Source organism: Hordeum vulgare, chromosome 5H (assembly GCF_904849725.1).
Source record: "Hordeum vulgare subsp. vulgare chromosome 5H, MorexV3_pseudomolecules_assembly, whole genome shotgun sequence".
NCBI lineage: Eukaryota > Viridiplantae > Streptophyta > Magnoliopsida > Poales > Poaceae > Hordeum > Hordeum vulgare.
In genome coordinates, this window is record NC_058522.1 from 206,179,942 (window position 1) to 206,252,030 (window position 72,089).

Genomic DNA, 72,089 nt, shown 5'->3' on the forward strand with positions numbered 1-72,089 from the left:
CTTCCACCCTCCCATGCTTTTGGCCAGGTTATCAATGGCTGGTTTTTCATTGACATGACTCAGCTTGGAGTTTGATAGCGTCATCCCGAGGTAAGTTAAGGGGAAAGCATCCATCGGGCAGCCAGAGTCATGCACCAGGTTGTGATGGTGTGAGTATCTACACCTCCTATTGGGATAGCCGCACTCTTCATCTAGTTGGCACGCAGCCCCATTGACTCACCAAAAAGTTGGAGAAGTTCCATGATGGCTCAAAATTTAGTTTCTTAGACATTTAGGAAGAAGATGATGTTGTGAGGATACAGTGAAACCCTTAGTGTAGAGCAGCCCTTGCCAAGTGGGCTGAAGACGATGGTCTGTGTTTCATAGTTCACCATTGATGCCACGGTGTCCATAGCAATGACGAAGAGGCGTGGTGATATGGGGTCTCCTTGGTATAGACCTTTCGCGTTTGATATTAACTCGGTTAGCTCTCCATTGATCAATACTTTCGTAGACGATGTCCTCGACAACCCTGCAATCCACCCAGTCCACCATCTATTAAACCCTCTTTGTTGTAGAAGTTGTAGCAGGAATTCCCAAGAAATATTGTCAAAGGACTTTGCAATATCCACTTTGACTTGTACTTATGGTGTTTTGGACATTTTTAGGCACTTTATTTGACCACGAACAAACACAAAATTGTTGAGGATTGATCTCCGCTTGAGGAAGGTACTTTGGCATGGGGCGACAAGCTTATCCATGTTGGGTTGCAGCCGCCGTGCAAGCAGTTTGGTCTTGTTTTGCAATGGCGTGCACCAAACTAATTGGCCTGGAGTTAGTCCTCTTCTTGGCACCTACAATTTTGGGCAGTAGGATCATGCAAGTTGAGTTTAGATGCTAGAAATTGTTCGAGTTGAGATTGTACAGCTTGTTGATGGCAGCGATCGCATCTCCTTTGATGATAGACCAACACGCTATGAAGAACAACATCGTGAATCCATCGGGTCCAGGTGCCTTTTCCATGGCCATATCATTAATGGTTGCCAACACCTCTTCTTCGGTAATAAGGGCGTCAAGGTCGGCCAAGTGTTGCAGCATAGGTGTGTACCCGAGCGCTAGGAGATTGATGGCTGCAGTTCGCTCTTCAGGAGTTCCAATCAGGGTGTTGAAGAACTCCCACACGATCTTCAGTTTGTCCTCGTGTCATGTGATCATGCATTCATTGTATTCAACCACCTGAATATAATTGTTTGTTCTTCTAGCTAACGCTTTGATGTGGAAGAACTTTGTACCAGCGTCACCAAGCCCGATCCAATTCACCCCAGAACGTTGCCTCCACATTGCTCTTTCGAACGCTGCAATCCCTAGGCACCGGACCTTCAACAAGTTTGGAAATGGTGTTCATGTGGTGTTAACTGACTGAGATCCCTTGCCCTATCAATTGTGAATATTAATTCATTGACAATGTCAAGTGTCTTCGTCACATGAGAGCAATGCTGAGAGTGCCATCTTTTTAGTGATTTGCCAGTATTGTGCAGTCGTTGTTGCTGGATGAGAAAGGGGTCGCATGAGCTCCCAGAGAGGCCCAGGCTGCCCCAACCACCTCCTCGAACCCCTCCATTTTGCACCAATGATTTTTGTATCAGAATCTTCTGTGGGATTTGATCTCAATATCACAACTAAACAACAGGGGATAGTGGTGATGCCATGCCTCATTGTACAGGACCCAGTCGAGCTTGAGCAGTGTGGCATCTTATTGCTCGTTGGACCAAGTGTAGGTCCTTCCATGTAGGTACATATCTTTGAGTGACATGTCACTCATGAAACGGCGAAAGGCATTCAACATGAAGTGGTTAATTCTACTATTAGACTTATCACATGTTGCACTGATCATGTTAAAATTGCCAACACAAATAGTGGGCATGGCAGTGCCAGCCATGGATACTTCTAGGTCATTTAGAAGGGCAATATTCTCATCATCTCTCTCGCGGCCATATAAACCAAACAACCTCCAACGTTTTCCATCCCATCGGTGTAAGCAGCGCAACTCAATCCGACTAGTGGTGCAGTGAGTATAGGTCAACTGAATCTCTGCTGCTTTCGAAGAAAAGATAATGCTGACGTCAGCTGTGCTTCCCTCGCAATGGCTCCAGAAAAGTGTTGATCCTGCAATCTCTAGTGTTAGCTCGACGAATGCTTATAAGAACTAACCTTCTCCTGCAACGGCACCAGAAAAATGTTGATAGCACTCCCCGACAATGAAACTGGAAGAATGTTGTTGATGGCCCACCAGCGCATGGGTTCGCAGCAGTTTTCGAGGGTAGAGTATTCGACCCAATTTGTAGACCGCCGAAAGGAGGTGAGAGAATACTCTCGAGTATTAGCAGCTGAATTTGTCGGATTCAACCAGACCTGAAAGATTAGTATCTGCAGGCACAATAGTAACAACAAAGTAGTATGATAACAATGGTGTCAGAAACGATCTGTTGACAGCAGCCTATTCCTAACGATTGTATCAATGGCGCTTCCGTTGCCGCGTTGACGGAAGTTGTCAATTCCCTTCAACGGTCAGGCGAAACGACAGTGTAACAGGTTGTAGCAGTGTAACGAGCAGTAGCAGTGGCAAGGAACAGCAGTAGTGACAGCAGTAGCAAGTAGCAACAGTAGCAAGCGACAGTAGTAGTAATAGTAGTAGCAGCAGCAGCAGAGCAAAACAAGTAACAGCAGTAGCAACAGTAATAGCAGCAGCAGAGCAATACAAGTAACAGCAGTAGCAATAGTAGTAGCAGCAGAGCAAGACAAGTTGAAAAGGATCGAGATGGACCTAGAGGGGGGTGAATAGGTACAATACCAAATTTTAATAATTACTTAGCAATTTTAGGAAAAGTGCGGAATATGAGTGTAGCCCTAATAATTGCTATGACAAAAAGTAAGCTATTTAGAGTGAATTAAGACAAGCGGTAAACAATAATCAAGTACAAGTGCGTAATAAGGATTAACACAAGTAGAGAGTTAGGGTTAGGAATAACCAAAACTCCAAGAGAGACAAGGATGTATCCCAATGTTCACTTCCTTGGAGGGAAGCTACGTCACCGTTAGAGGGGCGGATATTACCACGAAGGTACACCAATGGCACGAAGGCTCACCCTATTCTCCCTTTGAGATAACTCCACGAAGGCGTTTCTCAACCACTAGTGGTAAGCCTTGAGGTGGCTTCCAAACCTTCACAAACTTTCGAGGGGAAATCACAACGGTTTGATTCCTCTCTGAAGACTCCTACCGCCTAGGAGTCTCCAACCTCCAAGAGTAACAAGATCACGGGGATTGCTCAAAACTTGCTCAAATCACAAATCACTTTGGTGGGAAGGAGGAGAGGGAGACGATTTATATTTTGATTGGAACAACACTCAAAGGGACTCACAAATGCTCTTGGGATCTAGGACTTGGTGTAGACAAGAGTGAGTGAGAAGAAAGGTGTTCTTGGATGTATTCTTGCTGTGTTGAACACCCTCTCACGACATGGGAGAAGAGTATATATAGTGGGGAGTGAAAAACAGTCGTTGGGGACACTTTAAGTCACACAGGGTCCGGACGTCCGACAGTTTCCGGAATTCTGGGCGTGCGCGAGGGGTCGGACGTCCGACAGGGGTCGGTCGTCCGAGGCGTGTAGATATGACTGAAAATACTGTGAATTGAACAGCGACCGGACGTCCGGAGAGGACCGGACATCCGAGTTATTCGACTCAACTTCTTTTGGTGGGAGGTTCCGGATTTCCGAAAGGGGACGGACGTCCGACCCTCGGACGTCCGGAGGGAGCCGGAAGTCTGAGGCAATAGACCTGTTTTGAGATAGGAACAGAGTGGAGAATATGTGGTATTGGGTATGATAGTGAAGATGTGGTATGAGCAAGTTCATCGCAAAACCTGTGATCCCCTCTTAATAGTGCGGGATCCCTATACTCAACATCAGTAAACTCAAAAGGATAGTCTACATCATCTTTTCTTAATCCCGAGCTTTCTTGAAATATAAATCCCGATCTTCTCAGACCACCTTTGACACATAATTCTCAATCTACTAAAGTACTTGCCATCCTGAGATACACTCAACAAATAGGATTAGTTTCCTATGTATGTGTTGTCATTAACACCAAAAGCCGATTAGGGGCATAGCCTGCACTTTCAATCTCCCCCTTTTTGGTAGTTGATGACAACATATACATAGGTCTCAAAAAGATTTAACATACATTATAGCCTAGGAGATATTTAGTGCGGAGCTCCCCCTTAGTATGTGCATGATAAAATATTGGAGCTCTTGCGGAGCTCCCCCTTAGTATGTGCGTGATAAAATATTGGAGCTCCCATTTAATGTAGTGTATCAAACATATAGTGGATCATCATGTAAGGATAATAAATCATCAGAGAAAGACAATAGATCATCATAGAAGTAGTGGAGCAAAACATAATAGTCTATGATGATATCATAGAAATCCATAGCAATCACAATCATTCATAAATAGCCATACATGAGTTTATCCATTACATTAAATCTCCAAAGACTAAAAGCTATGATACATTACTCCCCCTTTGGCACCAAGTACCAAAAAGGGAGGCACCAACAACATCAATCATGCTCAGAGCTCATGAGCATCACCATCAGCATCATCCTCATCGTCAGGCAAGCCACTGCCACCAGCCTCGTCAAGGAAATCAGCCCACTCAGGACCAGATGGGAAGCCAAAATCAGAAGGAGGAGCAGCAGGAGGAGCCTCATCATCACTCACATCAAGAGTGCCCGAGGCTCTCAGACGAGCCTTCAGGGCATTCTTGGAGGAGACTAAGCGAGAAACCACATCACGGGTTTGACCACACTGGAAAGAGAAGGCCTTCATCATAGCAGAATGTGCCTTGCCAAGGAACTTGGCAATGCGACTGAGAGGAGCGGAGCTAGATGAGGGGGTGGCTGATCGGGCAGCAGTGCGGCAAGTGGATGTGGAGGATGGGGCTTTCTTGGGAGCATAGTTATACGCCATGTGAGCGGGAATGACCCACTTGCGATGTGTGTGAGTGACAGCAACGGAGAAATCAGGAATATGATTAATAAGAGCCTGGATGAAGGGGGCATGAGGAAAGGCCCGCTTGTATTGCAAGCTAGCAAGCCGAATCTCATGCCATAGAAAGTGAGGCACATTAATTTTGCTCCTGGGGTGCTCGTATAAGTGAGACATGATTTCAATGCAGTAGCCACTTCAAGAGCCCTTATCACCCATCTTGGGATAGAGGGTGCGGATAAGACACTGAAAGATGATGAAGTAAGGTGAGCGCCAGATGGATACCTGGTTAAGATCCTTCATGCGTTCATCCGCATCAAGCTCACTTAGTGGTTTGAGAAGATACCCACACGCGTTAATGGACTAGGCGCATGGTTAGGATCATCCCTATGTATTTGGAAGCCGGAGTTGGGGAAACCAAGTGCGGCAACAAATGTATCATAAGAAGCTGTGAAGCGAACATCAGAGGTGATCCAGCTGACAGTGTGGTTTGGAGCAAAGTAGCATGTGGCATAGAACTGGTGAATGGCAGCAGCATTAAAGTTGCGATGAAAGGCAAACGGGGCGGCAAGCACCGATGCCTCACTAAGCTCAATGGCACCCGGGTATTTCGCCGGGTGCATGCGAATATGCTCAAGATCTATATAGAGATGAACAGATAAACCCTTTGGAACTATGACTGTGGTAAAAAAGTCCGCCTGGACGTTTGTGAGGAAACGTGAGTTCGTAGAGTCACGTACGACAGCGTATGGATCAATGTCGCGGCGGAAAGTGAGGTATGAAGCCGCGCCAAGTGTGGTGAAGTTCGTGATTGCATGACCTAAAGTAGCAGGGGGTTCTAGTGAGATGCGACGAGCTTCACCTGCGGGCTGAGCAGGAGGAGGTGGTGGCATGTAGGATGCCCTGTGAGTCCCGGGCTTTGGCTTGGACCTCCGATCGACGGGCTGGTCAGGAAGATCCTCAGAGGACAAGGGGAGCTGTGGAGACGGAGAACGTCGGGCCGGAGAACGCCGGGCGGTCCGTTTGAAAGGACAACGTGGCCCATCCGTGTCCGACCACATGCAAGGAGGGGCGCGAGAGGATGAGCCAGCAACATTCTTCCGTGCGGGGAGCTTGGTCTTGGGCATGGTGCACAATGTCCTACACGGATGGAAATCCCAAATAAGGAACGAACATGGTCAAACCATAGGAACGAACATGTAGACTTGGGAGAGAGGGAGACCTTTGAGAGGGAACCTCACGAGGGGAACGAAGGAGTACCTGTAGACGTATCCCACGGAGGAAGAAGAGGAAGAGGAGAAGGATCCGCGGAGGAGATCGGGCCGATCTCGGGTGTGGCGGCGCTGGGGAGAGCTCCTGGAGCTGGCGGCGGTGTCTATAGGGGAAAAATAGGGCGCGTGAGGGCTAGGGCAAAGCCCAGCCCCGCACCCAGCGACTTATAGGCCCCGATGCGTCGGACATCCGACAGGCGTCGGACGTCCGGAGAGGATTGTGGCGTCGGACGACCGACACTAGTCGGACGACCGGAAGGAGATTTGCCGCCGGACGTCCGAGACATGTCGGACTCCGAGAAAGAGGAGGAGGCAGAGGCTGATTCTGGATTTTTTTGATGATGAGATGATGATTTGCATGGTTTCTCACAAAAAGTACGAACATAGTTGCCTACAAGCATTACATATACTACTTGTGGACAGAAATTGATTTATGCGTACTTTGTAAGCTCAAAAAAAACCAGAAAATTAAGACACACTCCCCCTAAATGCATGCCCACATCAAGACACAAGCATAATGTGAGTGTGTGTATGTTTGCAAGGTTTCAAGATATGTTGTCAAGCTCCAAGATACCAAGTTCATGCCTAAGTTGACAGAACCTAGCTACGCTAAGTGGCTTGGTGAAAATGTCGGCTAGTTGCATGTCGGTACCCACATGGGTAATATCAATGTCACCCTTTTGCACATGGTCTCTCAGGAAATGATACCTAATATCAATATGTTTTGTGCGAGGGTGATCAATGGGGTTCTCGGAGATCTTTATGGCACTTTCATCATCACAGAGAAGAGGAACGTGTCGATACGTTATACCATAATCCTTTAGTGTTTGCCTCATCCATAGCAGTTGGGTTGAACAGCTTGCGGCTGCAATATATTCGGCCTCGGCCGTGGAGAGAGAAACACAATTCTGCTTTTTCGAGGACCAACTTACCAAGTAGCGTCCAAGAAACTCACATGCACTGGATGTGGATCTCCGTCCCACTTTGTCACCAGCCCAATCCGCATCGAAGTACCCAATAAGATCGAACTTTGCATCCTTAGGGTACCATAAGCCTAACTTTGGGGTGTGAACAACGTATCTAAGAATATGCTTAACCGCCGTATGATGGCTTTCCCTAGGGGAAGCTTGAAATCTAGCACATATGCCTACACTTAACATGATGTCCGATCTAGATGCGCAAAGATAAAGTAGTGAACCAATCATGGAGCGGTAAGTAGATGGGTCAAAAGGAATACCGTTTGTGTCATCCTTTAGAACTACATCTGTGGCCATGGGTGTCTTCATTGGTTTAGCATTTGTGATATCAAATTTTTCAAGAATGTCCTTGAGGTACTTAGTTTGAGACAAGAAAATCCCTTCTTGAAATAGTTATATTTGAAACCCAAGAAAGAACTTCAAGTCCGTGTTGAGTGACATCTCAAAGGTCTTGGTCATGGAAGCCACAAACTTCTTGCATAAATGGATGTTAGGAGAACCAAAAATGATGTCATCTACATAGATTTGGCATATGATCAAATCACCATTTTCCCTCTTAGTAAAAAGAGTGGGATCGATCACCCCCACCACAAAGCCATCATCGAGTAGGAACTTCTGAAGATGATCGTACCAAGCACGGGGTGCTTGTTTGAGGCCATACAGAGCCTTGTGAAGTTTATATACATGGTCTTTGTGGTGAGGGTCAAGAAACCCAGGTGGTTGTGATACATATACCTCTTCTTGTAGAGGACCGTTAAGAAAATCACTTTTCACATCCATTTGATGCAAAGTAAAACCATTGAAAGCAACATAGGCCAGTAAAATGCGAATGGACTCAAGACGAGCAACAGGGGCGAAATTTTCACCAAAGTCCAAACCTTCAACTTGGGAGTACCCCTGTGCTACTAACCTTGCCTTGTTGCGTAGGACAGTCCCATTCTCGTCTTCCTTGTTCTTGAAAATCCATTTAGTTACAATGACATTATGTTCCTCAGTTGGTCGTTCTACCAATGACCATACTTCGTTGCGTGTAAAACTGTTTAACTCCTCTTGCATAGAAAGGAGCCAGTCATTGTCACACAATGCATCCTGAACCCTGTGTGGCACGGTACTAGAGACAAACAAAAAGTAAGCACAAAAGTTTGTTAATTGTTTACGAGTCACTCTACCTTCTGACACGCCGGTGAGGATTTGATCAATATCAACACGACCGGCCACACGTGGCATGATGGAGGTCAAGGTTTCATGAGGTTCGACTTCGTTTCCATCATCAACATCCTCAACATATGGATCATTTATGTGCGGAGGAAGATATTCCTCTTCGCGGTGCACCTGTTGAGATTCATCATCAAACATACCCATACTTTGGTCTAGCTCTTGAAGATCAACTTGTTCTTGAGTGTGATCAGAGTGAGAGACATGTTCTCCCACTTGATCCTCAACAACTGGCATGATGTGTGTGCTAGTATCTTGTGGAGGTACGGGCAGTGAACTGTCTTGAGGATGAGAAATACTCTCATAATCGTCATCATCATCATGGGGTCTTTGTTCCATGGGAAGAAGTGCACCTACACCCATGTTTAAGATATCTTGTGGGGAGTCTTCTTCACCTGCATCATTTAGATCAACTTGCTCCCCATGGGAGCAGTTAAATTCATCAAACGTCACGTCACAGGTTTCTATAACACATCTAGTGGATTTTTTGTAGACTCTATAGGCGTGAGAGTTTGACCCATAGCCAACAAAAATCCCTTCAGTTGTTTTGGATTGAAATTTTCCTAATTGTTCCCGTTTGTTGAGGATGAAACACTTGCATCCAAACACACGAAAGTACTTAACATTGGGCTTCTTCCCAGTTAGGAGCTCATATGGAGTCTTCTCCAATATTGATCGAAGGAAGAGCCGGTTTGATGCATGACATGTTGTGTTGACGGCCTCAGCCCAGAAACTATGTGGTGACTTGTATTTGTCTAACATGGACCTTGCCATTTCCACAAGTGTCCGGTTCTTCCTCTCTGCCACACCATTTTGCTGAGGGGTGTAAGGTGCGGAGTACTGATGTTCAATTCCCTCATCACTAAGAAATTCTTCTAGGGTGTAGTTCTTGAACTCAGAGCCATTATCACTTCTTACTGCCTTGATGTCCTTGTCAAACTTCCGCTGGGCTTGTTTGGCAAAATCAATGAAGGTGATCTTCGTCTCGTCCTTGGACTTGAGAAAGAACACCCATGTATATCTTGAGTAATCATCAACAATGACTAGTCCATACTTTTTCCCTCCAAGACTTTCCCATGAAGGAGGCCCAAACAGATCCACATGAAGGAGCTCTAACGGCCTCGAAGTGGATACAATGTTCTTCTGTGGATGTTTTGATTTATGTTGTTTCCCAGCTATGCATGCACTTAAAAGATACATTTGTTAGTCCCAGGATGTGATTGTCGTTTAAGAGATTTTGAAGATTTTTCATGCCAACATGGGCGAGTCGGCGATGCCACAGCCATCCCATGTCGGCCTTGGCCATTAGACAAGTTGTATGGAAGGTTCTCTCTTTCGAGAAATCAACCGTGTAAAGGTTGCCATCCAACTCTCCAACAAAGGCCACTTCGAGAGTGTCTCTCTTAAAGACTTTCACATCCATTAGTCCAAATAATGTGTCATAACCGATGGAAGCCAATTGGCGAACTAAAAGTAAATGATATTGAAGAGATTGGACAAGCATGACATTTGCAATAGACATGTCATTAGTGATTGACACCTTGCCCAACCCAATTACCTGCCCTTTCGACCCTCCACCAAATACGATGCTCATGTATGGTCGAATGGCTTGCATGAAGTCATAGAGCAAGTTACTATCTCCGGTCATATGATTGGTGCATCCACTGTCGATCACCCATTTGGCTCCTCCGGAGAAAACAGCCTGTAACGAATTAAGACTTGGTTTGAGGTACCCATTTTGTCATGGGGCCTTTCACATTAGTTACAAGAGTCTTAGGGACCCAAATAGCATAGAATCGGAATGCATTACGGGGACCAACGAATTTAGCATAAACCTCTCCTTCCTTTGATTTGCGTAGTACATAGGATGGAGGCATGAATTCGGTTGTCTTGTTGTGAGTAGGCGAACCCCTAGTGGCCGATCCACTCACAACCTTACCTTTCTCCTTGTGTCCCTCTCGTACAAATATTTCTTTAAGCGGAGTGGTACACTTGAGAGGAGATGCACTTTTCTTGGCAGTGCTTGGGTTGAACCCAAGCCCTTCCTTGGCGAAGCCTCCATTGTGTCGACTTAAGATCTCATTGAGAGTCTTTTGTCCTTGTGCACATGTCATGAGACCTCTGTCTAACTGTGCCTTTAGCGAACAGTTTTCCTCAACGATAGATGTTAGTTCACTACTAGAGTTAGTAGTGCAGGTATCAACATTAATGATAGGTGAGTAGTAGGCCTTAGCTAAAGTGTCAAGATAAGTAACCTTAAGTGCCTCAAATCTCTTTGTAAGAACAGTGAGTTTCTCTTCCTTGTCTTTGAGAGACAAGGATAGACGCTCACAGTCCTTAGAAAGGGAAGCATGAGAGTTCACAAGTCGGTTTTTATCATTTAGTAATTCTTTGCACACAGATTCAGCCTTTTTCAAGGAGGCAAGATCATTAGCATGTTTATCAAGGTTTTCCCCTACTTTTGAGCATAATGCATCATTTTGTGCTTCCTCATACAGGACTTTCTGCTCAAGGATTTCATTTCTTTCCTTCTCCTCAGTGACGAGGGTTTCGAGTTCCTTCATGGTATTGGTGTGCTTACTCACCGTCTCCATAAGTATGCGAAACATAGTGCGCTTCTTTCCTTTAAGGGAGCACATAAATTTGTTTATTTTAGCAAACATGGGATGATCTAAGTCATTATCCTCATAGTGATCTTCCGCATCAAGATACTCATCAGATGGAGAAGAAGGTAGACTGAAAGAGTTTAACCGTGGAGTTACCTTAACCTTATCATGGGAGCTTTGGTCTTCCTCATCTCCCATTGCCATCAAACACTTGTGAGCGTTGCCCTTGTAGTCCTTCATATAGTTGTAGTGAACAACATCACCACTTTTGTTGACTAGACTCAAGGTGTTTTGTGTATCCTGAGCTACTCCGGCAACTCCACCAACATCTTCTGGATCTGATTTTTCTTTTGCAACCATTGCTCTTCCATCTGTCCTCTTGAACTTGGAGTTCATAGGGTTTGGCAACTTCTTCTTTACAAAGGTCTTTGGAAACCTTGGTTTGTCTTCTCTCTTCTCATAAGGGCAGTCATTGGAGAAGTGCTTGGTTTCCTCACAGTTATAGCATTTCCTTACCTTCTTCTTTGGGAATCTTCCCTTGAACTTCCTGCACTGAACTTCTTTACAAAGAAAGCAATGTCCTCATAAGATGGGCTTTCATCAGAGTCAACATCATCACCGTCTTCATAGTCATCATCACCTTCTTCTTCTTCACTTTCTTCTTTGTCACATTCATGCTTGGCTTTCAAAGCAAGATTGATCTTTGATGTCGAAGTGCCATGCATGGCAAGGTGCTTTGTTGCATTTGCCTTTGACTCTTCAAATAATTGGAAAGTGGATATGATGTCATCTGGAGTCATTTCTTTGAACCCATGGTGCTGCCTCATGTCCCATACCATTTGATGGTGATACGGAGCAAGAGCGTGAAGTAACTTGTCCACAAGAAATCTCTTGGTCAGATGGAAACCATCTTGCGTCTTGTCACAGTCACATGACTCAATGTCTGCGGCGAGAGTCATGAGCCATTCTAGTAGTTGCTTGGGAGATTCACCCTTTTCCATACAGTAATTCTATAATTGCCCGTTGGCAATTTCATATTGGGCAAGCCGAAGAGTGGAGGTACTGGTCTTGGTCCTTATAATGCTATCCCATAGTTCCTTGGCACTTGTGATGTGAACGTAAGGTCTCCGTTGCTTGTCATTCATTCCTTTTCTTATGCTCATGATCGCAGTGTCATTGAGATGCTTGTCATAAGTTTCTCTGGGAGTGAGGCACCTTGGATCTGCAGGATTGTACCCATGCTCGAGGATGTCCAACATCTCATCATTGGCTTACCTAGGATGATCCTGCATACCAACTCTCCACAAAGCAAAATCGGAATTGTCATCAAGCAAGGGAGGTTTTCCTTCAGTATTGTACTTAGGTTTCTCAATTTGAGATCTAGCATAAAGCCATGGAACACTGGTTTGGTTCCTTTCCGGAGGTTGTTGGCCAGATGAAGTACCGTGCACATGTGGCCCTGAGGCCCTCGGGGACGTGGTTGTCCCTGTGGTTAGTGATGCCAGTCTCATTTGGACCATGGCCTCAAGAGAAGCATCATGCTCCTATTTTTGCTTGGCAAGGGCCCATTCCAGGTCCTCAGAGGTGAAAGACTTGACTTCCGTGGAAGTCCCGTCCCTCTGCACTGGAGCTACCGTAGCTGGAACCTCATCCATCTCCCTCTAGGGCGGTTAAGCCACAAGAATAGAGCACAAGGCTCTGATACCAATTGAAAAGGATCGAGATGGACCTAGAGGGGGGTGAATAGGTACAATACCAAATTTTAATAATTACTTAGCAATTTTAGGAAAAAGTGCGGAATATGAGTGTAGCCCTAATAATTGCTATGACAAAGGGCAAGCTATTTAGAGTGAAGTAAGAGAAGCGGTAAACAATAATCAAGTACAAGTGCGTAATAAGGATTAACACAAGTAGAGAGTTAGGGTTAGGAATAACCGAAACTCCAAGAGAGACAAGGATGTATCCCGATGTTCACTTCCTTGGAGGGAAGCTACATCACCGTTAGAGGGGCGGATATTACCACGAAGGTACACCAATGGCACGAAGGCTCACCCTATTCTCCCTTTGAGATAACTCCACGAAGGCGTTTCTCAACCACTAGTGGTAAGCCTTGAGGTGGCTTCCAAACCTTCACAAACTTTCCAGGGCAAATCACAACGGTTTGATTCCTCTCCGAAGACTCCTACCGCCTAGGAGTCTCCAACCTCCAAGAGTAACAAGATCATGGGGATTGCTCAAAACTTGCTCAAATCACAAATCACATTGGTGGGAAGGAGGAGAGGGAGACGATTTATATTTTGATTGGAACAACACTCAAAGGGACTCACATATGCTCTTGGGATCTAAGATTTGGTGTAGACAAGAGTGAGTGAGAAGAAAGGTGTTCTTGGATGTATTCTCGCTGTGTTGAACACCCTCTCAGGACGTGGGAGAAGAGTATATATAGTGGGGAGTGAAAAACAGCCATTGGGGACACTTTAAGTCACACAGGGTCCGGACCCGACAGTTTCCGGAAGTCCGGGCGTCCGCGAGGGGTCGGACGTCCGACAGGGGTCGGTCGTCCGAGGCCTGTAGATATGACTGAAAATACTATGAATTGAACAGCGACCGGACGTCCGGAGAGGACCTGACATCCGAGTTATTCGACTCAACTTCTTTTGGTGGGAGGTTCCGGATTTCCGATAGGGGACGGACGTCCGGCCCTCGGACGTCCGGAGGGAGCCGGAAATCCGAGTTATAGAGCTCATGTTCTTCTGGTGCAGGGCTCCGGATTTCCGAGGCCTGCCGGTCGTCCGGCCCTCGGACGTCCGGAGGGAGCCGGAAGTCCGAGGCAATAGACCTGTTTTGAGATAGGAACATAGTGGAGAATATGTGGTATTGGGTATGATAGTGAACATGTGGTATGAGAAAGTTCATCGCAAAACCTGTGATCCCCTCTTAATAGTGCGGGATCCCTATACTCAATATCAGTAAACTCAAAAGGATAGTCTACATCATGTTTTCTTAATCCCGAGCCTTCTTGAAATATAAATCCCGATCTTCTCAGACCACCTTTGACACATAATTCTCAATCTACTAAAGTACTTGCCATCCTGAGATACACTCAACAAATAGGATTAGTTTCCTATGTATGTGTTGTCATGAACACCAAAAGTCGATTAGGGGCATAGCATGCACTTTCACGGAGTAGTAGGACAAACTCGTAGGCAATGGGTCGGTGATTTGTTTGGATGATATTCATCATGCGACAGCTATAACACGGAGAGATAGTTGGCTAGCTCACGTTCGTCAATGTGATGTAGGCATGCATTCGGTGTGTCGTCATACGTGCTTAGGGAAAAGAACTTGCATGACATCTATTGTCCATCCCTCCCGTGGCAGCGGGGTCCAAAAGGAAACTACAGGATATTAAGGCTCTCCTTTTAATAAAGAACCGGACCAACACATTAGCACTTGGTGAACACATGAACTCCTCAAACTATGATCATCACCGGGAGTGGTTCCGGTTATTGTCACTCCGGGGTTGCCGGATCATAACACATAGTAGGTAACTACAATTTGCAAGATCGGATCTAAAACACTCATATATTGGTGACAACATAATAATTTCAGATCTGAAATCATGGCACTCGGGCCCTAGTGACAAGCATTAAGCATGGCGAAGTAGTACCAACGTCAAATCTCAGAACATAGTGGATACTAGGGATCAATCCCCATCAAAACTAACTCGATTACATGATAGATCTCATCCTACTCATCACCGCACAACGAGCCTAAGAATAGATTACTCACGAACGACGAAGAGCTTCATGGAATTGGAGAGGGAAGAAGGTTGATGATGACGATGGCGACGATTTCCCCTCTTCGGAGCCCAAGACGGAATCCAGATCGGCCCTCCAGATGAAGAACAGGAGGTGGCGGCACCTCCGTATCGAAAACGCGACGAAAACTTCTCCTTTCTATTTTTTCTGGGACGAAAGACAACTTATAGAGTTGGAATTGGGCGCGGCAGGTGCCTGTGGGTCCCACAAGCCTGCCCACCGCCACCAGGGGGTGGTGGCGGAGCAGGGGCTTGTGGCCCACTCGCCCACCCCCTGAGGTGGAACTTGGCGCAGGTATTTTTGATATTTTTCAAAACAAGGGCAAAAGAGTTTGGAGAACTTTGATTTCTCGTAAGTTTTCAGGACGTTTGGAGAACTTTGATTTCTACACAAAAATAACACCAAGGCAATTCTGCTGAAAACAGCCTCAGTCCAGGTTAGTTCCATTCAAATCATGCAAATTATAGTCCAGAACAAGGGCAAAAGAGTTTGGAAAAGTAGATACGTTGGAGACGTATCAAATGCCTCCCCTAGTTCCTGCAGCAACTTGGTATACAAGGAATTGAACGCAACTCCACAACATTGCTTGACCAGATCCTCGTCCACAACACTCAACTTTGACACTTGAAAGCATACAACTGATATATTGAGCGGGCTGACTAATCTCCTAGCCACTCCTCTCCGCGCCGGGGTGTTAAGGCCCCACACATTCCAGAACAAGATGGGGCAACTATCCCTAAAAACACACTAATACTCAGACTACAAAAATACACAATTAGGTCGCCTCCTGCCCTTCAGACCCACTTCCCTAACCCCTCTTGGTGGCACGCTTCTAGAACAACACGACGGGACAATAGACCCAACTTTGTGGATCGAAGATTTTATTTTCCACATTCATATGGCCAGAGATGATGACCTCCATGCCATAGAATATTTACCATTAAATCTTAAGGGACCAACATGGCATTGGCTGAATAGCCTCCCAGAAAACTCCATTGGAGTTCGAAAGAGATCAAAGACACTTTCCGAGCTAACTTTCAAGGCACCTATGTACGGCCACCGGGCACCGATAACCTGAGCCACATTGTCCAACAAGCCGGTGAGTCATGCCGGCAGTTTTGGAATCGATTCCTCACATAAAAAAAATCAAATCATCGATTGTCCGGACACCGAGGCACTCGCCTCCTTCAGAAGCAACATCTAGGATGAATGGCTAGCCTGGATGCTAGGGCAAGATAGGTCAAGAACAATGGCAGCCCTCACATCCCTTATGACCCTCTTTTGTGCGGGAGGGGATAGCTGACTAGGCCGTCACAACAATCCTCCCCAAACCTCGGAACATCCGAAGTTCAAGATTGAAAAGGGAAGCCACGACGCAACAAGAATAAGCATTGGCACAATGCCGGTGGAACTGAAGACACAACAATCAATGCCGGATTTAGCAACTACAGGTCCGTGCCACAAAAGAAACACTCTAAGGGGAATCGGGATGGACCGACTGCACTGGAAAAAAATACTAGACATGCCTTGCAAAATCCACGACAATACAAATAAGCCCGCTACTCACACCAACCGCAACTGTTGGGTAATTAAAAAGGCGAGAAAAAATATAGCCGAGGACCAGGGCAAGAGTCCCCATAGTGAGGACGATGAAGAACCTCGCGCGTCAAAAAATGGAGGCCGAAAGCAATTCCCTCCCGAGGTCAAAACTGTGAACACGATCTATGTCACACACATACCAAGAAAGGAGAGCAAATGAGCACTTCGGGACTTATACGCCATAGAGCTAGTAACTCTAAAGTACAACTCATAGTCGGCATGTTCGATCACTTTCGACCGCACACATCACCCGACCAGTATTTAGCATGATGGTTTGGCACTCGTGGTACTAGACCCTATTATCGATGGGTAACATCTCGCTAGAGTCCTTATGGATAAAGGCAATAGCCTCAATCTGATTTACGTAGACATGGTGAGAAAAATGGGCATCGATCCGTCAAGGTTCAAACCTAGTAACACCACCTTCAAAGGAATAATTCCTGGCGTCGAGCCCACTGCTCGATACCACAATTTTGGAAGTAGTGTTTGATTTGCCCAACAACTTCCATAGTGAAGACTTGATCTTCAAAATATTCCATTTTCGCAACGTCTATCATGCACTCCTCAGTCGTACAACATTTGCTCCCTTTAATGTCGTTCCTCGTTATGCATATCTGAGGCTGAAAATGTTAGGACCCAAGGGTGTTATTACCGTCAATGGTATAACTGAGCTATCCCTCCAAACCGAGGAACATATTGCAGCTCTGGCAACCGAAGTAGAGGCTGGCAAAACAAATCCAAAGTCCCATCTCACTGTTAAGGAACGAGGAGAAAACAAAAAAGCCAGAGTCCCAGAATAGTTCCCAGATCTTTCTCATGCTCAAAATAAATAGGATACGCTCCCCACAGCATGGTCTTGCTAGCCTTAAAGTACGTGCCTTGCAGGCATAATTTCTCTCTTAAAATACCATGGGCAGTTGTGCGGACCGAATACATGGGACCAAGTATCCGTGTAGACCAAACTATGGTCATTACACATCCTCGGACAAATTGAACTATCATTAAGGACTGACTCAACATCAAGCTAAACACACCTTGGCGACCTGTCAAGACCGTCTCTATCAAGGGTCCATTTGCGCATTATTCCCCCTCGTAAAGGACTACTTCCTGGAAAGCAAAGGAGCAGACGTGCAGCAGGGCGATGTGAAGGACATCAAGCCATCCGCAAGTAACCACGTGTAAACCTTTCCTCTGTAAATTCATTTTTATAGTATACGTAATAGTTGGTTGAGAAAATCCTATTGTATGAGTTCATCGGAAATAAAGCACATACTTTATGATCCCATGGTTATCATTTATATCGTACAACCTTCTTTACCTCTTGTTGGCTCTTTCACAACAGCAAGCAAGTTCAATGCGTACTTTTGATGCGATGAGCTAATCTACCGGCGGCTTGGGTATTACGCTCACCCTAAGCATCATTCTGACACCATCATTTATCATATGTGTTAGGTGTATTGTTTATTACACTATATGTATCGATTCTGAATTTTATCTTGGGTCAATAGTTGTGTTGCGCAGCTCCTGTGCTTACCCCTTTACGTTTTGCTTGTTCAGCAAAAAGGGTAAAGTGAGAACCATTGTGATTATACTTGTAGCTCGTCTAGTCAGGTACCTCAGTGTAGAAAGACGAAAACTTACTCTCATAATAAGGGAGAACTGATATGCGATCCACGGACAAGTATTAAACTAAGAGTCGATGGAGGTTCACTTTGATATGCGGAGGGTTTGAAGTTATATGAACCAAGTGATAATGGTTTTTTAACCTTAGTATGTACAAACACCACAAACTACAAGGAGGCTCTTAATTAGTCCTCGTGGTCAAGTTCCTATGGTCAAGTGAAAGCAATAGAGCCGCATAGGCCGATTGTCTTGTTTCCTTCTACACTACTGCCTGCGGGCACCAAGACGTTGGCTAAGGTTAAGAGTGTGGAAGCCGAAAACATCCCTGGTGGCATCTACCAGGGGGCTGAAGCCGACAACTAGAAACTTTCAAGTCAAAACGACCGCACATCAGTCAAATTAAATAAAGTAAGACACGGTATACCATGCAAAGCAAGAAATGATTATATTGCACAAAGGTCCAATTATTCATACATGATAGTATTTTCATTAAATGATTACATCCTTCGAGCACTGGGCTTCTATTTCCCAAGCACCCTCCATGACGTTGGGGAAATATAGCTCAGGGTGCCTATGCTGCTTTCCAAGCGGCGAAGGTGCGGTGGCCATAGCGGTAGGCTTCATCTTCAGCGAGTGCATCATGGTGCTCGCAATTGCCATATGAGGTCCCTCCTTGCAGGACGGAATGCTTCAGGACATCAATCTGGGGTGTGGTGGCAATCACTTTCAACACCATACCAAAGTAGTTGCTCAGCAGCGGCTCTATAGGTCATAACTTGAAGCATAAAGCCTTCATGGTTGAAGCTTCCATTCGATGTATATCCATTAGTTGTTTCACCTACTCGGAGACAAGGAGAGGTTGGTTAGGGGCTTGGAATTGCGCCTAGAACAGACTTTGCTCGGTATCCCCTTCCTGGGATGCATAATGCCTTGAAGCATCGGCCACACACTTTGGGAGGTCCACAAACAAGCATGGAGAATGCCTAATTCATGTAAGAAATGCAAACTTTTTTCCGCCAAAGACACACTGCAGTAAGTATCTCTTACATCCGCAATTTGCTTCATTTGGTGGAGCTCCTTTTGATGGTTATGTGTCTCCTTCCGTGCCTCGTGACGCGTTGCGGTTGCAGAGGAAAGATCGCAAGTGTTTTCCTTTTTTTTTGCTCAAGGACCTCACATTTATTGATGGCATCCTTGAGCTCTTGTTGCAGTTCGGTAACCCTCGCCTTGTGCTTGTTACTGGCAAACCTCACCATCAACAGTTTGGTAGCCATATGTTCGGCTATCTCCTTCTGTTTTACAGGCTCTTGCATTTCCTTGTTCAGCTCGGCCTTGAGCTTCTCGACCTCCACGGAGCACCTAAAGTTGTCATGCAAACAGTTCCCACTTAAGGATACAAATAAAAATACTTCACTTTGATGAGAAAATTAATGCTCATAGTCTAGTTCGGACTTATCTTGTGCGTCATCAAACCGCTTGTTAAGAAGGTCTAGCTCTTCCTCGGACTTCTTAAGATTCCGATACATTTTAGCTAACTCCACAGAGTTGGGTGTTGTTGCCGAAGACGAGGCCTACATAAATACATGTCACACTCCCAAGTTATCAGATTTTTTGAATCCTCTACTATGTTCTTTGTATCATCCTACCAGCGTCTAGGGGGCTACGTGTAACGCCCAAGATGCAATCCTATCCTTATTTTGGAACGAGGGCCTCGATAGGGATAGAAGTGCATCTCATCGTTTCACAAGAATGGATATCGTCACAAGTACATGTACTGAAAAGAAGAGTATATGGAATTGTCTTACACTGGCCACAAGCTACATTAGAGTCAGATCAGTACAATACATAAATATCACGAAGAAGAGGAGGGTCCGACTACGGACGAAAACAAACAAGAAAATAAAACGACGTCCATCCTTGCTATCCCAGGCTGTCGGCCTGGACACATCCTAGATCGATGAAGAAGAAGAAGAAACTCCAAAAGCACAAGCATCGCGCTCACGTCATAAAATCACCTTACATGTACCTGCAACTCGTGTTGTAGTAATCTGTGAGCCACAGGGGACTCGGCAATCTCATTTCCAAAGGTATCAAGACTAGCAAAGCTTAATGGGTGAAGTATGGTTAAGTGGTGAGGCTGCATCAAGCGACTAAGCATTTATATGAGGTGGCTAACTTACGAGTACAATAATAAGAGGGGGTGATCTACGCATAGCGGATGTGAACTACTAGTGATCAAATGAATGATCCTGAACACCTACTTACGTCAAACATAACCCCATCGTGTCCTCGATTGGAGAAGGAGCTCACGAAAGAGACAGTCACGGTTACGCACTCAGTTGGCAAGTTTTAATTAAGTTAACTTCAAGTTATCTAGAACCAATGTTAAACAAAGTGTCCACGTTCCCACATAACAGCGGGCACGGCTTTCTGAAAGATTTAACCCTGCAGGGGTGCTCCAACTAGTCCATCACAAACTACCACACGCTATGACGGAATGACATCGATCAGGGAAACCCGTGATCACCTCGGATCCCTATTGGAAAACCTCAACCTCAAGTTAGCTCAAAGCATCCTCGGAATCCCTCGCACAAGACGCTCGATAAAGGTAAAAACAAGTCCAGCAAGGCCGCCCGGCATGTCGACGAACCCGATAGGAGCCGCGTATCTCGTTCTCAGGACACGACAGATAAGCACAGCGTACGGTGGCCTGATAGACATCACCCGAGTTGCCCCGAGTTGGCCCCACAAATGGCTCTATTTTGGACCAGCACCATCAGCACTGGCCCTCCCTGTATTATGTTGAATTACTCCTCGGGTAGCGCTAACTCCCTATGCTTTTCAGTATTAACAGAATTATTATGTTGGGAAAGTATAGTACCAATGTTGGGCCTTGCCAGACAAGCTTTATCATAAAACGAGAATCTAGGGGGTCCCCATAACAATCCCAAGCTTGTTAGAAGCGCTCATTTATGGACCATAACACCGGTAGCCGAAACTATGGGGGCAAAGGTGGAACAAAACACCAGGCTCGAAAGGCCGAGCCTTCCACCTTTTTCCAAGTATATAGGTGCATTAAATTGAATAGCAATTAATATGGTGATATAACAAGGAACCCATGTTAACACATTGAAGCAACTGCACCTGCAGCTAGCAACGCTAACACATGGTTAATCAAGTGGTAACATAGCCAATTAGTGGTCTGCTAGGTTGTGAATAGGTTGAAGGTTTTCATGGCAACGTTGAGAGGCCGATGTTTAACAGGCGGTAGGCAGCGAGACATAGTGATAGAAACGATAAAACTAGCATGGCAATGATAGTGATGGTATCTGGGGAAATGGTCATCTTGCCTGAGAACTCGCTTGGAAGAAGAATGACTCCGAGAAGCAGACGAACCGATGAAGTCGAACGGGTCCTCACTTCCCGACACGCATGCGAAACTCTATCGAGACGAAGCAAACCGGAAACAAGCATCAACACAGATATTCACCACGGCACATGCACGACAAGATGCAATCTGCATATGATGCATGATCAGTTGAATATATGCAAGACATGGCATGGCAATTCACAACAATCAAAGACTACACATTAAGTGAAGTTCAATATGCAACAAGTTGCATATTGACGAAACACCACAGATGGATTATTTAGTTCTCTTACGATTAGGTACGTGGCAGTATTAAATGTTGTTAAACATGGCAGGAGGTGAAGCGGACTAAAACTACCTATCTAGGCATTTTAAATGAGGTCGGAAACGACTTATAGCATCTCCGGACTGACCTCATACGTTAATCTATAATTTTGTCCATATTTGAACTAACACATTTTAATATTTGTTAAACAGCCAAATAAAGAGGATCACGTGATTCTACGCGTCGTTCCAATCAATTTATACATAGAGAACATCTCCAAGGGAGCTACGGTTCAAAAGATATGATCATCGCGAGATATGATGGCATGAATGCAATATGTGTGCTACGACACTCACAAGCATTCCAAAACATACAAACAGCAAGGTAATATGAATCTACACGAGATTATAAGCAATTTTCATATAGAACACGATCAAAATGGAGCAACGGTTCCACATATACAAGCTACACAAGAAATAGTCATAATCTGCCAAAAATAGCAACATGGCATTTTCTACACCCCAAAACAACAAGCTACATAAATCTAACATGCTCAATCAAGGCATCAGATAGTAGTAGCCAAGATTCACTTCAAGCCCCTACTAATAACATCTAGCATAGCAGCATGCATCACTAGAAAAAGAACTCACAAAATGGCATCTCACACACAGTTTCAGACTTAGTGAAAATATCAGTTTTTGACAGTGCAGTTTTCGATTTGAATGCATATTGACAACAACAAAACTACATGCTGCAGGGTTCCGAATGGCATGAAAATTCACAACATGCCGTAGAATCTTAAGGACTACAACTAACTCCATTGCACCAACCCCAAAGGAGTTGTAGATCATTAGCAAAACTCATGGCAAGACAACAACAAGCTATAACACAGACTTAGGAATATTTCAGAATCTTCAAATCAGCACTATTTTCTAGCATGTTGACAACAATCAAACAACACCTAAACATGGATTTATATTGCAACCAAAATTACCAGGGGCTATCATACATATCCAAGAGCATATCTCTAGTTGACAACTCATTCATATCATGCACGGAATAAACCCCACAAAATGCACAGTTAAATTTTACGGATTTTTCTACCCCGAAAACATATATAATATGTGGGGTTCGAAAAAATAAACGATCGCCACACATATATGTGAGAATATGTCCTAAACACGACATAGCAAACAAGCGACGGAACCTATATGGAAAAATGCAAACAACTACTCTAAAATACATGGCAAAGGGTCCCGAACAACTTGAAAATTTTTATCCATGGTATTGAACAATCCGGACACACACAAAAACAGCTACGGAATAATTCCCTATTAGGACAGCATGCAAATCTAGGCAAACAGCGGGTCAAACCACTCCAAACATGCATGGAAGTTGCAAAATATTAATCTACACGGAAAAATAATCAAGTTTCCTATTTTACTCACTCTGATGCGACGCATGGTTTGAAATCTACGGAGGTTTCAAATTATGGCATTTCCCTGAAATTAATAAATCCGGAAAATCCTAAAATAACTACTATCGGGCCTAATTTGTACTGTTGGGCTGAACAGGCACTCGCGGAAGATATGAAATCTCACCACAGGCGGGGAATAGTGGGCTAAGGAGGGTTACCACGGGCCTGGCCTGGTTGAAGGAGAGGGAGGCTGGCAGGCCAAGGGAGGCAGTTGGCTGGGCCGGCGTGGCTGTCTCCAGTTGGTCCAGTTGGGCCCAAGCACTGCGCTGCGCTAGAGCGAGTCAATGGGGCGAGCGCCCATCGGGGATCCTCCCTATCCAGAACGACAGCGAAGGAGAAGCGCTCCGAGAGCGCGGGGATGGGACGGACGGGGTCGGCGAGCAGGTTATGGTCGGATCCGGACTGGATCAGACCAGAGCGAGGCTCGCCGGCGGCGACGGCAGGCAGCAAGGAGGCGATGCAGGAGCAGGGAGGCACGGGCGCTCGGGGCAGGCAGGGGCGACACCGCGATGGGCTTGGCGGGTCTACCTCGGGCCCAAGCGGGCCTCGGCAGCGGCTGAGGGAGACAGTGGCGCTGGAAGAAAGGGGATGACCAGGTGGCGGTTATGGTTTGGTGGGGCGGTGCGGATTTCAAGGCAGGGAGGGAGAGACTAAAATGGAAGGGGAGACCCTTCCTTTTATAGCCGGGGTAGCTAGCGTTTGCCAAATGGGGCGTTTTCGGACCCTCCGATCTCGATCGGATGCTCCGGAAATGTCCTAGGGTTAGGTTAGGCCGTGTAGAGGGGTGTAGGCTGAGACGAGAGGGACATGGTGCGGCACGACAACGATATATAAAACCGAAAAACATCCGACGAATAACCGAAGACGGTGTCGCTACGGTCGACCGTTCGGGTACTAGACGGACTCCGATTGCGACGAAAATTGGCAGGTGCCCTACTAATATTAAAATAAGGCCGCACACCAAGTTTCATCCCAATCCAATAAAGTTTTATACACACTTTTAAAAACAAGGTTTTGACGATGTCGCGGGCGCGTGCGAGTGTGGTCGGTCTCAAAATGGGCAATGACGAGAATGGAGAGAACCGGCAACTAATAACGGATGCAAGTCTTGAAACTGGCGGCAACGGAGTGCCGATGCAATGCACATGATGTGCATGATGGAATGATGATGCGACAATTAAATTAATCACACGACAGCAACGGAATAAAAGGGGAATCTTCTAGAGCGTCGGTCTCGGGATGTCACACTACGTCTCATTTTTCAAATTATTTAGGTGTGTTTTCCTCACTACTACGACCCCCTCATGAGTTTTTCAAACTAACAAAAATCTCGGGGGCTACTGAATAAGGTGATTGCGTATAAAGCCATAAAATTAAAACTTCTTTGTACAAAAAGAAACAATGTAAAATTACCTTGAAACCTCTCAATAGGCCGCCAAAAGCCCCTTTCAACCCGTTATCAACGGATTGAATTCTTTTTTGAACCACACTCAGTAGAGTTTGATGTTCCTCGGGTATGGAAGAGTCATTTAGACCATCTTACATCATGGTTGGCTTCCCGGTTTGGGGACGCTCTATTGTCGATGGCTCCGGGTGCGGCGTTGAACTTTCTCTTCTCGGAGAACCTGGTGTGGATGGTTCTCAAGGTTGATAAGTCTACAAAATTGTCTTTTGAGAAGACCAGGATTATCCGGGCTCTCCCTCTTTGCTTGCCAGGAGGTATTCAACCTCCTGGTGTTTGGTTGTCGAGGTGTTAGCCTCGGCCAAGATGTCATCACCCTTGCCCCTTGCTTCCGATTCCAGGGGGTTCTATTGAGACATCACCTCCCCAATCTCCTCGAAGACTAGGGAAGGTGTGTTATGTGAGGTGGTCCCACTCTCGGCCATGTTGGCTGGTAAGGGATCGCCCTCTAAATTTGATCGGTTAGGAAATCACGCGGCGGGCTACAATACGAAAAGAAAGCCTATCATCGATAATAGAATCTCAATATATATAGATGTTCGGGTTTTCGGATTCATACCTTTGCACTCAAGAATTCACCAAGAGGGTCCTTTGAGGAACACTTTCAAAGTCCCAAGAGTCCTTGTCGAAGTCTGGGAGATCATCGAACAGGGCCACCTTGGCCCTGCATTGCCTCTTTGGGGTAGATGGAGCTGGACCTCCGTTGGAGTCTTCAGACGTCGCCCTTTTTCGTGTGGGAGGAACCAGTCTCCTCCCCGCCTTCTTCCTATTATCCCTCTAGATGAGAGGGCACAAGTGTATATTCGGACCTGGTTTGTGGAGGTCCTTTTGACCGAAGACCCTCCCGAATCTTCTTCTTCACCTTCTTATTTTCTTCCTTCTCCTTCGGTGTAGTCTACGGCTTCTTAGCTAGCATGGCTATCAATAAAGCCGTCCTCGGGCCTCGGGCAGGGGCGCCGAACAGTTGATCTGCTGGGACATTTCCAACCAAATCTACGAATGTGGAGTAAAAGAGAGATGAGGGCCTTGTTAAAACAGGGAAAAAGACAAACACATAATAGAATCTTATCGGTCCAGGAGGAGGTTAGTAGCATCGATGCCAATGTCCTCCTCCTCGGTCGGCCAAGTCTTTTGCGGCTTAAACGACACCTTCCACAACTTCTCGTGGGTGATGTGGAAGAAGTTCTGCAATGTGGCCGTGTTACCCGGATTGTAATACCACATAGGAGCAGCCCGATGTTAATAGGGGAGGAGGCGGCAATGTAGCATGACCTGAACTACATTGGTCAGCTCCATTTTCTTTTCCAGCAAGACGAAGATGCATATTTTCTGCACCTTCACCTCCGTAGCCTCCCCGTAATCGATGGACTTCTCCGTCCTGGACACCATTCGGGTAGGAGGACCGGATCAGAATTTAGGGGTGCAGCCCACCCCGCTTCACGTGGATCGATGATGTGGAACCACTCCTTTTGCCATGCCTTGACAGTGTCTATGAATGTACTGTCCGGCCATTGAACCAGGGGGATCTTGCTTACCATTGCTCCCCTGCAGTCTGCCTCCTCGCCGTTTACTATCTTCAGCTTAACATTGAGGACTTTCAACCATAATCCAAAGTGGGGTTGGACCCACAAAAAAGCCTCACAAACTATGATGACGGCCGAAATATGCAAAAATGAATATTGGGGGTAACCCGGACATTCTCCATAGCACGATCGACGATGTTTGCTGACAAATAGTTGGAGATCTTCAACACCAAGATGTCCTTTTCAGTGACACATGAGAACTCCCACTTTCCTTTCAAGCCCAAGTCGCCATGGACAAACTAGGGAAGGGGTTCGAGGAGATTGGGGGTAAAGGGAGCTTGGAAGCTGAAGCACCCAGGATTGGGAAAGACAATAGCGACGTGAGATCTCAAAAGCGTAAGGAGGCTGTGGTGGCGATTTCCTTTTTATAAGCTATTGAAATACCAAGAGCCCCTCTAGTGCCTCATGACCTTCGCCATTTCGTGATAAACCATGTGGTTATGTGTGCGTTGGATAACCCAAATCATAAACCATATGCCTTGAAAAGAGGGACACAATCTCCGTGTTGATGGGACATGCCAACGAAATCTGCCTCGAACCACATTTCTATGATGGGTCATTGGTGTTGACTAGGTGCGACCTTTCGTTAAAAAGGTTTGTCACGAAGAACGTTGTTCGCTATTGAACGGTTGGACTGGGAGCATAAATTCTATCTTTATGAATATACATATTGTTTGGAAATGGGGAGGACATCGGTGGCCGAACTATTACCGGCTGAATACAAAAAGGGGAGAACTCGCCCCGCAAGCTGGAGACTTTGGACGCACGAAGCAGCTGGAAGTCAAGACTACATCATTGGACGCCAGTTCGGGGCTACTGAGGGAGTCCGGGACTAAGTGGTCCTCGACCTTCTTACATATTTCTATGGACCGGACTCCTGGTTCGTCCAATTATTATTATTGGAATCTGGACAGATAAGGCGATGTTGTATCAAAGACGGACTCTTCCGAAGACTTGGCGTGCACCCCACGACCACGTGGTAATCGGCATATTTTGTCCTTGATGTGACTGACATTGTGTAACCCTAGTACCCCAGGTATCTATATAAACTAGAGGGATTTAGTTCATAGGACGGGTTAAGATCATGATTCCCAGGGTTTAGACCACAACATACGATCTTGAGGTCGATCAACTATGTACTCGATACTCCATCCTCAATATAAATGAGAGTATGGCGTAGGGTTTACCTCTATCAAGAGGGACCGAACTAGACTAAACATCGTATTCTTTGTCTATTGTAACACATTGATCAATCATCCACAGTTCGGGAACCCATACCCGAGATCTGCCGCTTTTAACACTGACAGAACCCAATGAGGAGTAGAAGGAAATGACAAGCGGATTTCAGCAACGTATTCTCTACAAGTGGTGCAAGTAACACTGATAGATAGTTTTGTCGCAAAATAATTCATAACAAGTGACAAGTAATAATAGTAACAAAGGTGCAGCAAGGTAACTCAATCCTTTTTGTAGCAAAGGACAGGCCTGAAAGTACTCTTATATTAAGCAAGCGCTCCCGAGGACACATGGGAATTTCTGTCTAGTCATATTCATTATATTGAGTTGATTCGCGTTCCCTACTTTGATAATTTGATATGTGGGTGGACCGGTGATAAGGTGTTGTTCTTACTTGAAGAAACAACCAACTTATGATTAGCCCGTGTCGCAAGCTTGCGCAACTCTGAAAGAAGAATTAAGATAAATCTAACCATCACTTTAGATGTGTGGATCCAAATCAGCTCCTCATGAAGCAACGCATAAACTGGGGTTTAAGATTCTGTCACTCTTGCAAGACATCATATACTTGTTATTTGTAACACCCAAGATGCGGTCCTATCCTTATTTTGGCTCGAGGGCCTCGATAGGGATTGAAGTGCATGTCGTCGTTTCGCAAGAATGGATATCGTTACAAGTACATGTGTCGGTGCACCAGAGACTGGGGTCTCGTGTGCCCCAGACTTGTGCACGGGCACGAGCAACACACTTGGCGGCAACACACCAAGACAGCCGATAGGAAGGTAAACCCCAGGCTCGCCAAGACCACGCCGCACCAAAGGTGTGAAGCGCCAGCCTAGGCTACAAGGCACCGGCGAGCCCTCCTCGCCGTGAAGACTCACAAGACCCTGGCAAGTCCTCCTTGCCGGGAAGACTCGCAAGGCCCCGGCAAGCCCTCCTTGCCGGGAAGATGTCCAAGACCCCGGCAAGCCATCCTTGCCGGGAAGATGGGCGAGCCGTAGGCAAGGACGCCAGGCCAGTAGGCTCCCTTCGCCCGCGAGGTGTCCCTCGTGCCATAGTGCCACCAACCGCCACCGCTCCAACACATCCCTCATGCGCCAGCACAAAGCCCATGTGTCAACACACCTGGGTACGTGTCGAAGCCACCTTGATGCTGGTCACGGGGCCTGCCAAGGCATTTACCGCCGCTGACACCATAGTAGAAAGTTAAGCGGTGAACCATGTTCACTATTCAGCCCGTGAGCACACTGTTGGTGACCCCTTTGCCAATAAAAGGAGGCCCGAGGCTCATTTCTAGGGGAGCACCTTTTGGGGTTTGACTCTCTAAACACCAGCTAAATTACTATAGGAAATAACCCTACAATAAGCCCCAATACAAACAAAGCAGGAGTAGGGTTTTACGTTCCAAGAGGCCCGAACCTGAAAAACGGACCTCGCCGGTCCAGATCGCGAGCTCCGCCCTTGGCACCACCACTCTCCCTCGGTCGAGCTCCAAGAGACCCCTAGGGCTTCCCCCAGGCGCGTTGATTTCCCCGACATCATTGGCGCGCCAGGTAGGGGGAGCTGCTGAGATCTTTTTCTCGGATTCGAGCAGGTTCCGCACCACATCTTGGGAGGTTGAGCGCACCACTGCGATTCCCGTAAGCGGGATACACCGGTGGTCGCTCCACTTCTCTATGGCCTCCTGATGCCTGCATGAGTGCATCGCTGTGCAAACGAAGGCCAAGGAGGCAGAGACCCCAAGCTCGATGGCATCACGTTGATGTACCGCTCCAGGGCAGTGCATTGTTGTCGAGGGTGTGCTTGGGGGCTTCGGCGAAGCCTCCGGCGCATAATCCGGCTAACGCACCTCCGCGGAGTGATGCATAGCCGTCGAGGATGCGCCAACAGGCCCCGAAGCCCTGGCACACACTCCAGCAGAAACGATTTGCCCACTTGGAAGCGTCGCGTTGCCGCCGAAGATGCGCTCGGGGGCTCCGCCAGCACGGTGTGGCAAAAGAGAAAAAGGAGTTATACTCCCGCAACCCCTTTCCTATATGATAGTCAAGGACTATCGGCAAGAACCTTGCGGGTGGGGAAGTTGCCGAGAGAGTGTAACATCCTGCTTGCCGGGGATCTGAGGCCTCGGCAAAATACCTGAACGCCGTGGGAAGAAGTATCGCGGTACAACAGATAAGTGATAAAGATTCTAGATGAAATTTTCGAGTAGATAGGTTGTTTCCTTTCTAGAAATCCCAATCTTTGTTTGAGAAACGTGTGCGCAGATCAGTGCACCTTGGCTCTGTTTCGAACTCGTTCAACGACCTGAATGGCCACAGAGCGCCTTCACACTATTTCGAACTTGTTCAATAGATCAAGGGGCTACACAACGCCTTATTTCTCCTCGAGCTGCGCTCGACGATCTAATGGTTGCACTAAGTGCGGCAAGGAGTCTTGCCGATAACGACCCCTCCGACGAACTGCTAAGGATCCGTTCCTCAAAGCACTAGTGGCAAGACCAGTCATGCCGGCAAGCTTCCAAAAACCGCAAAGGGTGCATCATACAAAAAGAAGGATCAGACACAAAGGAAAGAACATTTCATTCATCTGTTTGAAGCAAACTTTGACATATTACATGCATGATTTTTGCTGCTACAACCTATGATACTGTCTTTTGGCGAGGCACATGGTTGCCGGACAGAAGTTCAAGAAGACAAAAAGCGGCAAGGCCCCCAGTGCAACCCAGGCTGGCTCCTCCTAGACCACCACTTCGCAGAGGAGAAAGGGGCCGGAGGAGAGGGCCACCGGAAGGGATGAAGAAGCCGGAGCCCGCAATCACGCCTCCTCAAAGACGAGGCATCGATGCTGGCTCCGACAAGGTAACCCCACCGGGCGGGGGAGAGGCGTGAGCGGGCCTCGGCAGCGTGGCCGGCGGTCACATAGAGCTCGGGGTGTCGTGCTCCCACTTGACGCCCCGAGATCCTGTCCTGCCAAGAGCGCCACCACCACCGCTGTCCTCCTTGTCGCTATCACTCGAGGAGGGACATTCAGCGCCGCTCCATCTCTCTTTGCAACAGCAGAGACGCACACCTGAGAGCCCATAAAACTTGACGGGTAGCATGTTATCCTCCGCTAGCTTGAAGCGGACGACATGCCCATCCTCGAGGCTGCGGGCGTGGGCGAAGGCTTTCCAGCCCCGCCCGAGCAACATGGAGAGGCATTTCGGGTACTCCACGTGCAGCTGCATAGCATCGTGGGAGCAACTGTACGCGGAAACCACAAGACGGGAGGCTTGGCGGCCTCCATCTCCCTAGCAAAGGGGCAAGAGGGGTGCAGATGGCCCCGAGGAACACTGTGCAGCTCCACAACGAACTCCAGCGTCATCCCGTCCGAGTGCCCGCCCCACGAAGGAGAAGCTCGCGCTGGGGGCGAAGGCGGGGGTGCTGGAGTAGCACTCTGCCTTCCCCCGCCACGGCCTCCGCGGCGACCGCGACCCCCTCGCCCCTCCGCCACCCTCGGGCGCTCGGACCGCCCTCCGCAGCTCCGGCCCCTGAAGTTGTGGCTTGATCCGAATGGGATCCTCTTTCCACCCTGGCGGCCGATGGTGGCTACCCTCATACCCTAGCCATGGTTAGGGGCGAGTGCCACCTGGACCTGAGGAAAATACTACAAAGACAAGCTGGGGATGTTGAGTGTTTGGGGAGTTGGATGGATGAGAAAAACCACCTCGCAAACCTCCTAATTTATAGGGCGAGGCGCGAGGGCTAGCTGTCCTCACTCCATAAACCACCATCCCTCTCGCCCAATCACCCCTGATCACGGGCGAACAGGGAACCGCCCTGCTGCAACAATGCTTGCAGGGGCGGAACCTGCCACGACCTGCGACCTTTAAGAACACAAGCGCCACTTGCCTAACTATTACTGCGCACACGCCTCACGCGTGGCAGTAATGCTTCGGGAGGTGGGGAGGCCACTGGTGCACACCTGACCCACCTCATGTGCTCAATGCTCGATGTGGGGGAAGGGGCCACTTGCAATGGCCCCAAGCTACCAACCAGAAACCCGTGCACCACTTTGGGCCTCGCCCAACTACGCGTCGCATGCGTGTGCGGCCCAGGCCCGGGGGCTCCTGTTGGTGCACTAGAGACTGGGGTCTCTTGTGCCCCAGACTTGTGCACAGGCACCCAGTAACACACTTGGCGGCAACACACCAAGACATCCGTCGCGAAGGTAAACCCCAGGCTCGCCAAGACCATGCCCAACCAAAGGTGTGAAGAGCTAGCTCAGGATATAAGGCCACGGCGAGCCCTCCTCCGCCGGGGAAGGACTCACAAGACCGTGGCAAGCCCTCCTTGCCCGGGACGGCTCGCAAGGCCCCGACAAGCCCTCCTTGCTGGGAAGACTCGCAAGGCTCCAGCAAGCCCTCCTTGTCGGGAAGTCTCGCAAGGCCCCGACAAGCCCTCCTTGCTAGCAAGATGTCCAAGACCCCGGCAAGCCAACCTTGCCGGGAAGATGGGCGAGGTCGTAAGCAAGGACGCCAGGCCAACAGGCTCCATATCGCCCGCCAGGTGTCCCTCCTGCCACAGTGCCACGGACCACCACCCCTCGAGCGCATCCCTCATGCGCCAGCACAAAGCCCAGGTGTCAACACACCTAGGTACGTGTCGAATCCACCTTGATGCTGGTTAGGGGCCTGCCAAGGCATTTACTGCACCTGACACCACAGTAGAAAGATAAGAGGTGAACCCTGTTCACTATGCAGCGCGTGAGCACACTGTTGGTGACCCCTTTGCCTATAAAAGGAGGCCCGAGGCTCATTTCTAGGGGAGGACCTTTTGGAGTTGGACCCTTTGGGGTTAGACTCTCTAATCACCAGCTAAATTACTATAGCACATAACCCTACAGTAAGCCTCCAATACAAACAAAGCATGAGTAGGGTTTAACGCGCCAAGCGGCCCGAACCTGGGTAAACAACCTTGCCGGTGATGATCGCTAGTTCCGCTCTTGGGGCCACCTCTCTCCCTCCACCGAACGATCAAGGGACCCTTAGGGCTTCCCATAGGTGTCGGTTTCCCGACAACATGTAAAGAACAGATGAGTATATGGAATTGGCTTACACCCGCCACAAGATAATCATGATCATCTCAAAACAACAATACATTCAATCACCATATAGAAGAGAAAGGTCCGACAATGGACTAAATCAAATAACAAAAGAAACATCCATCCTTGCTAATCCTAGGTTGCCGTCCTGGAACCCATCCTATGATCGATGAAGAAGAAGAAGAAGAAGAAGAACTCCAAATCAAATAAGCATTTCTCTCACGTCAAAGAATCACATTACCTGTACCTGAAACTATTGTTGTAGTAATCTCTGAGCCACATGGACTCGGCACTCTCATTTCCAAGGGTATCAACACTACCAAACCTTAATGGGTGAGGCATGGTTAAGTGGTGAGTGGCTAACTTATGACTACAAGTTTAAGAAGATTATTGTACGCATAAACGCCCATGAGCTAGCAATGGTCAAGAAGTGGTCCTGAACACCTACTTACGAGTCAATCCTAACCCACCATGCTCCCTTCTTGATTCAAACCTCACAAGAAGAGACACTCACGGTTACAGACAGGGTTGGTGTATTTTAATTGAGTTCACTTCAAGTTTGCTATGACAGGGTGTTAAAAAAATTCCAAGTTGTCACATAACCGAGGGCACGACTTCCGAAAGAATTAACCTTGTAGGGAATAATCCAACTCATCCATAACAAACTAGACACAAGTTGCATGGAAAACCTCAACCATGAAATAGCTCGTAGTCTCATCGGTATCCTGGTGGAAAACTTCAACCTCGAGATAGCGCAAAGTATCCTGGGAATCCCGTGCACAAGACGTTCGAGAAAGGTAAAACAAATATAGCAAGGCCGTCTGCCGTGTCGACGAACCCGATAAGAGCCGTGTATCTTGTTCTGAGGACACAACGGATGAGCAATACATATAGTGGCCTAATAGAAATCCGCAGAGTTTCCCCGGGTGGCCCCGCAAGAGGTTCTATTTTGCACCAGCACCATTAGCATCATCCCCGTGTATTATGTTGAATTAATTGACGAGTAGTGCTAACTCCATATGCGTTACTAAAGTGTTCAGTATTTTGATGTTGTGCAAATATAGTACCAACGTGGGGCCTTGCCAGAAGAGTTTTATCCCAAAATGAAAATCGAGGGGGTCCCCATAACAACCCCAAGCATGTTAGGAGCTCTCAGTATTAAACATAACACCTGTACACAAGTAGCTAGGGCGGAAAAGGTGGAAAAACACCAAGCAAAAAAGCCAAACCTTCCACATTTTATCAAGTATATATGTGCAATAAATTAAATAGCAATAATATTGTGATATGCCAAGATATCGATGTTGTCACATGGAAACAACTACACCTACAACTAACAACGCTATAAGAAGGGTTGAGGAAGCGGTAACATAGCCAAACAATGGTTTGCTGGAAAGATGGAGGTTCGAGGCTTATAATGGCATTTTGGGAGGCTTGACAAACAGATGGTACTGATATCCAAAGAAATAGTCATCTTCCCTGGGATCCCGCTTGGAACAAGAACGAATCCGTGAAGTATACGAACCAACGTAGTCGAACGAATCCTCACACTCCAAATCGGTTTCGGAACTCTATCGAGAATAAGCAATCTGGAACCAAACAAATGACATGGTAAAGACCACAACATATTGATGCTATGATGTGCAAAGAAATATGATGCATGTCCGGTTTAAATAGGCATGGTGTTGTGAGATACAACAATCAAACACTACAAATTAAGTGGAGTTCAATATGCAGTGGCTTGCATATTGACGAAACTAAATATTCGAATCATTTAGCTCACTCTCGTTTAGGTACTCATCAACATGAAATGTTGTTTAACACGGGTAGTCAGGGCATAAGGTGGAGATGGAATTAAGCAATTTAAATGAAGAATGAGAACATGCATATAACCAATCATAATTATCCATATTAAGAGAAATGCAGTTTAGGTTGTTTAACTAAACAATCATTTTAAATGTTATTACTCATGGCAAGAGGTGAAGCATGAAGACTACACATTTACCCAAGACTAAATGAAGTTGGAACAGCGAATAATAATTCCGGAAAATCACCGTATGTAATTTTCAAATTTGCTACTATTCTACCTAGAATACAATTTTCGAGTTGTTAAACAATAAAGTAAATGTCACCATGTGATTCTACACACTTTCTTAGTCAAATTACATGCATATATCATTTTAATTGGTGCTAGAGTTAATGAGATATGAAATAAATCATTTTAGCATGAAATCTATACAAATTATTGCAAACAGAAAGTTTAAACATTTTAAACATGGATGAAAGTGACATATTATCAATCTCTATAAAATTTTAAGCATTTCTCATATATAAAGTTTTTACATATGAAGCATGGTTCGGGAGATATTAAATGCATGATCAATAGGGTGTTTATGTAAAATGGTAATTCACTTGATAAATGACAAATTCACATGAGAGGGAAACATATTTTTTTGTCTGAATCCGTACATGGTATGGCGAAATTGTGGGTGCAATATAGCTGATAGTCACCCGGGGCAATGGATAGCACTAGTACGCTCACCTAGCGGCCACTAGGCCTAGGGCGAGGTGGACCTTGCTGTGGTTGGGCCGGCTAGGGACGAGGTAGGGCCGAGGCAAGTCGACGCATGGCTGGGCTGGGTCATGCTCGCGGTATTGGTGGCCCACGCTGGTCGTGGTCAACATAGGCGAGCACTGGATCGAGCGGTGACGTGGGCGTTCGTCCCCTCGCACGGGATGAGGTGGTTCGCCGGAAATATATGACACGTCGGGGATTCACGGGAAGGATATGACACTCCAGGACAGCGGTGGGGTGCGGGGTCGCCGGATCAAGGGGACGACAGAGCTGCAATCGGGATGGAGTCAACGACGGCTCGGCTAGGCGGATCAATGCAAAGTACACCGGCTCACAAGCGAGGCACAAGGCATGGCGTGGGTCGGCGGGGCCAGTAACGGGCACGGGAGGTCTCCCGTGGCCAGATCTAGGCAGGCAGCGCTAGGAATGACATGAGCTTGGTGGTGGACGCCGCCATAGAGTTCCCTAGGAGCTCCTGGAGAGAGAAACGAGGGTGGGCAATGTGACTGATAGCCACACAGAGAAGCGGGAGGAGGGAGAGAGAAGCACGAGTGTGAACCCATGCCATGTGCCTTAACCCTACATCATGGTTTGCACATTACTCTCCAACAAACTCTTCATCAAACTCTTGTTTTTCCATGCCTGGCCAATTAAATAACTAGTGGGAAGCCAATGAGTACTTTGAATGTGCTCGCAAGCAACTCATGTTTGGAAACGAGGTAATAATAATGCATGATATAACACTAACACGTAAGTCACAGAAAACTAGTTTTTAAGTGCAATGGCATGATCAATATCTTATGAAGGCATGCATCATGGGGTAACCAATATCCATACAAACGAGTTACATATATCAATATAATCAGGGGGGTTGAACAACTCGTGTTCACTCATCATGTCAAGTCATCTAAATTGCCTCAAGTATGTCCTTTCTCCTACACACGCACACCAAGTTTGTGAAAACATCACACGTAGTTTAGGCAGCTCCACCCAACTGTCCTTGATCAGGGACAGGACTATTCGAAAAATTTTACACTCTCGAGAGGTTGCACATTTTACCGACAAGACTTGAGAAACTTCCGTGTCAAGCCAACTCGCGGGATTGTTCTTACCCGAGGTAACTACCCGAACAATGCCTTTCCCATGATGATAATAACAAAGAGTCCACTCGTTGATGCCATCCCTCGTGATATACATCACAAGTTTCATCCACGAGGGCATGCAACGGTGTGCCCGATGTGTGAAAACAGCCCAGGGTCGTCCTTTCCGGCACGATCCCATATCGGGAGTGACCACGTCACTCCTGTCACCAGTAATGCAGGCTCTGTGCTAATACTGACCACAATAATCAAGAAAGCCCCGTCCCACAAGAGATATCGTGCTTGTACATGTGAGATTGGGACGGTCGACAAATCTGAATTCTCCCCGTTTGTTTAAAAACACACGCACAACTTATTTGGGTACACCACTTCTTTCTCAAGTGGTCACCTAAACTCATCACCATCTCCCTAGAGCATTAGTGGCACCCGGCGGGGTTTTCGAAAATGTCTTTGAAATATTTCCCATCCGACACCATGCATTTTTGTTGGAGATATGCCCTATAGAAAATCATGCATTATGATATTTCCTATGTGTTTATGAATAAAGATAGTCCTTGGACATTATCAATGATGTGTATTAAGAAGTACGTGACTTGTTTGTGAGACTATACATTGTATGATGACTGTCCTAAATTTTCACTAGTCGAAAGAGTTGTATGGATGTGCAACCAACTAGACTGGCATATGATATGATCGATGGTCCGGTCCCACTAACCATGTAGTATTGGATGCTAGCGAGATAACAAGGACTCAGAAGGATCTTGTTGGATTCGACGTAGTCGGATCCGAGTCGAGATAACGTCTGAGTTGGACAGACCCAACTATGAAGCGATAAGGCATCTGTGAGCCTCTAGTACAACATATGTTCTATGTCCTAAGACCTGAGCTGGCGCATGTACTCGGGATGGTGACAGACTTGCTTTGGGCCGACCAAATGCAACTCAATGACTGGGTAGTTACAAAGGTAGGTTTTAGGCTTCTCTAGACCCATGCTATGAGACGTGGTCGAGAAAGATGGGATTTGCCCCTCTGACTAGGAGAGATATACTTTGCGCCCCTCGGGTGATCTGACCTGGATAAGCATGGCCATGCGATGAGGATTATGAGATAATCTGAATGTTGGTCAGATTCACCAAAACGAGAAAGAGGACGTGCGCCAACAAGGATGACCATGTCAACTTGAACACGACAACATATATCGTGTAGCAAAGGGAACAGAAGTATGAAGTACACGTTCGCCTAACTAGCTTCATCGGACACTTGGAGTCGGCACGCCTTGCTAGAGGCTACTACCGACTAGATGAGTCAGACGTGGTCTGACTCGTGAACAAGTGAACAGGAACCTAAAGGATCGCGTGCTTAAGGGAAGGAACACGTGGGATCTAGGGTCCATGCGAGGCCCAAGAGTTGAGCCTGCGTCGGACGCCTATATATAGTGGAGGTGTGGCAAATTTATTCGATTGATCGCTTCGGCGCCGTCATTATGGTTCTACATGTGTTGCACCTAGCCACCTCCACTCACCGCTGCCAACTTTGTGATCCAGACCTAGTAGTCCGCCGAACGGTGTTCCTCCTACATGCGCGGATACCGTTAGAGGCGGTGCACCTGGACCGCTTCGGTGAACCTGTACATGGGATCCGACAACCGGCTATTTGAGGGAGCTGATCCAGCGACCAGCTGTTTGAGGAAGATCGTACGAGGAGGAGAGGGACCATGTGGGCGTGATGTGCCAACTCCACTTCCACTACACGACACTATGTTTCTGTGATCCATCTCCATAGCATTTTCTTGGATGTTCTACGCGTAGGAAAATTTTAGTTTGCATGCGATGCACCTACGGTACAACCCAACAGTGGTATCACAACCTTTGCTAGTGGTTTGGTTTCAGATCGGATGCATATTTGATATGTGTAGGCGGCTGATGAGATCCGTCATCGTTCTTGAGATCAGCTATGTGCACGGTTGATGAGATCAACTGCACATCGGGATCGTTGTGGCAATGTTTTCTGTCAATCGGAATGGATGAGGTCGTGACACAACCTACCCCTACCAGTCGGTTCGCAATGATCGATTAGATCGGTTAGATTAGAAAAATCAGCATGATCGGAGTACAGATAGGATTTGTGATGCCTGCACCCGCGAGGAACGCTGCCCCTTCGAACCCCGCACACTAACCGGCTAGCGTGACCGCCGTGTGTGTAGCGACGTGTATTTCATACACGATCACACAAACCGGTAGAATGCGATTCTATGCATATGTTTGTTTTGCAAGTTTGATGTGAATAGTATGGCTCATATGTATGTTATGCATGTGTGTAATTTAACATGACCTGCGTGTCATGATTATGAGCTGGCAGGAGCCAAAGTTCTGTCATTTTATTGTATAACGTCCTCCGTGTCGACTAGTGATTCTCTAAAAATTCATTACTAGTTGTAGTAGTTGGAGCACATAGGTCAAGTTTGATGCTTTGGTGTCCCAGCATGACGAACAAGATGGAGTTCCACCCTAGCCACTGGAGTTGGAGCCGGCCTGGAAGGATATCCATGAAGGAGCCATACTATTTCACATATTTATGTTTATATGTGATTGATATTGCCTCTTGTTTTCTATGCATGTTAGGGTGTAGAAAGATCCCTCGATAATATGGAGCACATCGCCATTCCGGATGTTGTACCTTCGCACGTCAAGTATGTCTAGCGGTGGGCTCATGCAATTGAGGTGCTACTAGGTGTCCTTGAACTGGAGGGTTCGGGACAGACACGGACATGCACTACATTAGCTTAACTTGACAAGGCTATAAAATCGGTTTTGGGCCTTGTGGCAAATAAGGTTGGGAGCCAGGGTATAAGATACCTACCCGACCGACAGGAGTTGTATAGAGATACGATTAGCAAGGTGATTCTTATCGAATCGGCAAGTTGGCTAGCAGTGATGCAAAAGGTCACTAGTCGCTCGCGCTAGATGGATCATGAATCACTCAGAGTTTGTGGAGGGATGCCGACTTCAGTGGCAATAGTTCTATTTAAGGCTTGAATTAGTCTACATAAACACATAGCTTAGTGATTGCATATTTTCTGTTGTAGATCAACGGAACCACCTTCTCAATACTATGCATTAAAATCAACTCTGGAAAAGTATAAACTAAATGGAACAAACTTTACCACCCGGTATAGAAATCTGAGAATTGTTCTCAAGCATGATAAAAAGGAACATGTTCTAGAGGATCCACTTCCAGAGGTACCTACGATAATGCTAGTGCCACAACCAAGAATGCCTACCATAAACTCATTGATGAATCGAACGAGATCTGCTCCCTCATGCTAGCTTGTATGGAGCCTGATTTGCAACAGCATTTCAAAGACATTGCGGCTTTTGATATGATCGAGAGTCTCAAGAGCATGTTTTAGGTGCAGGCTAGGACCGAAAGGTTCAAGGTCTGGCAATCCTTGATGGATTGTAAGCTGAAGAAAGGTGATCCACTGAGCGAGCATGTGATCAAGATGATCGGATACGTGCAAGATTTGGATCATTTGGGCTTCCTGCTCTCGGATGAGTTGGCTACTAATGAAGTTCTCGGTTCTCTTCCAGCTAGCTATGGGACGTTCATCTCGAACTATTATATGCATGGCATGGATAATAAGCTCACTGAATTGCATGGGATGCTGAATGTGGCAGAGCAAGATATTAAGAAAAGCACGCATCAAGTGTTGATGGTGCAGAACTCGGCAAATTTCAAGAAGAGTTGGTCTAACAAAAATGGTAAGGCAAAGGGCACGGAGAAGGTTGTCACGACCGCCGAGCTGAAGTCCGAACTGAGCTCAAAGACCATTTGCTATCATTACAAGGAAGCTGGACACTAGAAGAGGAACTGTAGCAAGTGGCTTGGTGAGCATGGCAAGAAGGTCAGAGATGCTTCTCCAGGCAAAGGTACACTTGTTACATAAGTTATAGAAATTTACCTTGTTGACATACCTAGTAGCTCTTGGATATTTGATACCGGATCGGTTGTTCATATTTGCAACTCGATGCAGGGGATGGTAAGAACTAGGATGTGTCACAAGGGGAGATTGACATCAGGGTCGGCAAAAAAGCAAGAGTTGCTGCATTGGAGGTTGACACGATGCAGTTCCAGCTTACTTCTGGATTTATTTAGGAATTGAATAACAATTAATACATACCTACACTTAGTCGGAACATCATTTCTGCATCACGCTTGATGAGTCAGGGTTATGAATTCAATTTAAAGGATAATGGTTGTTCATTTTATTTGAATCGAATGTTCCACGGCTATATACCCATTGTAGATGGGTTATTTATTTTGAATCTAGAAACAGAACGAGTCTATAACGCGAATGTAAAGAGGCATAAGCCTAAAGAGATAAATCCCACATACTTCTGGCATTGCCGGCTTGGACACATTAATCTGAAACGCATGAAGAAGCTCCATGATGATGGAGTCCTAACTTTGTCCGGCTTTGGGTCATTCTAGACGTGCGAATCATGCTTCTTGGGCAAGATGACTAAGTTTCGTTTTGCAAAGAGTTTCGAGAGGGCGTACGAGGTGTTGGAGCTTATAAACAGTGATGTGTGTGGCCCAATGAGCACAACAGCTAGAGCTGGCTATCACTACTTCGTGACTTTTACCGACGACTTGAGTAGATATGGATATATCTATTTGATGAGGCATAAGTCACAAACTTTTGAAAAGTTCAAAGATTTCTCATAACGAGGATGAAAATCAGCTCGGCAAGACGATACAGATCCTATGATCAGATCGTAGAGGTGAGTACATGAGCCATGAGTTTGATGATCATCTGAAAAGCCGAGGTATAGTACCCCCAACTCACACCTCCGGGTACACCGCAAAGATACGGCGTGTCAGAACAGAGAAATCGAACCTTGTTGGACATGATATGATCGATGATGAGCAAATCGGATTGACACGTGTCATTCTAGGGATATGCTCTAGAAATTGCAGCTTTCACACTTAACAGGGTACCATCAAAATCCGTAGACAAGACACCACATGAGATGTGGACTGGGAAGAGTCCCAGTTTGTCTTTTCTAAAGATTTGGGGTTGTGAAGCATTTGTCAAGCGACTCATGTCAGACAAGCTTACACCTAAGTCGGATAAATGCATATTCGTGGGATGTACGAGGGAAACCTTGGGATACAACTTCTACAACCGAGAAGATAACAAAGTGTTTGTTGCTCGAAACGGGGTTTTCCTAGAGAAAGAGTTTCTCAGTCAGGAGGCTAGTGAGAGAACGGTGTGACTCAAAGAAATTTGAGAGCCACTTGGGGACGAGTGAGCTGGTGATGAGATCATACCGGAGTCAGTCCGAGAACCCGTAGTGGAGTCGGCACCGGAGCCACGGAAGTCGGGTAGATTGCACAAAGTGCGTGATGTGTTGTTGCTAGAAAGCGATGAGCCGGCCACATAAGCGGAAGCGATGGTAAGCCCAGATTTCGAGGTATGGTTTGAGGCCGTGAGATCCGAGTTAAAGCAGATGGATGATAATCAAGTCTGGGACTTGGTTGATCCGCTTCCTGGCGTAGTAGCCATTGGTTGCAAATGGGTCTTTAAGAAGAAAACCGATGTGGATGGAAATGTTCACATCCACAGAGCTCGGCTTGCCGCTGAAGTTTATGGACAAGTTCACGTAATTGACTACGATGAGACGTACTCGTCGGTAGCGATGCTAAAGTCAGTGAGGATCATGCTAGCTATGGCTGCATATTTTGATTATGAGATATGGCAGATGGATGTCAAAACGGCTTTCCTTCATGGAATTTTAAAAGAAGATGTATACATGATACAACCCGAAGGTTAAGCTGATCCAATTAATTGTAGTAAAATATGCAAGCTCAAGAGAGCCATTTATGGATTAAGGCAAGAAGCTCGGAGTTGGAATATTCATTTTGATGAAGTCATTGTTGACCTTGGTTTCATAAAGAATGAAGAGGACTATTGTTTATACAAGAAGTCTAGTGGGAGCTCAGTAGTATTTTTGATCTTGTATATGGATGACATACTACTGATTGGAAATGATGTTTCGATGCGAACTCATCAAGGAATCATTGAATGGAAAGTTTTCAATGAAGGACCTTGGAGGGGCAGTGTACCTTTTAGGCATCAAGATCAATAGAGATAGATTGAGGAGGCTGCTTGGCTTAAGCCAGGGAACGTACAAGCCAGGGAACATGCATAGACAAAGTGTTGGAGCAGTTCAACATGAGTGGATGGTCCGGTCTCACTAACCATGTAGCATTGGATTCTAGTCGGATAATATGGACTCATAAAGATCTGGTCGGATTCAACGTAGTCGGATCCGAGTCGAGATAAGGTCTGAGTTGGACACACCCAACTATGAGACGCACCAATAGGTGATCTTTGAGTCTATAGTATAACATATGTTCTATGTCCTAGGTCCTGAGTTGGCGCATGTACTCGGGATGGTGACATACTTTCTTTGAGCCGACCAAACTCTACTCCGTGACTGGGTACTTACAAAGGTAGGTTTCGGGCTTGTCTCGCCCCATGCTGCGAGATGTGGTCAAGCGAGAAGGAATTTGCCCCTTCGACTAGGAGAGATATACTCTAGGCGCCTCTGATGATCTGGCCTGGATAAGCATGGTCATGTGATGAGCATTATGAGATAATGTGAATGTTGGTCAGATTTACCGGAACAAGAAAGAGGTCGTGCGCACAAAAGGATGAAAATTTCGCGTCGAGCACGACAACATATATCGTGTGGCACAGGGAACATAAGTATGAAGTACAAATTCGCCTAACCAGCTTCATGAGACACTTGGAGTTGGCACTTCTTGCTAGAGGCCGCTACCGACTAGCTAAGTCAGATGTGGTCTAACTCGCTACCAAGTGAACAAGAACCTAAAGGGTCGTGTCCTTAAGCGAAGGAACACGTGGGCTTTGGGGTCCATGTGAGGCCCAAGAGTTGAGCCTATGCCGGATGCCTATATATAGTGGAGGTGCGGCACACTTATTCGATTGATCGCTTTGGCATGGTCATTAGGGTTGTGCATGTGTTGCACCTAGGCAACTCCACTCGCTGCCGGCAACTTTGTGATCCGGACCAAGCAGTCTGCTGCAATGTGTTGCTCCTGCACGTGCGGATACCGTTAGAGGCGGTGCACCTGCAACGCTCCGGCGAACCTGTACGTGGGATCCGACGACCGGCTGTTCGAGGGATACGATCATCCGGTAACCTAATGGAAATAGGTGAGATCAGTGGGATCTCCTCCTCATCCGGCGTAGATTCGACTAATCCCACCGCTCTAGGCGGGATTTCAAAACATTTTGAATCTGTTTTGTTGGATAGCCCCGACAGTGGGCCTCTCTTTGAACCCATTAATGGGTCTTCGGCGATGACACCTACTGCCGGGCTAGAATCTTGTTCTCAGCCCGATATTCCCTCTTCGCAGGAGGCCCACCAGCTCTTTGATGAGTTGATTAATGGCATGGTTAAAGAGATTTATTCTTGCACGATTTTCTTGTCTCAAGGGCATCTCGCCTCCAACTGCACCGCTACGCTGATTTGCTCTGCCTGTGGAAATGTGGGCCATGCCAAATCTGACTGTACTTCCTTTATGCGCGATAATTGTCTTGCTTGGAAATGCAAGAGCCCCACCACCTCCCGTGTAGCAGATATCTCGAGAACATCTGCTATTCTTGGGGAAACCGCAAAGCCTACTGAGCAGTTCCTCCTCCCTGTCTTGTCAAGCCCATCGTCTCCCCGGACTCCCTCTGAGACGCCGCCATTGACGTCGCCTCCTTCTGCTTCGTCGACTACAATGGCCAACTTCGAGCTTGATCCCCTGCGCTTCGTCCCACGGGGTCATAACATCATCGACGGAGGCCCTGATCGCCTCCCACGGACCTTCATCATGCCGACCATCCTCATCACCCGCAGGCACGAACAGTACATCATCGCCGAAGGAATGCCAGCCCCTCCTGCCGAGTTGGTGGCCCACGTACGACAAGAAGTTGTCGCCCTACTTCTCAATAGGGGTTTTCATGTTCGCTCAGCACAACCATGGATTGAGAGGGTTGGTCCGTTTGTGCTTCGAGATGCTGCGGAAAGTTTCGCTACAATTCAGATGGTCCCCCAAGCACTAGGGACTGACACCTTTGTTCGTTTCATACGACATAGCGATGGTGCAGGATGTCGTGGGCAAACAGGTTTTCGTCAGGGCTGCTTGATGCTGCTTTGGGTCCCTTTAGATTTCCGAAATACCAATGATCTACGGGGTGCTGTTAACACATTTGGGCAGTTCCATCATTGGGTCAGCAATGACCCATATTTGGTTCGATCCATTGTCTTTGCATCTTTCTCTGAGGATAATCTGGTGCCGAGGAGCGTCACCTTCTCTGAATATGCTGCCTGGGGAGGGGCCAAGGTCTCATGGTCTGCGCCATTGCACACCCTGGGTGCAACTTTTGGTGAACGGATGCCCAACGACGTAGATCCCATGCCCCTCAATGGCAACCCACACCCACTTCCTGGTCAACTGGCCAATGATAACCTGTTATTTGCACAGCCACCATACCCTACTCTGGGATGGAACACGGTGCCACCACCCCCCACAACGAGAGCCACAAGCCCCGATGGTAGGAGGATGGGGTTGGGAACCTGAAGCCCCGGAAGCACAACCTGATGCACCTACACAATACTAAGAATCGATGGTCATTGATCAACCAACCTCCTCAGATTCTGTTCAGGAGCTAGTGGTTCTAGACCCTCAGCCTTCTGCTGCTGACGCTGATGTTGTGGACATGCCTGTTGTCCACCCTACTGCTGACGAGGCGGCTGCTCCTGATCGTGCCCCTCCCAATGGTGGTGATGCAGCGGCAGCCGACAATGCTGAAGACGAGGAGCCTGTGGAAGGAGATCATGCCGAGGAGACGCCTTTGTTTAACCCCCTGGAAATCGTCCCATACCAATGACCTGTGATGCAGCAAACAAACCTGGTTGTTGGTGCGGTAAGGGTTTTTTATGGTCCACCGCTGCCACCTGTGATTTCCTGGGCCACGCCATTTGAATCTCTTATGGGCGCGACATGTACTATGCATGTCCCTCGCCATATTCAGATGCCACCAGTGCTGCCGATCATGATCCCCAAGCGATCATGGTCGTCTGCTTTTGATGACGAGGCTGCAGGACCAAGCTTGGCGCCCATCGAGATCACCCCTGCTCCTTCTACTGAGGTATCACATGACATCTCCCTTCCAACAATAGAGGAGTTCACTTTTAATTCACCTGCTGTCAAGAAGAAAGGGCCTCGTAAGCAGGCCGCACCCATCGCCGACTCCTCGGTTCGCCGCTGCACGAGGGGTTCTATCAAGCGAGATGGCTTCAAACGAGTGATGCAGGAACTCCCAATGTATGTTCCCAAGAAGAGGAAGCCCAAGGCCAAGCCTATGGACGACCAAGTGGGTGAACAATTAGCTCAAGAGGAGGTACCACCAGCAACGCCAATCCCTGTACTACAAGCAACTGGTCAGAAGCTTGGGATTGCTGCTGAGAAGCTTTCTGTGAATCGTCTGATGGATGATCCTGCTCCATCCGAGACCCCATCTACTGATGTTTAAATCAATATTGTTATTGCTCTGTTTTGCTGGTTGTTCGGTTTGGCAGACTATTGCTTGTCCTTTGTTATAGTGTTCTGAACCTTGGTTGTGTGGGTTATTATGTAACTCCATTTTTGCCATATCTCTTAATTCTCATGGATAGTAGATCTACGAGAAGTTGGCGTGTTCTCTGCTGGAATGTGCGTGGCCTCAATTCTGATCATAGACAGAGAGCTATTCGTAACAAAATCGATGAGAGCTTGGCCTCCGTAATATGTTTACAGGAAACCAAAATGCAACACATTGACTTTCGATCAGCAAGAAGCTTTTGTCCTAAAAAATTTGACCAGTTTGCATACTCACCCTCTCATGGTGCCTCTGGTGGGCTGATCACTTTGTGAACTCCTCTGTTCTTACCGGTACCTTAGTTGAGTGCCAACCTTTTGGCCTTATTATCTCCTTTACGTCCAATCATTATGCAGAATCTTGAACCCTGGTAAATGTCTATGGCCCTTGTCAGGGTGAGGCTAGAGATCTTTTTGACAACTGGTTATATAATCATAACATCCCTGTTGATGCCAATTGGTTAGTGCTTGGGGATTTTAATTTTATTAGATCACCATCTAATAGAAACCTACCTTGGGCAGATGTGAATGACATGTTCATCTTCAATGAGATCATTGGTCACCTAGGTTTACTTGAATTGCCTATTAAGGGTAGATCTTTCACTTGGTCCAATATGCAAGATTCACCTCTGCTAGAACAATTGGATTGGTTCTTTACATCTGCTACTTGGATCTCATCATATCCACTGACACAAGTCTTCCCTTTGGCTAAAACTGCATCTGACCATGTCCCCTGTGTAGTTACAGTTAACACTTCCATCCCAAAATGCAATCTCTTTCAATTTGAAAACTATTGGGTTGAGATGGATGGTTTCATGGATTGTGTGAAGGACTCTTGGAAAATTCCATCCAGGAAAGGACATATCACTGCATCATCATGGACAAGTTGAAGCTCCTACGACAAGCCCTAATGAAATGGCAAACCAACCTCTCTCAGCTCAAGCTTCTTATTGATAGGTGCAACCAGGTTGTGCTTTGCCTTGATGATCTGGAAGAGCTAAGACCCCTATACAGACCTGAACCTAATTTCAGGGTGATTGTAAAGTTGCATTTGGATCATCTCTTGCACCTGCAGTTCCTTTACTTGAAAAAAAGAGCTACAATTCGTTTCATCAAAGTTGGAGAAGAGAACACTAAATTTTTCCATGGCATGGCAACTGAAAGATATAGGAAAAATTTCATTTCATCTCTTAAGCTGAATGATTGTTCTATCATCTCTGATCATGAGCAAATTGCTGGATGTTTCTGGACTTCTTTCAAGGATAGGATGGGCTCCTCTCAGGGTATTAATATGGCTTTTCACCTACAGTCCCTAATTCAGAAGGTGGATGGGCTGGATGTGCTAACAGAACCTTTTACCAAGTCAGAAATGGATCAGATAGTGCAAGAAATGCCCACTGACAAGGCCCCTAGTCCTGATGGCTTCAATGGCCTATTTTTCAAGAAATGTTGGTCTCTAATTTGCCCTGAATTTTATCAACTTGCAGCTGATTTCCATGCTCGCATTGCCAAGCTTGAAAACATGAACTCATCCTATATAACTTTGATACCCAAGAAGAGCTCCCCTGAGCAGGTTGGTGATTTTAGGCCTATCTCTCTCACAGGGATGGTCCTTAAGTTTTTGTCTAAAATGGTGGCCAACAGACTGCAACTGCAAGTTATGAAATGCATACACAAAAATCAGTATGACTTTATCAAATCCAGAACCATCCAATATTGTGTGGCCTGGACACTGGAGTATTTGCACCAATGTCATCAGTCCAAGCAACCTATTGTCATGCTCAAACTGGATTTTGAAAAGGCTTTTGATTCTGTGGAACATGAGTTCATTTTTCAGATTCTCAGATATGAGGGTTTTAATGATAGATGGCTCCTATGGGTGCAACAGCTGCTCACTTCTGGCTCCTCTGTACTTCTAAATGGAGTTCCTGGAAGGAAGTTCATGTGTAAGAAAGGGGTCAGACAGGGAGACCCCATGTCCCCTCTTATGTTTGCAATTGCGGCAGATTTCCTTCAAACTTTGGTCAATAAGCTCTTGGAGGATGGCCTCATTCGATTGCCAAATTCCCTGTCATGACAGAGACTTCCCCATAGTACAATATGTTGATGATACTCTCATCATTCCACCTGCAGAAGAATCTCAGTTGCTTGAATTAAAAAAAACGCTACTTCTGTTCTCCCAACCCACTGGTCTTTAGGTGAATTATCACAAGTCTGCTCTTCTCCCCATCAACATAGATCAAGGACAACTCCAAAGGTTAGCTGATGCTATTGGTTGCAAGGTGGGTTCCTTGCCATTCACCTATCTTGGTTTACTTGTAGGAACAACCAAACCAAGGATAATTGGTCGCATGCCCTTAGTGAATTATATGGAAAGAAGACTCAGTGCTAGTTCATCCTTCCTGGCTCAGGGGGCCGTTTACAATATTTGAACTCAACTCTGTCTTCGGTCCCTATCTTCTTTCTCTGCAGCTTAGATGTTCCTCGAGGGATCCTTAAGCAGCTAGAATGGATCCAACGACAATGTTTATGGAGTAAGAATTGTCAAGATCATGCCCCCTCTCTTGCTGCCTGGGACCTTGTATGCAGACCTAAGATGAAGGGTGGGTTGGGGATCATGAATCTTGCTGTCCAGAATGAGGCCCTGCTACTCAAACATGTAGACAAATTCCTGAACAAAGCTGATATACCCTGGGTCAAGCTAATTTGGAACACATACTACCATAACACAGTTCCGCAAGGTACCTCACTTTGTGGTTCCTTTTGGTGGAAAGACATCTGCAAGCGTCTGGATAATTTCAGAACTGTGACATATGTTAAACCCAATAGAGGTGATACATTCTTGTTTTGGTCTGATTCCTGGTTGTTGGAGATTCTATCGAACCTCTGGCTTCTAGGTTCCAGAGACTGTTCTCTTTTGTTATTGATTCTTTTTTGAACTGCTCAGGAAGTTATCCATGCTTTCCAAGAGAACAGTATGCTTTCCATGTTCCACTTACCTCTCTCTGAACAAGCCTATCGAGAACTAGATACTGTCAACACTCTACTTCAGGACATTGCTATAAACAAAAATGCTGATGATCTCTGGCTCTGGAGTAAAGATTCTAAAGCTTACACTGCCAAGAAGTATTATCTCCATAACCACCAACCCATCACACCAAACCCCTTGCTGAGCTGGATCTGGAAGAGCTGCTGCACTATTAAAATTAAGATGTTTGCCTGGTTGCTCATCATGGACAGACTCAACACTCAAGCTATGCTGGAGAGGCGTCACTAGAATGTGTCTGATTCAAATCTATGTGTTCTATGCCATGCCAGGACCAAGGAGGACAAAGATCATCTGTTTTTCAACAGTCTTTTCAGTACCAGGATCTGGAATTATCTTCAAATATCATGGTAGGGAAATTCCATGTGGACTACTTCTTTAGCTGCAAGAAGAGACTTTCATCATCCCGTCTTCCCTGAATATGTCTTCATTGCTTGCTGGAACATCTGGACTATGAGAAATGCCAAAGTTTTCAATCATCAACAACCCAGGATCAGAAAATGGAGGTCTAGCTTTATTCATGATATTTCTCTCCTAGCTCACAGGATTAAACCTAGTTTTAGGGATGATCTCCTTAGATGGATAGCATTTTTACCTCCTTGAGGTTTGTATCTCATATACCCGCCTCCCCTCACTTCTATTTTTTGTATATTCTTTCCCTCCCTTGTACATACAAACTCTTTTTATAGAATTAATAGAAAAGAATGTGGGGTGATTCCCTAGAGTAGCTGGTCAAAAAACACATGAGTAGGTGGTGCGTTCTCATAAAATGAATCTGGCAATGAAGTGCGTGTTCTAAGTGCTTATACCATGAGTGAGAGGTGGGTGAAGGGGTATATATAGACAACACACAAAATCCAACAGTTACACCTAAAGTGGCAAACTTTGTGACACCAAAGTTACAAACTCGGTGGTACCAGTTAGCACAAAAGGCAGAACTTTTGAATCTCGGTGGGACCGATATACACAACCCGTGGCACCGAAAAGGTGGCTAACGATCAGATGGAAAAACTCGGTGGGACAATACTCAAATTCGGAAATTCTGATTTTGTGTACCGAGGCAACAGAATGTTGGTCATCCTGAACTCGGTAGCACCGGTATGGGTTCGGTTGCACCGATGTGGTGGGAATGGTTAGGGTTTTTGTCAAACTCGGCGGGTCCTAAGTATGAAAGTTTCTCTCACTGAATTTGAGTACGTGGAATTGGACAGATTGGTTATGTGGGAAAAATGACTGAGTATTTTGGTGGCTAACTTTGAGCACTTTGAGAAATTGGTTCATTTTACTACCACACCTCCATTTAATAGTATTTGCTTTCCTATGGACTCAAAAGTGATTTCTCACAAATATAAAATGAAGAGTCTTCTAGATTGAAGCTTGAGCCAATCCTATTCGTTTCTTGCATCAAGGGGCATCTCCACATAAACCTTTAGCCAAAGCTCTCCATTGACTAAACCTAAAATATCTAGGTAAAAGTGTTAGTCCAAGAGACAATGTACGTTGTCATGAATTATTAAAACCACCAAGGGAGCATATTGTGCTTTCAATCTCCCCCTTTTTGGTAATTGATGAGAACATACAATCAAAGCTTCAAATAAGGATAGGCATTAAAATATGGTAGCTTTGAAGGAAACATGACTAGTACACCCCCCCTAAATGTGTGCAATTCCTTTTAAAGGATAGTTACTTTGGAATGCATGGACACACACAAGGTAGAAGGACCAGACAAGTGATAGACATCGTGGCGATATGCATCAAACATATGTGAATGAAGAGTTTCCATGTTCAAGACTCCCTCTTGCAAACAATATGTGCAAGAAACAAGAGGTCATCATGAACAAGGATTTGATGCATATACTTACCTTAAGGATCTTGAGCGTCTTAACATAGGAGTACACTTGGGAAAACAAAAGTTAGATAACACAAGAGTACTTTGTTGTAAAGATGCAAAGAGCTTCAAAAGTACCAAGATATTTAAGATATATTGAAGATAGGATTTGATGAAAGGATATGCCTCCAAGGGAAATAAGAACTTTCTCCCCTAAGGATGAATATGTAATAATTTCCTCTCCCCCAGAATAATAACATTGTGGATAGTGGGAGTAGGTAGGGTAAGATAAGTTCAAACCAATAAAACAATTATATCTCTCTCCTCCTTAATATGTAATGTTTGATATATCTCCTTCAGGTAGATTTACCTTTAGGTAGATCTTCCTTGAGGAACAAATATCTCTGTGATTGATATTTCTCCCCATTTTGTGTAAGCCTCTTTGTGATATTTCTCCCCTATAAATAGGTTCATTGGATGAAAGCTTTGATAATAATGTTTCTCCCCCTTTGGCATAAATTTCCAAAAATGTCAAAGGGTAAGGGCTCATTGAGAGAAAGGAATCCTGGATACTTCTCTCTTTGATAAGGGTTCCTTGAATTTGTGTTTTCTCCCCCTTGGATAGGCTGTAGGGTTCATCGAATGTTCTCCCCTTTGACATGGATAAGAGTTCCTTGAACTATCTCCCCCTATGTTAGGGATCCTAGATGATTCTCCCTCTTATATTGTATGGGATCACTGATAATTTTCTCCCCCAAGAGAATTTTTCTCCCCTAGAAAAATAAAGCTAAAACAGATTTTTTCTTAGAAAAATTTCAATAAGATGTTAGGGGGCAATGTAACATGGGTCATTGACAGAATTTCTCCCCCTAAAGGCAAAAATACAAAAGAAAATATTAGAGCAACTAAGGCTGTTATAATATTGGAGTCACCGAGGCAAAGTGGTTCGGTAGAACCGAGAATGAGAATCAGGCCTTTGAGAGAAATCGGTTGGACCAAGGTACCCAGATCGGTGAGACCCAGTTGCAATGAAAATCAACTCCTTAACCTAAAAGGCAGATAAAAACCGGAAGAATTGTTTCATGATGCCAATTGTAAAAGATACCTATTGAAAGATAAAAAAATAAAAGAGAAACATAAGGTGGCAGCAAAATTGTTTATTTATTTATTTGCTTTTTGAAATATGTACATACATTGAGATGAGAATTGGATGGTTCCAAAAGAATATGAAAAGTCAAATGTGATTCATACAATAATCTTCATTTAGATGTAGGGCAGTGACTACGTCACCAATATTATAGTATTTGACTTGAGGAGTCAAGCCAGGATGCTTGATCATAGGTCATACTCATGGTTAAGCGCGAAATGGGGTTACCAATTTTCGATTAAACATATCAATGTCTTCATATCACTTGAGTTGCTTTACCCCGTGAATTGGTGTAGAGATTTATGAAGGATATGAGTACATACATTCAAATGATGTTGATGACATGGCATGAAGGTGAACTTGCCGTGGATGCTCAATGTTGATGAACATCATCTTGAGTTGGGAACAATCCATGTCGTTTTGGTTAACTTTTCACCTACAATGATTAGTCATGCAAGGAAAACATAATGTATCCAATTGACAAGAGTGAGATTGAATATCATATAATTGTCAAGGATGTGTTTTTGTTGTCTTCTTCCTCCATCTCCAAAGATAAAGGTTGTTCATACTTGGCCATGTTAGGATTGCTTTTGATGTGAGTTGATTGCAATCTTGTGGAGTGTGTTTCTTCCAATTACCTAAAAAAGGTTAGATGCAATACAAGGTGGCATAGTTTCGAAGATATATGATAGTCATATCAATGGCATCATTGAATGGGCAATCAAGCTCATGCCCTTGCATGCACCCGGATGAGTCTAGTTTAGGTTTGAAGCATCCATGATGTTCAACTAACTCCTCAAATGTTAGAATACTTTCTCATCAAGTGGTTTGGTAAAGATATCAGCTAACTGTTTGTCAGTATGAACATGCTTGAGATCTATAGCTCCTTTACCAACATGATCACGAATGAAATGATGTTGCACTTTGATGTGTTTTGTTCTAGAATATTGCACATGATTACAGGCAATCCTAATATCACATCCTAATATCACTTTCATTGTCACACAATAAAGGAACTTTTCTAACATGAATGCCATAATCCTTAAGCATTTATGTCATCCAAAGTAATTGTGCACAACATGATCCAGCTGCAATGTATTCAGCTTCGGCAGTAGACAAGGATACTTAGTTTTGTTTCTTGGATGACAAAGACACAAGAGATCTCCCAAGAAATTGACATGTACCCAAGGTAGATTTTCTATCAACCTTGTCCCCGACATAGTCCGAGTCATAATAGCCAACAAGATTAACAGAACATCCCTTGGAATACCATATACCAAATTTTGGTGTATGTATAAGCTATCTCACTATCCTGTTTACAGCCAATAGGTGACACTCTTTTGGTGCTTCTTGGTATCGGGCATACATGTAAACGCTCAACATGATGTCAATACGGGAGGCACATAAATATAGCAACGAACCAGTCATTGATCAATAAACCTTTTGATCAACTGGTTTGTCCTCCTTAGTGAGGTCAATAGTAGGCATGGGGGTTCTCATACCTTTGCATTCCTGCATGTTGAACTTTTTGATTAAGTACTTGGTGTACTTGGTTTGAGAGATAAATGTACCTTCTCTCGATTGCTTGATTTGCAATCCAAGGAAGAACTTCAGTTCACTCATCATGGACATCTCATACTTCTGTGACATCAACTTTCCAAACTTTTCACTAAAATATGGGTTAGTAGAACCAAAGATAATATCATCCACATATATTTGGCAGACAAATATTTCTCCATTAACTCTTTTAATGAATAAGGTTGCATCAATTTTACCAATCTCAAAACCCTTTTGAATGAGAAACTTCGTTAGGCAATTGTACCAAGCTCTAGGGGCTTGTTTTAGTCCATATAATGCTTTATGACGGTTGTAAACATGATCAGGTTTCTTAGGATTCACAAATCGAGGAGGTTGTTTAACATAAACTTCCTCCTCAATTTCTCCATTGAGAAAAGAACTTTTGATATCCATTTGGAAAAAATTATATCATGGTGATTGGCATAAGCTAGAACAGTGTGAATGGCTTCAAGTCTAGCAAAAGGAGCATAAGTCTCACTGTAGTCCATACCTTCGACTTGTGTGTATCCTTGGGCTACGAGACGTGCCTTGTTGCGCACAACTTGTCCGTCTTCATCTTACTTGTTCCGAAACACCCATCTTGTACCAATGATGTTTTGCTCGCCTTTAGGCTTTTCAAGAAGTGTCCATACTTGGTTCCTCTCGAAGTTGTGTAGCTCTTCGTGCATGGCATTCACCCAATCCGGATATTTAAGGGCTTCTTCAACCTTCAAATGTTCAATGCTAGAGATGAAAGAATAACGCTCACAAAGTTAGCTAAACGAGATTTAGAGCGAGTGATTCTCCCAATTTTTATGTCACCGTAGATTTGATTAAACGGATGATCTCTATCCACTCTTGCTCTATCTCTTGACAGGTTCTTCTTGTTGGATGGTGGAGCTTCTTCTTCTTCATCATCATCTTGCATGTTGTCATTGACTTTCTCATCTCCTTGAGGTGGTGGTGAGGAAGGTTGAGGTGGATCATCACGATGTTCTTCTTCCTCTTGTTCATCATGTCGTGTACCGCTTGTGGATGCTTCCATGTCGTTTTGTGGTTCGCCTTGACATAAAGCAGGAGCTTCCACTTGAATTGATGAAGTGCTTTCCTTCACCTCTATGGGACGAATCTTGCCAATGGACAAGTCTTTGATAGCTTCCGAAGGTTCCTTATCTCCTACATCATTTGTTAATTGTTCGACTTGCGAACCCTTAGTTTCATCAAACTTCACATGTACCGTCTCTTCAACTTTCCGAGTGAAGTTGTTGTAGACACGGTAAGTGATGTCTACTACACAACCTTATTCTTGTAGACTCGTGTTGGGCCTCCAAGCGCAGAGTTCGGTAGAACAGTAGCAAGTTTCCCTCAAGTGGATGACCTAAGGTTTATCAATCCGTGGGAGGCATAGGATGAAGATGGTCTTTCTCAACCAACCCTGCAATCAAATAACAAAGAGTCTATTGTGTCCCCAACACTCCCAATACAATGGTAAATTGTGTAGGTGCACTAGTTCAGCAAAGAGATGGTGATACAAGTGTAATACGGATAGTAGATATAGGTTTTTGTAATCTGATAATATAAAAAAGCAAGGTAACAAATGATAAAAGTGAGCACAAACGATATTGCAATGCTTAGAAACAAGGCCTAGGGTTCATACTTTCGCTAGTGCAAGTTCACTCAACAATACTAACAAAGTTGAATCATATGTAAATACCTCTCGTGCGACAAAGAGTTCACTCCAAAGTCACAAATAGCGGAGAACTAACGAAGACATTATTGTAGGGTATGAAACCACCTCAAAGTTATCTTTTTTGATAAATCTTATGAGCTATCCCTATAAGTGTCACGAATAACCCTAGAATTCGTACTAAAATAACACCTTAAGACACACATCAACAAAACCCTAATGTCACCTAGATACTCCAATGTCACCACAAGTACCCATGGGCTTGATTATACGATATGCATCACACAATTTAAGATTCATCGTGTTTAGTCCAACACAAAGAACTTCATAGAGTGTCCCAAAGTTTCTACCGGGAAATCAAGACGAAAACGTGTGCCAACCCCTATGCATAGATTCCCAAGGTCACGAAATCTGCAAGTTGATCATCAAAACATACATCAAGTGGATCAATAAAACATCCCATTTTTACCATGGATATCCCATCGCAAGACATACATCAAGTGTTCTCAAATCCTTAAAGACTCAATCTGATAAGAAAACTTCAAAGGGAAAACTCAATTCATCACAAGAAGATAGAGAGGGGAAAACTACATTAGATTCATCTATATGAATAAAGCTCACGGTACATCAAGATCGTGCCATCTCAAGAACACGAGAGAGAGAGAGAGATCAAACACATAACTACTAGTACATACCCTCAGCCCCGAGGCTGAACTACACTCTCCTCATCATGGAGACCGTCGGGATGAAGAAGATGGCCTCCGGTGATGGTTTCGCCCTCTGGCAGTGTGCCAGTACTGGCTCCCGATTGGATTTTCGTGGCTCTGGAGGCTTGCAGCGGTGGAACTCCCGATCTGGGTTTCTTTCTGGGGTTTTTGGGATTTATAGGAATTTTTGGCGTCGGACTCATGTCAAGGGGACTCCCGAGGGACCCACAAGCCGGGAGTGCGGGGCCTATGCGGGGCGCCCCCCTAGGCTTGTGACTACCTCGGGACTCCTCTCCATTATATTTTACAAAAATATTCTCTGTGAATGTTTCAGCCCATTCCGAGAACTTTAATTGATGCACAAAAACAACACCACAGTAGTTCTGCTAAAAACAGCGTCAGTCTGGATTAGTTCTAATAAAATCATAACCAAATCATGTAAAATTATTGTAAACATGGGATGAATACTTCATAAATTATAGATACGTTGGAGACGTATCAGCATCCCCAAACTTAATTCCTGCTCGTCCTCAAGTAGGTAAATGATAAAATAAATAATTTATGTAGTGTGAATACTAGAAAGTGCACAAGTTTGATCAATGATACTTCCAATCACTTTTTCTAGCATCAATATAAACCATAAATAGTATCTCATCTCATAAAACTTCTCATGATGAAGTGACAAGCTATTCACATGTTAAACTATAGACCATAAAGTTTCTTGAAAACTAACAAACTATGCTTTCAGTCACCAAACAATTGCAATTCGTCTTATTTTCAGCAAGGGTCTATGTAAGAGCTTTTGATTTAGCAAATTCCACATACTAAACTATCATATAGTCTTCCATGATTGCAAACACTCAAAGCATATTTTTAGAGAAAATGGCATCCGCTGAACATAGAGAAAGATAGGGGCTTAAAGTTTTGCCTCCCAACTTATTTATCATATAGATAATTGTCAACAATAATAATTCATGATCAAATATATTTGAATGTCCATATATGCATGGATCTTTCCCCACCACATCATGCTTGGAAAGAGAAAAAGGAGAAATACAGTAAGTGGTGAAGATCACCATGACTCTTGTATAAAGGTAAGTACTAGAAAGTAAAAGATAGGCCCTTCGCAGAGGGAAGCATTGATTTGCACAAGTGCCACAGCTCAAGCTTTTAAAACAGAGATGAATAACAATTTTGAGCGGTATGATTTCATTGTCAACATAACAACCGAGAGATCTCGGTATCTTCCATGCTAGAGACATGATATGCGGTTCCCAAACAGAATGGTAATTTTTTTTACACCATGTTGGGGATATTTCCTGTGGAATGACCCGCCCTATTGGACCGGGTCAGGAAAGCGGCGACTCATACATACATGGCTAGTGTAAGCCTTGGCCCAGGCATGAGGCGTGTTGAGAGATCTTCGTCAGAAGGCTGCCAGGGCCCATGAGCCAGATGGCGGTTCAGGATTGATGAAGAACATAAGTCGCCAAGGAGGTTTCCTGACTTGGCAAACACGGCGACTTAGAGATATGGAAGGCCACAATTTGTAACGTCGCCAGGACTTTTGTAAAACCCTAGGGCCTCGACCTGTATATAAAGGCGAGTCTCTGGGGAAGATAGATTAAGTTAGAAATCATCGAGAGCTAGGTCACGCGAGTCACACCCTCCTTGTAATCGAATCCACCATCAATATACACAAAGCAGGACGTAGGCTTTTACCTCCACACGAGGGGCCGAACCTGAGTAAATCTGAGTCTCGCTTCGGCTCACCCCCTTTGAGTCGCCACCAAGGTGCGATGGCTCCTTCACTATGTCCTTTCACGAGGACATCTTCCGTGAAAAAATCACGATAGTTGGCGCCCACCGTGGGGCTAGCGCACGGTGGAGTTGAGTTCTCAAAGAGAGCCCTTCCAGGGTCAAGAGGCTACGCGGTTGGCATCATGACGAAAAGCCGCCGCGGAAAAAACTACATCGACAACTCGCAGTGGGGGCCTAAAGCCGATTCAATCGAATCTAGATACAGGGTCCCCTTCGGCAAGATCCACGTCTTCATCCGCAACTTTGGGGTGCCCGTACTTGAGCCGGACACCTTCACCGACATCGTCGAGCCGGCCCAGTACGCCCATCCCATGGAACATCACGTCAGGACAAATCGCCCTATGGTCCCATGTACTCTTGGTAAGTCAATCCACTTATGGACCCTGAACTTGCCTTGTTTAAAACATGAAAGGTATTGACAAGAGCCAGCGCATGGAAAATAGACAAACCATTGGTTCACTGAACCTGCTTCACTGAAGCCTGACTCGCGCCTGATCAGCCGGTCTAAATAATTTGGGCTGTTTCAAAAGCCTTCTTTGGGTAGCACTAGAGTTTTGCAAACTCGTCCTATCCTGTCGCAACTCATCGAGCTGACAAATTTTATGACTATCTTTGTGGAATTGCCACAAGGTTTCATAAAAAGTTCTATAACCCGCCGCGACTCACTGAGCGGGCTCCTTGTTTATAACCCGCCACGACTCAGTGAGCCGGCTCCTTGTTTATAACTCACCGCGACCCACTGGGCTGCCTTATTACTTCCTGTGACTCATTGAATCGGCTTATTGTGTTTTCCCTGATAAACAGGTTGAAGAACTTTTTCGTCAAAATATGACACAGGTTTGGAAAAGGCGATTTATATTAATGAAGGTTGAAACTTCCAAAACATCCAACATAAGGTACGGTTGTGATACTATTTTCATGATACCTAAGACTATTAGATGGCTCACTAGGCCACCCGGGAATCATCTCCCGGTCAGAAAGAGATAAAAATATTCTTGGAGAATCGACTTCATGTTAAGTCAGTTCAAGCCGCCTTCGGGTCACCCTGCTTCGAGCTTTCGCCGTCTTCGATCTATATGTCGCCCAGTTTCCAATTGCAATTGGTCAAAGGGACGAATTCATCTTCATCGCTCAAGATGGCAGACAAATTGACATCAAAGTCAAAGGGATTCTTACAACATCGTGGAGTCAGGATGGTGACTTCATATGAAGGAGGAGTCACCTTTTTGTTGCTTTCATCATAAGTCGCCTGGTATTTGCCTAAGTCCAGGCTGGCTGCTAGCTGAGTCACCGCGGAGCAGGACTCTTTCACACAACGATGGTAGTCTTCCTTAGTGAACTCCGACACATCATATTTTAGCTCTGGAAAGCCGGCAGCTACTTCCTCCGGCTTAAGTTCGGGAGCATAGGCCAGACACCGGCTTAAGGTGGTCAGTGCTCCTTTACGGGCGGCTAATCTTTTTAGTTCTTCTACCTTAGGCGGTAATCTGCACACGCAACCCAACATATGCTTGATGGATTTCATAGGCTCTTTGTTGCCCATCACGGCCTTCATGGTCATCATGCCGCCCGTGTACAACTTCTCTGTGAACGTATAAATTGTGTTCAGCTTCAGAATACAGTCGTTCTGCAGGGTGGTGACTCGCGGACCTACGAAGGATGGAATGAGATAATTAGCTTTTGCAATATGCTTTGCAGCCCTTTTCAGATGAAGGGAATTGATCCTTACCAAAGATAGCTTTGGTCATATTCGATATGTGATGTTTTAAGCCGGAGAGTTCTTCAAGAGTGGCTTCTAGGTTCTCTTCGGCTTGTTCCGCCCGCTTCAAGATGGCGGCTTGCTCAGCGTGGGCTTTCTTTTCGAATTTCTGGTGTTCAGCTTTCATCTTTATGTCAGCAAGGGCCAGGCGATATTTCTCTTCAAACTTAGCTCGAGCATCCTGCTATTCGGCTATGTTTTCTTTTAAACCGACAAAGGTTGAGTCGGCCCGAGTCAAGGATTCCTACAAACAAAATTTGGGGAAGCAAGTTTCAAAACTATTGACAACATCCCTAACACTTTGGGGCTAATGTATGATTCTTTTCAAGTCATACCTTCATTCAAGACCCGGCTCATCTTTCAAAAGATGACCCTGCCCTTGGGGGCTATAGGTTGAAGAAATTTTATATTCAAGACCCGGCTCATCTTTCAAAAGATGACCCGGCCCTTGGGGGCTATAGGTTGAAGAAATTTTATATCCAAGACCCGGTTCATCTTTCAAAAGATGACCCGGCCCTTGGGGGCTATAGGTTTAAGAAAATTTATATTCAAAACCCGGCTCATCTTTCAAAAGATGACCCGACCCTTGGGGGCTACAGGTTGAAGAAATTTTATATTCAAGACCCGGCTCATCTTTCAAAAGATGAACCGGCCCTTGGGGGCTACAGGTTGAAGATATTTTATATTCAAGACTGGCTCATCTTTCAAGATGACCCGGCCCTTGGGGGCTACACATTGCTGAAATGACGCAAAAAGTACGATTCATCATGGATGACCCGCCCTTTTCGAGGGCTAATGGGAGGATATATTCACAAAGATAAAAATGTCATACCTCATGTTTGACTCGCATCAAGTTGGCTAGGCTTTTCTCCATCTCTCGGCTAGCTTCCAAGCGGCTCACAAAACTGGAGTATAATTCTTCAAACTCCATTTTTTCATAATGGGGAAACTTCAGCTTGGTGATATCCTTCCCTGATGTTGGGGCATATTTTGGCATATGCCTGGTTAACACCGCAGTTGCAGGCTTAGAGCAACCAGTACGAGTAACAATTACTGTATCTGGGTCTTCAGGCGCCATGGAAGACCTTCGCGGGTTGACATTTTCAGTTAGTTCCTTTAGAGGGCTTGAAGGATCAATCCGGACATTAGGAAAATCGTCCAAAAGGTCATCATAAGTTTCCGCTGGTTCGTCATCAATTTCTGGGACAAAGGCACTCATACCAAACACTTCAGTTGCCTTAGGAGCAGAAGATGAGTCACCAATTTTCCTTTTCTTTGCTTGTGCTCTAAGATGTAAAGGCACCAAAGTTAAGACATGCATCAGTATTACGAAGGAAAAAAGCTAGTAAAGAAACTTGCCCCAGAATAGGGATCATCAGGGGGACAGTCGACATTACTGAGTCGCCGGATGAAGGACGTGAAACCTGACGAACAAGAATTCAAGGATTGAACAAATGGAGAGAAAATCTTACACAAGAAGGAAAAGATACTCGCGGGAACATACCTCACTTTGCCGTTTTCGACCAGTTGTTCTTTCGGGTAACCCAGAAACAAAGTCTCCGGAATGGCTTTGGATATGGCGTTTAGGTGTGTAACTCGCCTTCTTCAAAACGAAATTGGGGTCCAGATGAGCATCCGGGTAATACATAGGAACTTTTGCACAGATCCGCCTGGCCGGCTTGGGGGAGAAGAAGTTGAGTCGGAAGAAATAGAAATTACCTCGACAGCGTCATCCTGGCTCTCATAGTTATCATCCTACGAACAAAAGTAATGGAACATAAGTATAAGACAAGAAACAGTAATAAGGAAAAGGTAATTTTTACCTCTGATTGTTCTTCGGCGGCCCGAGACTCGCCAACGACAGATGACTCCTTGGCGGCGGCTTTACCCTTGTTCTTCTTCTTCTTAGGGGGCGGCTTGGTTATCTTCTGGACAATCACTTTGGGCCTTCGAGACCATAATGATGAGCCCCTATGATTGATGTAATGATAGTTTGGATGAGGAACATGGGTGACCATATTGAAAGAATAAAAGGAGGCGACTTGGATTGTTACCGCTGGAGCCGGATTGGAGACGCAAAAGGTATTGAGCCCAATCTTGGCACAATTCTCTATGGGCTCGCTACTTAACTTCTTGATAATTTCAACAATGTCTTCTTCAGTAAGTCTCGTGTTGAAGAAGCACTGGGGGTGGTTCAAGCTGCCATCATACTCGCACATCAGGCCATCTCGGCGACTCAAAGGCACAATCCTCCACTCCACCGAACAACAGATTAGATCAATCACGGTAAGCCCATTGTTGGTCAAAGCCCTTAGCTTGGAGAAAGTAGGGATAAATTTTGATTCTTCTTCTTCATTTAGTTTTTCTGGCAACTTGAAATCCATTGGCAAACGTTCTTCTGTGAAACCCGAAAGTGGGTTCTCGTCAGGTGGAGATGTGTCGCGGCAATAGAACCAAGACTCTGCCCAACCTTTGGGATGGTTGGGCAGAACAACAGATGAGAACCTACATTCACGATGTCATTGAATGTTAACTCCCCCAAGTTCTAAGCACAACCAGCTAGCGAACTCGGTCTGGCGGTTGAGATAGAAAAATTTCCTAAACAGTAACACTATGGGTTCTATCTGCAGGTAAGCTTCGCAAAACACTTGTAATTGGCAAAGATTGCTGATGGAGTTTGGCCCGAAGTCTTGAGGATGAAGGTTGAAAAAGTTCAAAGCATCTTTGAAAAACTTTGAGCCGGGAGGCTTGAAGCCTCGTTCGAGGTGATCGGTAAAAACGACTACTTCCCCCTCGGCGGATTCAGGAGTTGCCTCGCCTAAGGAGGTTCAACAGCCAATAACTTTTTTGGGGTCAAGATAACCCACCTTAACAACCTTATCAAGATAAGCTTCATTGACTTTGGTTGGCATCCAATTGCATTTTGAGATAGTGCCCATAACTACATAAGGAAGGAAAAGGGCGGGTTATCAGAAACCGCGGAGTGGCAACTCGCCAGTTAAATGATCTATGCTATATCTGCAGGAATTTTGCAACTCGCGAGTTAAATGATCTATGTCCTCTCTGTAGGGATATTACGATTCGCAAGCTAAATGATCAAAGGTGTATCTATGGGAATGTTCTAACTCGCCATGGTGAAAGGGATGGGTTGTGGCTCTAAAAATGGTTTTTTTTCTTAGGAACATTCTTGATTGGAGACAAACATGTTTCTAACATCAAATGATAAATTACGGATCTACAAGCATTTCTAGTGAAGAAAATAATGCTGGCTAAGGGATCGAACACTACAGAACACGGAAGAACACTATGAAAAATGGTGTGTGGATCTATGAGCAACAGAGGAACAACGGATTGATAGGAGACATAACAAGAACTACCGCAATCGTTATTTCATAGGTCTACGATACCACATCTAGGTTGGACGAGAAGCAAGGATATGAGGCATTCATGGAGTTCTAATGACGCCCTAAGAAATGCGAAGGTTCGGATCTGCTTCTACTAAGAAAGGGAGATTTACCTAAAGGAAGAAGAAGATGCTAGGCAAGGATTCAGGAAGTCCTGCGACGACGGTCGCGCCTTCGACTCGTTCAGGAAGCGGTCGGACGGCGACGATCTGCGGCAAAGCTTCAGTAGTGACGAAGTGGTCGAGGGGCGGCTGGAAAGACGATGCATATGGAATAAGGAAGTGGGGGTAAGTGGCGTTGCCTTCCCCCACGGTTATTTAAAGGCCTAGGGCCGAAGACGAAATGGCAGGCGCGGGAATAGAGGTAACAAATTGAAAACCAACAGTGATGGCGCCTAGATTTTCTGGATAACATGATGGAGGCGAAAAAAGATCCGTTGGGAATGATGTCATCGAATCCCGGAAATGGAGGAAAGGTGATGTCATCAATAAATAACCTCGCGGCTCAGACGAATTGTGAGAGATGGCGGCTTGTCACTTATCAAAAGGATGGGAGTAGTACGAGTCGCCCAGGATGAGCGTTGAAGTTTATTGGCACGAATAAATTCAAGTCAATCTAGGGCCTAATGTTGGGAATAGTACCTGTGGTATGACCCACCCTATTGGGCCGGGTTAGGAAAGCGGCGACTCATACTACTCCCACGCGGGGACTCATACTACTCCCACACACATGGCCAGTTGCTACTGCAACAAGAGACCTTCCAATGGCGCCAGAAAGAAGCGTGCTGACGGGAGACTATTCTTGTCTTGATACTCCCAAGCAACGGCACCAGGAATCCTTCTGCTATGGCTACGCCTTTAGGGACTTCCTTGGCAAATATGCAAAGGATTCCCCCGTGCCCTTGGAGCCTTGCGTTGGTGTTCCCTCGAAGCATAAAGGGTGATGTAGCACAACAGCGGTAAGTATTTCCCTTAGTTTTGATAACTAAGGTATCGATCCAGTGAAGGATTGTCACAAGTACCTGCACAAACACAAAGAGCTTGCACCCAATGCTATGAAGGGGTTGTCAATCCCTTATAGATTGTTTGCCAAGTGAGAACAGAAAGCAAACAGAAACAAAGCAAAGTAAATGCGAAAGTGGAAACGATAGGCGTGAATAGACCCGGGGGGCGTAGTGTTCACTAGTGGCTTCTCTCATGATAGCAAGTAGACGGTGGGTCAACGAATTACTGTCGAGCAATTGATAGAACCGCGCAAAGTCTTGATGTTATCTAAGGCAATGATTATATCTATAGGGATCACGTCCAAAACAAGTAGACCGATACTTTTGGCATCTACTACTATTACTCCACACGTCGACCGCTATCCAGCATGCATCTAGTGTATTAAGTTCATGAGAACAAAGTAACGCCTTAAGCAAGATAACATGATGTAGATGGACAATCTCATATCTACGATAAAAGCCCATCTTGTTACCCTTGATGGCAACAACATGATGCGTTCTTGGCTGCCCCTTCTATCACTGGGAAAGGTCAACACACGGTATGAACCCAAAACCAAGCACTTCTCCCATTGCAAGAATCATACATCTAGTTGGCCAAACAAAACCCAAGACTCGGAGAGACTTCCAAGGATATCAAATCATGCATATAAGAAATCAGCAAAGACTCAAATATATATCATAGATAATCTTACCACAAATCCACAATTCATCGGATCTCGAGAAAACACACCGCCAAAGAGGATTACATCGGATAGATCTCCATGAAGATCATGGAAAACTTTGTATTGAAGATCCAAGAGAGAGAAGAAGCCATCTAGCTACTAACTACGGACCCATAGGTCTGAAGTGAACTACTCACGAGTCATTGGAGGGGCGATGATGTTGATGTAGAAGCCCTCCAACTCCAAAGTCCCCTCCGGTAGGGCACCGGGAAGGGTCTCCATATGAGATCTCGCAGAAACGGAAGCTTGCGGCGGCGGAAAAGTGTTTTCGTGGATTCCCCTATTTTTTCTGTATTTTAGGGAATATATAGGCGAAGGAGCTAGGTCAGGGGGGCGCTAGGGAGGCCACAAGCCTGGTAGCCGTCGCCCCCCTGGTGGCGGCTACAGGGCTTGAGGGTCCCCTATGGCTCTCCTGCCTTGGCCCTCAAGTCCCCTGATCTTCTTCCGTTCTAGAAAAAATTATTTTGGGGGTTTTATTCCGTTTGGACTCCGTTCCAAAATCAGATCTGAAACGAGTCAAAAACACAGAAAAAACAGGAACTGGCACTTGGCACTGAATTAATAAGTTAGTCCCAAAAGAGATAACAGCATGAAACCATCAAAAATTATAGATACGTTTGAGACGTATCACCAGTGTAAGCCTTGGCCCAGGCCTGAGGCGTGTTGAGAGATCTTCGTCAGAAGGCTGCCAAGGCCCGTGAGCCAGATAGCGGTTCAGGATTGATGAAGAAGATAAGTCACCAAGGAGGTTTCCTGACTTGGCAAACATGGCGACTAGGAGATATGGAAGGCCACGGTTTGTCACGTGGCCAAGTCTTATGTAAAACCCTAGGGCCTCGACCTATATATAAAGGCGAGTCTCTGGGGCAGATAGATTAACTTAGAAATCATCTACAGCTAGGTCAGGCGAGTCACGCCCTCCTTGTAATCAATCCACCATCAATATACACAAAGCAGGCCGTAGGCTTTTACCTCCACACGAGGGGCGAAACCTGGGTAAATCTGAGTCTCACTTCCACTCACCCCCTTTGAGTCGCCACCAAGGTGCAATGGCTCCTTTACTATGTCCTTTCACAAGGACATCTGCCATGACAAAACCACGACACTCCCCCTCCACCAATCAATCACACTTCATGGCGAGCCGAATCCACGGGTACCATGCATACAAACAACAATCCTGGGGGAGTTTTGTTTCATTATATTTTGATTTGATTTTTGAGCATGGATCTGGACATCCCAAATACCAGCCACTTTCTCGTGAATGTTAGTGAATCAACACATATCATGGGAATAACCCTCCTGGCATGGAAGATAGTGACAGCCCCTAGTGACTATACGAGTGATTCAGGTATACAAAACAGAATATTATTCGAAGGTTTAGAGTTTGGCACATGCAAATTTACTTTGAACGACAGGTAAATACCACATATAGGTAGGTATGGTGGACTCATATGGAATAACTTTAGGTTTAAGGGTGCTTGGATGCACAAGTAGTATTTCTACTTGGTGCAGAAGTTTTGGCTTGTATGAGGTGGAAGCAAGCACCACATGTTGGGGAATCCATAACAATATAACTTCTATACAAATATACCCAAGCATAACTCATTACATTGCCTTCCTTGTCCAACTTCAACTAATTTTCTCAAGTTTGAAAATAATTAACAGGTATTCACAATCATAGAAGACTCCCAAGATAGTATATTTATATGTGAAATCCAAACTTAATAAGTTAGAAAATGTTTGAGACTAGGGGCTGGCACTTGGCACTGAATTAATAAGTTAGTCCAAAAAAAGATATAAAAGGTACATAAAACATCCAAAGTTGACAAGCTAACAGCATGAAACCATCAAAAGTTATTGATATGTTTGAGACGTATCAAGCATCCCCAAGCTTAACTCCTGCTTGTCCTCAAGTAGGGAAGCGATAAAGAATGAATTTTTGATGCTTTCATGCGACCTAGCATAGATGTCCTTTGTAACTCCTCTTATGTGATGTGAATGTTCAGATCCATTAGATTCAAAACAATAGTTTGCTATTAACGTGGAAACAATAATACTTCAAGCAAACTAGCAAGGTAATTATGAACTTTCAAAATAACAAGGCCAAAAGAAAGTTATCCCTACAAAAGCATATAGTCTGGCTATGCTCTATCATCCTTGCACAAAAAATTTAAATCATGCACAACCCCGGTATTGGCCAAGTAATTGTTTTCACACCTTTACTTTCTCCAACCTTTTCAACTCTGACGCAATACATGAGCGTGAGCCATGGTTTTAACACTATAAGTGGTGTGAAGTGTGGTGGAGGTTGCAAGACAAACAAGGAGAAGATGGTGACATTAACTAGGCATATCAATGAGCTGTGGAGATGCTCATCAATAGATATCAATGTGAATGAGTAGGGATTGCCATACAAATGATGCACTAGAGCTAAGAGTATGTGAAAGCTCTTAAATAAAACTAGTGGGTGTGCATCCAACTTGCTTGCTCACGAAGACCTAAGGCAAATTTGAGGAAGCATATCATTGGAATATACAAGCCAAGTTATATAATGAAAGTTTCCCACTAGCTATATGGTGGTGACAAAACGAGAGACTCTCAATCATGAAGATCATGTTTCTTAATAAGCACAAGTGTGGAAGGATAGTAGCATTGTCCCTTCTCTTTTTTTCTCTCATTTTTTTGGTGGGATCTTTGGCCTCTTTATATATATATATCTTTATATATATATATATATATATATATATATTGGTGGGCATCTTTGGCCTCTTTTTGTATATGGGCTTCATTGGCCTCTTTTTGTATATGGGCTTCATTGGCCTCTTTTATTTCCTCACATGGGATAATGCTCCATCAATGATGATCATCACACTTTCAACTCAAAACTTAGAACAATTATGACTATATGGAATGCCTTCGGTAGCGTACCGTGACAATGATCTAGCATGGCATAGACATTAAAGGAAACATCATGCTAGCTATCTTACGAACATGCAATGGCAACGTAGAAGTGGTGGCACATGTCATGGTGGTAGTTGCATGGCAATATATCTCGGAATGACTTTGAAAAATCCATAGTAGGTAGGTATGGTGGCTGTTTTGAGGGAGGGTAATGGTGGGTTTTGTGCACCGGCGAAAGTTGCACGACACTAAGAAGATAGTGATGGTGGAAGGTGAAAGTGCATCTAAACCATGGACTCAACATTAGTCATGAAGAACTCATATACTTGTTGCGAAAGTTTTAGTAGTAATCGAAACAAAGCATTCAACGCATACTCCTAGGGGAAGGGTTGGTAGGTATAAACCAGCGCGCGATCCCGACCGCCACACAAACGATGACAATCAATAGACTAATCATGCTCAGACTTCATCACATAGCTGTTCACCATACGTGCATGCTACGGGAATCACTAACTTCAACACAAGTATTTCTAGATCCACAACACCTTACTAGCATAACTTCAATATTACCACAACCACAACTCAAAACTAATTGAGATGAATCAAACTTCTCTAACTATTCAATGCACATGAAGGTGGAAGTTCTCATATCCCTTCGGATAACTACCCCTTTTGAGACTACTTACAAAGCATAGATCAACTACCAAGCCACGCACCGTCGTGCTCTAAAATAAAAAAGTGAAGCACATAGAGCAAAATCAACTAGCTCAAAAGATATAAGTGAAGCACATATGAGCTGAATTGTCTACCAAAGGATATAAGTGAACGTCGACAAAATCACGGTGAGTGCATGTCTCTCTATCTAGGTATGCAGCAAGGATGGTTGTGACACAACAAAAATAAAAGACTCCTACGATACAAGACGCTCCAAGCAAAACACATAACATGTGGTGAATAAAAATATAGCCCCAAGTAACATTACCGATGGGTTGAAGACGAAAGAGGGGATGCCTTCCCGGGGCATCCCCAAGCTTAGGGTTTTACGGCATCCTTGAATCATCTTGGGGTGCCTTGGGCATCCCCAAGCTTGATCTCTTGCCGCTCTATCTCTTTGTCCATAAGAACTTCACCCAAAACTTGAAAACTTCACAACACGAGACTTAAACAGAAACTCGTGATAACATTAGTATAAGAAAGCAAACCACCACTTCCTTAGGTACTATAGCAAACTTAAATTCTACTTATGTTGATGTTGGGTTACTGTATTTTCAATCTTCCATGGCTAATACCCCCCGATACTATCCATAGTTTCATCACAATAAGCAACCAACACAACAAAAACATAATCTCTTAACAGCAGACCAGTCTGTAGCAATCTGTATACTTCGTATACTTCTGGTACTTCAAAAATTCTGAACAATTACGACAGTCTAAAGAATTTGCGTAGCAATCAGAAGCAAAACGAATCAACTCAAAATCTCTTACGGAAAAAAAGGAAAATTCTTTTCGTGAGTAGAAAGTTTCTTTTTTTTCCAGCATGACCAAATGATCATCCCCAAGACTAATCATAACAGTTTTACTTGGCACAAATGCAAAAGAAACACAAAAAGTACAATCATAACAGAATTATGAAAGTGTGGAAAACACAAAACAGAAAGAAAAAGGATAAATTCGTTGGGTTGCCTCCCAACAAGCGCTATTTTTTAATGCCCTTAGCTAGGCAAAAGGTGATGAAATCACGTATAGTCATCTTTGGTGCTCAAACCATAAGTAGCCCTCATCATAGATTCATAAGGCAATCATATTTTCTTTCTAGGAAAGTGCTCCATGCCCTTCTTTAGAGGAAATTGAAATCTAATATTCCCTTCCTTCATATCGATGATAGCACCAATAGTCCTTAGGAAAGGTCTACCAAGAATAATGGGACATGAAGGATTGCAATCTATGTCAAGTACAATGAAATCCACGGGTACATAGTTCTTATTTGCAACAATAAGAACATCATCGATCCTTCCCATGGGTTTCTTCATAGTAGAATACACAAGATGCAAATTAAGAGAACACACTTCAATCCTATGAAAACCAAGAATATCACATACAGACTTTGGATTCGCGGAAACACTAGAACCCAAATCACACAAAGCATTGCACTCATAGTTTTTTATCATGATTTTGATAGTAGGTTCCCACTCATCATGAAGTTTCTAGGTATAGAGACTTCTAGTTCGAGCTTCTGTTCAAGAGATTTCATCATAGCATCTACGATATGCGCGGTAAAGGCTTTGCTTTGGCTATAAGCATGTGGAGAGTTTGCAATGGATTGCATCAAAGAAATGCATTCAAACAAGGAGCAACTATCATAATTGAATTCCTTGAAATCCAAAGTGGGAGTTTCATTACTACCCAAAATTTTGATTTCTTCTACTCCACTCTCCACACCTTTATCATCAAGATAGGTGGACTCCGAATCATTGGGGCGTTTTTCAACCTAAGTGGATTCATATCCAGCCCCTTCAGCAATAGGTTTGACACGCGAAAACAAAGATTCAAGAGGAGTCACACCAAGAACTTTAAGATCTTCGTGATTTGCATCACTACAATGCACCCTTTTAAACCATTCATGCCCAGCGCGAATTTGGGCGGTTCTTTCTTTGCTCTCATTCATGGAGACATGCATAGCTTTTAAAGTTTCATCCAAGTTGACCTTGGGAGGAGCACATCTAACTTTCAAAGCATCAATATCACAAGACATCCTATCAACGCTCTTAGCCAAATCGTCAATTTTAAGTAGTTTTTCCTCTATGGACGCATTGAAAATCTTTTGAGAGTTGATGAATCTTTGATATTACTCTCTGAATCAGAGGGTAATTTGTTGTGATTTCCATAAGTCTTGTTGTAGGAATTGCCATAATTGTTAGAGGAGTTACTAGGAAAAGGCCTAGGAACATAGTTTCCTCTAAAAGCATTGTTGTTGCCAAAATTGTTCCTACCAACAAAATAAACGTCTAAACTAGCGTTGCTACTCTCAATCAAGGAAGATAGTGGCATGCCATTAGGATCTAAAGGAGCATTTCTACTAGCAACCAAATTCATCAACTCGTCTATCTTAGCACTGAGCGAGTTAATTTGTTCTATAGTGTGTACCTTTTTGCTAGCAGGTGACCTTTCACTGTGCCACTGAGAGTAGTTGGTCATGATATTGTCTAGGAGTTTTGTAGTGTCTCCTAACGTGATTTCCATGAATGTTCCACCTGAGGCGGTGTCCAAGATATTGCGAGAGGCAAAATTCAAGCCAGCGTAAAAGATTTGTATGATCATCCACAAACTCAAGCCATGAGCGGGACAATTTCTAATCATTAATTTCATCCTCTCCCAAGATTGTGCAACGTGTTCATGATCAAGTTGCTTGAAATCCATGATATCGTTATGTAAGGAGATAATCATAGCCGGCAGAAAATACTTGGATATGTAAGCATCTTTGCACTTATCCCAAGAATCGATACTATTTTTAGGCAAAGAAGAAAACCAAGTTTTTGCGCGATCTCGCAACGAGAAAGGAAAAAGCTTCAACATAATCACGTCATTATCCACATGTCTTTTCTTTTGCATATCGCAAAGCTCAATGAAGGTATTGAGATGGGATGCGGCATCTTCACTAGGAAGGCCAGAGAATTGCTCTTTCATAACAAGATTCAGCAAAGCTGCGTTGATTTCATGCGGTTCCGCACTAGTGGCGGGAGCAATTGGAGTACTAATAAAATCATTATTATTGGTACTCGAGAAGTCGCAAAGTTTGGTGTTTTCATCCATGATGACTTCAACAAACAAACAAGCACACAAGCAAGCAAGAAAACCGGCAAAGGAAAAAATGGCAAAAAGGCAAAAGGCAAAAGAAAACCTCAAAGGAGAAAGGCAAATGAAAACGACAAATGTGAAGTGGGTGAGAGGAAAACGAGAGGCAACTCGCAAAAAAGGTAAATGAAAGAGATGAGTTTGTGAGACATACTTGGATAGATCTCTCCTTCCCCGGAAACTGCGCCAGAAATACTTCTGCTACTGCAACAAAATACCTTCCAACGACGCAAGAAACAAGCGTGCTGACGGGAGACTATTCTTGTCTTGATACTCCTCAGCAACGGCACCAGGAATCCTTCTACTACGGCTACGCCTTTAGGGACTTCCTTGGCAAATATGCAAAGGATTACCCCCGTGGCCTTGGAGCCTTGCGTTGGTGTTCCCTCGAAGTGGAAAGGGTGATGTAGCACAACGGCGGTAAGTATTTCCCTTAGTCTTGAGAACCAAGGTATCGATCCAGTGAAGGATTGTCACAAGTACCTACACAAACACAAAGAGCTTGCACCCAACGCTATGAAGGGGTTGTCAATCCCTTTTAGATTGTTTGCCAAGTGAGAACTGAAAGCAAAAAGAAACAAAGCAAAGTAAAAGCGAAAGTGGAAACAATAGGTGTGAATAGACCCGGGGGCCGTAGTGTTCACTA